The sequence below is a fragment of the Lolium perenne genome, chromosome 5, assembly GCF_019359855.2.
Source record: "Lolium perenne isolate Kyuss_39 chromosome 5, Kyuss_2.0, whole genome shotgun sequence".
In the NCBI taxonomy this organism is placed as follows: Eukaryota; Viridiplantae; Streptophyta; class Magnoliopsida; order Poales; family Poaceae; genus Lolium; species Lolium perenne.
Genome location: NC_067248.2, coordinates 161,600,911 through 161,672,999, shown reverse-complemented (window position 1 = coordinate 161,672,999; position 72,089 = coordinate 161,600,911). Strand labels below are relative to the sequence as shown.

At 44.5% G+C, this 72,089-nt stretch overlaps 2 protein-coding genes and 1 pseudogene across 2 annotated transcripts; all 3 read right to left on the bottom strand.

Annotated features, from left to right (window-relative positions):
• Positions 1-23,654: 23,654 nt before the first annotated feature.
• Positions 23,655-25,005, bottom strand: LOC139831640 (uncharacterized; annotated as a pseudogene).
• A 1,357-nt stretch (positions 25,006-26,362) lies between these two features.
• LOC127300429 (uncharacterized) lies at positions 26,363-30,406 on the bottom strand. The gene is made up of 2 exons (XM_051330533.1): positions 29,166-30,406; positions 26,363-26,751 (listed from the first exon to the last, which is right to left on the bottom strand). Exon 1 carries the CDS (start codon positions 30,305-30,307, stop codon positions 29,177-29,179), a length of 1,131 nt encoding a protein of 376 aa, XP_051186493.1. The 5' UTR covers positions 30,308-30,406; the 3' UTR covers positions 26,363-26,751; positions 29,166-29,176.
• A 4,668-nt stretch (positions 30,407-35,074) lies between these two features.
• LOC127300428 (uncharacterized) lies at positions 35,075-38,156 on the bottom strand. The gene is made up of 2 exons (XM_051330531.2): positions 36,825-38,156; positions 35,075-35,434 (listed from the first exon to the last, which is right to left on the bottom strand). Exon 1 carries the CDS (start codon positions 38,124-38,126, stop codon positions 36,831-36,833), a length of 1,296 nt encoding a protein of 431 aa, XP_051186491.1. The 5' UTR covers positions 38,127-38,156; the 3' UTR covers positions 35,075-35,434; positions 36,825-36,830.
• Positions 38,157-72,089: the final 33,933 nt, after the last annotated feature.

Below are 72,089 nucleotides of genomic sequence, written 5' to 3'. Positions count from 1 at the left end.
AAGAAGAATTCAAAGAGGAAGTGAAGGAGACGTCATCAATAAAAAGGAAGCGGCAAACTATGGGGAGTAAGCCAATATTGGTGGGATCGGTTAACACTGGACGTTCTTTTTCTCATAACTTGCACGGACCTCTACCGCCTGCTCTTAGCCTCGACTCTTTCCCATGTGTGGAAGAAGCACTACGGGTTACCGATGAGTTTTGTGATCAATACCGTGCGCTAAGAAGGGAAGTGGAGATACTTCTTGAGGAGAACAACCGACTTCGCAGAATGCTGGAGTATTACTCAATTCCTATCACAAGGCCGCCACCGCCACTTTTAGATAACAATGAATCTCTTCGAGTCTTAGTGCAGAATTGCCAAACTGAGAAGCTGAAGCTGAAGGATATCCTTAAGGACCGCAGGAACGGACCATCACCATCACCACCACCACCAAAGGAGTAATTCACCATCGGTATTGGCATCCCCTTGGTTTGTTCCAAGCTTGGGGGAGTGCCGCGGTATCACATCATCACTACCTTTTACTTTTTACTATCAAGTAGTGTCATATCATGAGTAGGGAAGTTATCATATAAGATGGGTTGCAGTGTGGAAGTATCTCTCCTTTAGTTGGTTGTCTATGTATCCCTTGGTGTGAGTTATCGTTATGAAATATTAATGAGAAGTCTTATCATTTACATATTGCACACCTTATTTTAGTTTGCAATTTTTATTATATGATTGATCTTGATTTTAGTATTGGTACCACTTTGGGAGCATTGAGTAAATCTATTTGGTTTCGGCAAACTTAGCATTGGTCAATAGCAACAACACCTTGAGGTTTAAGTAGAAAAGAGAAATATATATAGAGTTGTTTCATTGTCTTCCTTTCTTGTTAGCTCATAGCTTATTATTCTGAAGTTAAAATTGTTTGTGCTTACAAGAAAGATGCATGATTGTTTCTATCACATGTATATTCGTTTGTTTCCCTCAACTTTTGTGCTTGCTAATTAACCTTGCTAGCCAAAGACCTGTACTGAGAGGAAATGCTTCTCGTGCATCCAAACCTCAACCCAAACCTATGCCATTTGTGTCCACCATATCTACCTACTACATGGTATTTCTCCGCCATTCCAAAGTAAATTGCTTGAGTGCTACCTTTAAAATTTATATCCTTTACCTCTGCAATATATAGCTCATGGGACAAATAGCTTAAAAACTATCGTGGTGAAGAATATGTACTTATGTGTCTTATTTCTTAGTAAGTTGCTTGTTGAGCGGTAACCATGTTTTCTGGGGACGCCATCAACTCTTATCTTTGTTGAATATCATGTGAGTTGCTATGCATGTTCGTCTTGTCTGAAGTAAGGGCGGTTTTCACAATCAAATGGTTTGAGTATGCATACTGTTAGAGAAGAACATTGGGCCGCTAACTAAAGCCATGATTCATGGTGGAAGTTTCAGTATGGACAGCTAATCCTCAATCTCTTATGAGAATAATAATTGTTGTTGAATGCTTATGCATTAAAGAGGAGTCCATTATCTGTTGTCTATGTTGTCCCGGTATGGATGTCTAAGTTGAGAATAGTCAAAAGCGAGAAATCCAATGCGAGCTTTCTCCTTAGACCTTTGTACAGGCGGCATAGAGGTACCCCTTTGTGACACTTGGTTGAAACATATGCTATGCAATGATAATCTGTGTTAATCCAAGCTAATTAGGACAAGGTGCGAGCACTATTAGTATACTATGCATGAGGCTTGCAACTTATAAGATGTCTTATACATAACACATATGCTTTATTACTACCGTTGACAAAATTGTTTCTTATTTTCAAAATGAAAAGCTCTAGCACAAAAATAGTAATCCATGCTTCCCTCTGCGAAGGTTCTGTCTCTTACTTTATGTTGAGTCAGTAAACCCATTCCACTCCATCTTAAGCAAGCATTTGAGTTGTTGGATCCAACCATCTATATTGTGATATATTTAATCATGCCTTTTATTCTTCCTTGTTTAGTACGAGTTTTTATCTGATGAATATAGCTTTGAAGATTATCAATGATTATGAGGAGATTATTGTGATTGAGTATGCAAGTTGTGCTATATAAGCTTTAATATAAGAGCTCCGCTCGATAGATAAGTATAATCTGTTAACTGTTCTTTGACCAAGAACGAAGTTTGCCATTACCAATTATGATTTCCTATGCACCTTTATTTATGATTTCCTTTTACTTGTTTCAAGTTGAATTATATGAGGAAGTTGTTCACTAATATGTCTTGTGTGAATTAATATGATGCTTCTTGTCCGTATTTTATTTATCGACTCTTCACTCCATAAACATGTGGTCTTGTTTACTGAGTTCAGTTTCGCTTGGGGACAAGTGAAGTCTAAGCTTGGGGGGAGTTGATACGTCCATTTTGCATCACTATTTTATATCATAATTTACTGTTATTCATTGATATATTTCATATTTAGAGATGATACTTATGTTATTTCATCTATTTTGCATGTTTCATGATTATTGGAGAATCGCGCACCGGAGCCAGGATTCTGCTGGAAAAAGCACCGTCAGGATGCAATATTTCGGAAGATCAACAGTTGACGGAAATTATATGAAAATTCCTATTTTTCCAGAAGTCGAAGGGAGCCAGAAGGGGGAGCCGAGGGGATCCGAGGTGGGCCCACCCCATAGGCAGGCGCGGCCCAAGGCCTGGCCGCGCCGCCCTGTGAGGAGGGGCCCCACAGCCCTCTCTCGCCTCCTTTTCTTCGCGTACGTCTTCGTCCCGAAAACCTAAGCTCCAGGGGTACATCACGAAGAGCCACAGCCGCCTCTGCGGGGCGGAGAACACCAGAGAGAAAAGAGCTCTCCGGCGGGCAGGAATCCGCCGGGGAAATTCCCTCCCGGAGGGGGAAATCGACGCCATCGTCACCGTCATCGAGCTGGACATCATCTCCATCACCATCATCATCACCTTCATCATCATCACCGCCGTCTCCACCGCTGCACACCGTCACCGCTGTAACAATTTGGGTTTGATCTTGATTGTTTGATAGGGGAAACTCTCCCGGTGTTGATTTCTACTTGTTATTGATGCTATTGAGTGAAACCATTGAACCAAGGTTTATGTTCAGATTGTTATTCATCATCATATCACCTCTGATCATGTTCCATATGATGTCCCGTGAGTAGTTCGTTTAGTTCTTGAGGACATGGGTGAAGTCTAAATGTTAGTAGTGAAGTATGGTTGAGTAATATTCAATGTTATGATATTTAAGTTGTGGTGTTATTCTTCTAGTGGTGTCGTGTGAACGTCGACTACATGACACTTCACCTTTATGGGCCTAGGGGAATGCATCTTGTACTCGTTTTCCAATTGCGGGGTTGCCGGAGTGACAGAAACCTGAGCCCCCGTTGGTATATCGATGCAGGAGGGATAGCAGGATCTCAGAGTTTAAGGCTGTGGTTAGATTTATCTTAATTACTTTCTTGTAGTTGCGGATGCTTGCAAGGGGTATAATCACAAGTATGTATTAGTCCTAGGAAGGGCGGTATATTAGCATAGGTTCACCCACACAACACTTATCAAAACAATGAAGATTAATCAGCTGTATGTAGCGAAAGCACTAGACTAAATTCCCGTGTGTCCTCAAGAACATTTGGTCATTATAAGTAAACAAACCGGCTTGTCCTTTGTGCTAAAAAGGATTGGGCCACTCGCTGCAATTATTACTCTCGCACTTTACTTACTCGTACTTTATTCATCTGTTACATCAAAACCCCCTGAATACTTGTCTGTGAGCATTTACAGTGAATCCTTCATCGAAACTGCTTGTCAACACCTTCTGCTCCTCGTTGGGATCGACATTCTTACTTATCGAAGATACTACGATACACCCCCTATACTTGTGTGTCATCAAACGACCGCCGGAGCACAGGAACCCCACCAAATCTTGCATGTGGACCTATGACATGAGTCAAAGTGTGGTGCAAGGTCTAATGGTGCAGAAGTAGCTCCTCTAAACCCTAGACCCTAAACTGGGGAGGCTTCGAGCCCTAAACCCCTCTAAACCCCTAAACCATGACACCGGAGCTGCAGAACCATGCATCATAAAGACTACCCCTAACCCTAAACCCTAAACCTATACCTAACCATAAATACTTACCTTTAACCTAACTAGCCCTAGCCCCTAGACCCTAGCCCTAACCCTACACCTAACCCTAACCAGTAGATCAGGCACACACTCGATCGTGTGATAATGGCTCTAGCTGCGGGTATATGTGCCAAAGGGTCCCAATCTTAGTTCTCCATGTGTATATGTCCTAAACAAACCTAAAAGAATGAAAAAGTAATTTGGTGCACCCTCGCCCCCGGAGAAATCTAGGGGGGGTAGACCCGCCGGGGCACACGTTCCGCTGTTTTGGGGGGAGGAGGGGGAGAACGACCGCCGGAGCACCGGAACCCCACCAAATCTTGCATGTGGACCTATGATATGTGCCAAAGTGTGGTGCAAGGTCTAATGGTGCAAAAGTAGCTCCCCTAAACCCTAAACCCTAAACTGGGGAGGCTTCGAGCACTAAACCCCTCTAAAACCCTAAACCACGACACCGGAGCTGCAGAACCATGCATCATAAACCCTAACCCTAACCCTAAACCGTAAACCTATACCTAAACATAAATACTTACCTTTAACCTAAACCCTAGCCCTACCCCCTAAACCCTAGCCCTAACCCTACACCTAACCCTAACCAGTAGATCAGGCACACACTCGATCGTGTGATAATGGCTCGAGCTGCGGGTGTATGTGCCAAAGGGTCCCAATCTTGGTTCTCCATGTGTATATGTCCTAAACAAACCTAAAAGAATGAAAATGTACATTGGTGCACCCTCGCGCGGAGAAATCTAGGGGGGTAGACCTGCCGGGGCACACGTTTCGCTGTTTTGGGGGGAGGAGGGGGAGAACGACCGCCGGAGCACCGGAACCCCACCAAATCTTGCATGTGGACCTATGACATGTGTCAAAGTGTGGTGCAAGGTCTAATGGTGCAGAAGTAGCTCCTCTAAACCCTAGACCCTAAACTGGGGAGGCTTCGAGACCTAAACCCCTCTAAACCCCTAAACCACGACACCGGAGCTGCAGAACCATGCATCATAAAGCCTACCCCTAACCCTAAACCCTAAACCTATACCTAACCATAAAAACTTACCTTTAACCTAAACCCTAGCCCTAGCCCCTAGACCCTAGCCCTAACCCTACACCTAACCCTAACCAGTAGATCAGGCACACACTCGATCGTGTGATAATGGCTCTAGCTGCGGGTATATGTGCCAAAGGGCCCCAATCTTAGTTCTCCATGTGTATATGTCCTACACAAACCTAAAAGAATGAAAAAGTAATTTGGTGCACCCTCGCGCGGAGAAATCTAGGGGGTAGACCCGCCGGGGCACACGTTCCGCTGTTTTGGGGAGGAGGAGGGGGAGAACGACCGCCGGAGCACCGGAACCCCACCAAATCTTGCATGTGGACCTATGATATGTGTAAAAGTGTCGTGCAAGGTATAATGGTGCAAAAGTAGCTCCCCTAAACCCTAAACCCTAAACTGGGGAGGCTTCGAGCACTAAACCCCTCTAAAACCCTAAACCACGACACCGGAGCTGCAGAACCATGCATCATAAACCCTAACCCTAACCCTAAACCGTAAACCTATACCTAAACATAAATACTTACCTTTAACCTAAACCCTAGCCCTACCCCCTAAACCCTAGCCCTAACCCTACACCTAACCCTAACCAGTAGATCAGGCACACACTCGATCGTGTGATAATGGCTCGAGCTGCGGGTGTATGTGCCAAAGGGTCCCAATCTTGGTTCTCCATGTGTATATGTCCTAAACAAACCTAAAAGAATGAAAATGTACATTGGTGCACCCTCGCGCGGAGAAATCTAGGGGGGTAGACCTGCCGGGGCACACGTTTATTTGTTTTGGGGGAGGAGGGGGAGAACGACCGCCGGAGCACCGGAACCCCACCAAATCTTGCATGTGGACCTATGACATGTGTCAAAGTGTGGTGCAAGGTCTAATGGTGCAGAAGTAGCTCCTCTAAACCCTAGACCCTAAACTGGGGAGGCTTCGAGACCTAAACCCCTCTAAACCCCTAAACCACGACACCGGAGCTGCAGAACCATGCATCATAAAGCCTACCCCTAACCCTAAACCCTAAACCTATACCTAACCATAAAAACTTACCTTTAACCTAAACCCTAGCCCTAGCCCCTAGACCCTAGCCCTAACCCTACACCTAACCCTAACCAGTAGATCAGGCACACACTCGATCGTGTGATAATGGCTCTAGCTGCGGGTATATGTGCCAAAGGGCCCCAATCTTAGTTCTCCATGTGTATATGTCCTACACAAACCTAAAAGAATGAAAAAGTAATTTGGTGCACCCTCGCGCGGAGAAATCTAGGGGGTAGACCCGCCGGGGCACACGTTCCGCTGTTTTGGGGAGGAGGAGGGGGAGAACGATCGCCGGAGCACCGGAACCCCACCAAATCTTGCATGTGGACCTATGATATGTGTAAAAGTGTCGTGCAAGGTATAATGGTGCAAAAGTAGCTCCCCTAAACCCTAAACCCTAAACTGGGGAGGCTTCGAGCACTAAACCCCTCTAAAACCCTAAACCACGACACCGGAGCTGCAGAACCATGCATCATAAACCCTAACCCTAACCCTAAACCCTAAACCTATACCTAACCATAAATACTTACCTTTAACCTAAACCCTAGCCCTACCCCCTAAACCCTAGCCCTAACCCTACACGTAACCCTAACCAGTAGATCAGGCACACACTCGATCGTGTGATAATGGCTCGAGCTGCGGGTGTATGTGCCAAAGGGTCCCAATCTTGGTTCTCCATGTGTATATGTCCTAAACAAACCTAAAAGAATGAAAATGTACATTGGTGCACCCTCGCGCGGAGAAATCTAGGGGGTAGACCCGCAGGGGCACACGTTCCGCTGTTTTGGGGGAGGAGGGGGAGAACGACCGCCGGAGCACCGGAACCCCACCAAATCTTGCATGTGGACCTATGACATGTGTCAAAGTGTGGTGCAAGGTCTAATGGTGCAGAAGTAGCTCCTCTAAACCCTAGACCCTAAACTGGGGAGGCTTCGAGCCCTAAACCCCTCTAAACCCCTAAACCACGACACCGGAGCTGCAAAACCATGTATCATAAACCCTAACCCTAACCCTAAACCCTAAACCTATACCTAACCATAAATACTTACCTTTAACCTAAACCCTAGCCCTAGCCCCTAGACCCTAGCCCTAACCCTACACCTAACCCTAACCAGTAGATCAGGCACACACTCGATCGTGTGATAATGGCTCGAGCTGCGGGTGTATGTGCCAAAGGGTCCCAATCTTAGTTCTCCATGTGTATATGTCCTAAACAAACCTAAAAGAATGAAAATGTACATTGGTGCACCCTCGCGCGGAGAAATCTAGGGGGGTAGACCCGCCGGGGCACACGTTCCGCTGTTTTGGGGGGAGGAGGGGGAGAACGACCGCTGGAGCACCGGAACCCCACAAAATCTTGCATGTGGACCTATGATATGTGTCAAAGTGTGGTGCAAGGTCTAATGGTGCAAAAGTAGCGCCCCTAAACCCTAAACCCTAAACTGGGGAGGCTTCGAGCCCTAAACCCCTCTAAACCCCTAAACCACGGCACCGGAGCTGCAGAACCATGCATCATAAAGCCTACCCCTAACCCTAAACCCTAAACCTATACCTAACCATAAATACTTACCTTTAACCTAAACCCTAGCCCTACCCCCTAGACCCTAGCCGTAACCCTACACCTAACCCTAATCAGTAGATCAGGCACACACTCGATCGTGTGATAATGGCTCTAGCTGCGGGTATATGTGCCAAAGGGTCCCAATCTTGGTTCTCCATGTGTATATGTCCTAAACAAACCTAAAAGAATGAAAAGGTACATTGGTGCACCCTCGCGCGGAGAAATCTAGGGGGTAGACCCGTCGGGGCACACGTTCCACTGTTTTGGTGGGAGGAGGGGGAGAACGACCGCCGGAGCACCGGAACCCCACCAAATATTTCATGTGGACCTATGATATGTGTCAAAGTGTGGTGCAAGGTCTAATGGTGCAAAAGTAGCTCCCCTAAACCCTAAACCCTAAACTGGGGAGGCTTCGAGCCCTAAACCCCTCTAAACCCCTAAACCACGGCACCGGAGCTGCAGAACCATGCATCATAAACCCTAGCCCTAACCCTAAACCCTAAACCTATACCTAACCATGAATACTTACCTTTAACCTAAACCCTAGCCCTACCCCCTAGACCCTAGCCCTAACCCTACACCTAACCCTAACCAGTAGATCAGGCACACACCCGATCGTGTGATAACGGCTCTAGCTGCGGGTATATGTGCCAAAGGGTCCCAATCTTGGTTATCCATGTGTATATGTCCTAAACAAACCTAAAAGAATGAAAAGGTACATTGGTGCACCCTCGCGCGGAGAAATCTAGGGGGGTAGACCCACCGGGGCACACGTTCCACTGTTTTGGGGGAAGGAGGGGGAGAACGACCGCCGGAGCACCGGAACCCCACCAAATCTTGCATGTGGACCTATGATATGTGATAAAGTGTGGTGCAAGGTCTAATGGTGCAAATGTAGCTCCCCGGTGTGACCTTGCTCACATTTGGGCGATAACACTTAGCAGATTTTCCGAAGCGCGTATTAATTGCTCCGAAACCCTGATATATGTGGGGGATGAACATGGAGAGTAATTTTGTATTGCACATTGTCTTAAGTAACACTAATAAATATTCATCAAAAAGTAAAACTAATAAAAAAATATAAGTATTAGATGAAATAAAATAGAAAGAAAAACAAATAAAATGGATGATGGCGCACGGCAAAGAAGGAATCGCACGGCAAAGGCGGCTTTGCCGTGCACTTTTCCTGGCCTCACGGCAAAGGGTGCTTCACGGCACCGTCCCAGTCCCTTTGCCGAGCATGTTTTCTTTGCCGTGCGGCGTTTATGCTCTTTGCCGTGCGCTTTAGAGGGACTTTGCCGTGCGGTGAGACTTTGCCGTGCGGCGCTGCTGGCTTTGCCGTGAAACGTTTCTTTGCCGTGCGCCGCTCTAATAGTTTGCCGTGCTTTTCTTCTTTGCCGTGCGTTCATCCTGCGGCGCACGGCAAAGATTTCTTTGCCGTGCAGCGCCTCACGGCAATGATTTGCTGCACGGCAACGCCTGTTTTTCCCGTAGTGAGAGCTAGGAATTCCGCCTCATGATGGCTCTCGACATCTAGGAAGTTGAGTACCTGCTTCGGCGGCTTAACCTCCATGCGGTGGCGTTGTAGACGTGAGCGGCTTCCTCACACTTGTCAAATGTGCTGAGCCAAATTCGCTCGAGGTCGACGGTGATCTCCGTCGCATAGCGGCCGGGTTCCCGTAGCCGAAGGACGATGTAGTTGGTGGTGCTCTTGATGCGGCAACGGCATGGGGCCATCCCGAGGTGGCGCGGGCGGCTACGGCCTCAAATCGGTCGCAGTCTGCGTGGGAACAACATGTTGGAGATGGGGAATGCCAGATCTAGTGACGGAACGGCGGGTATCTACATCGGCGCGGGCGAGCGGTCGCGCGACCCGAGAAGGAAAAGAGAAATGTCCAAGCGGTGGCGCGTGGCCGTTTTATGCGACAGGGGAGCCGGTTGGTGCCCTAAGTTTGCAGTATAAGAGGCTATTTTGGGCATGGATGAAAATTATAGGACACCTTTTTTTTTGCAGGTAAAACTGGACCTTTATTAGACAGTACGGCTTACAAGGGACTCACACTCAATCTCCTGAAGTGCAACAACAGGTCCTGAGCCGAGCTAAGTTACACTACTACGCGTATTTCTTGCAACCTTTTAGGGATAGATCATGTGTTGGAGTTTTTTTTTTTGGTTTGCCCTCTAAGCCCTAAAAATTTATCATTTTTTTGGAGATGTTCTTATCTAAGAGCATGTCTAACAGGCCCCGTATTTTTTCGCCCCGTATAACACGAGTAAAGGGCCCTGTATCCGGTTTTCGCCGGCCAAAAACTCGGACGAGCTCTTCTGTTTTACGGGGTGGGGATACGGGCTCTGCTAGCTCGTCCGAGTTTCCGGCCCCTCAAAACAGGGTGTTTTGACAATTTGGATATTAAAACCAACACAACATTCACATAAAATAAATGTTTTACATCACACAATAATCGTCATAATTATTACAATAAATGTTCTAATGGAAGAATTAAACAAATAACAATTGTTTCACACATACAAGAATAGGAAATGAATGTTTCACACATACAACAATGGGAAATGAATTGCTTGTCGATGTCGGAATCCGACGACGACCAATCGGTCGACGTCGCCTCCAAATCCGCCATGTGCACATCCTCCGAAGCCATCTACCACGGGGTACCATACATCAGCCCGAAATCCGACCAATTTACCGGCGGCAACGAAAAAGAACGCGGCGGAATACTCACCGGCGACAAACGGCGGAGAAGGCCACGGCTGGACGGCGGCGGCGCGCGCGGAGGGACGCGGAATTTCGGCGGGGGTGCGGCGGAGGTGCGGCGGGCGTCGACGCAGGTCGGCGCGGCTCGGCGGACGGCGGAGGGGCGTGGATCTGACGGATCCCGGCGGCGGCGCGCGGGTGGCTGCGGCGGCGCGCGGGGGGAAATGGATGGGGACAACTGAAATGTCCGCGCGCGCTTTCGGAATTGGGATAGTGGTTTCGCCCACTATCCCCGCTCCCACCCCGCACAAGTAGAGGGCGACGACCCGCCCCGTAGTCCAAAACAGCAAAAAACGATGCGGGGGGCGTTTTTACGGGGCGTGCTAGACGGCCGGGTAGACGCGAAACCCTCAAATCGGCGGTTATTATACGGGTTTGCCCCTTTTACGGGGTCTGTTAGACCTGCTCTAAGCGGAAGCCAAAGTGCAGTACTCAACCTGCAAATTATGAACCACTTGACCACGGCTCCACTAGCACCATATGAAGAGTTCAAGAATGGAGTTTCGCGGCAGCATGAGACGTGTCGTTTGAGTTTTGAAAATGAACGTCCTTTTACCGCTGGTTGAAGGGGGGAAGCAGAGCATGTGAGGATGTACTCGCGTCCCGTCTTTCTACGAGGATCTTCCCGTTTCGTGTAAAAAGCGTGGTTACTTTGCTTACCTACTGCTCTGTTGAAAAGCAAGGTTTCCGATTCTCGTCTCCACCACGCTGCAGGCAGGGAAAAAGCTCCGTGTAGCAGAGATATGGAGTTGAACGCTGGGGGATCTGCTACAAGGACTGAGGACCAGACGAAGCCAAAACTGCTGCTGCTATACGAGTGTCCCGTAGAAAGTATCAGTCACCGATAGTGTGGTTTTGTATACCTGTTGAGCTGTCGTGTGAGGCAAATATTAGAGACGAGTAAAAATTTGAAAAGGATTGCAATTAGGCTCTGTTTTTTTTTCGAAATGGGAAAATATCACCCTAGCGTCTGCATCCAAGAGATGCACACCGCTTTTTTATTAAATTATTCACAAAACCTTACAAGAACAGTACAAAAGATCAACCTCGAAGCCACCTCGCTAAACCTATAGTGAGATGAAGGGGGTGACAATACACCAACTCACATCATCCAAAAACCAGATGTCTTCCCAATCCGCTAAATAGCAGGTGAGAAGCACATCCAGTCAAGCAGATTCTTCGCGCACGCCAACGCACACGCCACAGAAGTTGCTACCGCCGTCTTCCTCGACTCCATCTTCAAGAGAGATCATCGCATTAACCTTGCAAGACCTGCCGTCGATGTCACCATGACGCCAGACGGCTCCACCATCCTGCACGCATACATCATCCCGCATCCGTCGTCGATACCCTGCATCACCATGCCACCGACACTCAGCGCCAACAATGTGGTAGATGAATACCACTCCACCAACATCCGCCAACATCCAGCAGCTGCTCCAAAAAATGATGCCCCAAGAGGTAGAACGACGCAGGTAGCACCGCCATCGTCCGATCCGGGAGAGCCAGATCTAGGGTTTCCCCCGGAGCGGCACGAGTGGGTAGATGTAGGTTGCGACGGCGATGCCTTCAAGAAGGTAACGACGCGTAACGCCGCCATCGCCCGCCATGACCAGGGTCGGAGCACGATTTTCACCGGCAGCCGCACACCTCCAACTCGCCGAGTGTAGTGACGAGACAAGCAAAGACGATGCCTTCGACAAGGTAACAACGCTGATGTCTACGTTCCCCCTCCTTTCCTGTAGACAGTGTTGGGCCTCCAAGAGCAGAGGTTTGTAGAACAGCAGCAAGTTTTCCCTTAAGTGGATCACCCAAGGTTTATCGAACTCAGGGAGGAAGAGGTCAAAGATATCCCTCTCATGCAACCCTGCAACCACAAAGGAAGAAGTCTCTTGTGTCCCCAACACACCAAATAGGTGCACTAGTTCGGCGAAGAGATAGTGAAATACATGTGGTATGAATAAGTATGAGCAGTAGCAACGGTGCCAGAAAATAGCTTGCTGGCGTGTGGTTGATGGTGGTAGTATTGCAGCAGTAGTAACGCAGTAAAACAGTAAACAAGCAGCAATAGCAGTATTTAGGAACAAGGCCTAGGGATTACACTTTCACTAGTGGACACTCTCAACATTGATCACATAACAGAATAGATAAATGCATACTCTACACTCTTGTTGGATGATGAACACATTGCGTAGGATTACACGAACCCTCAATGCCGGAGTTAACAAGCTCCACAATTACTGTTTATATTTTAGTAACCTTGTAGTGTAAGATAGATCAACAGATTAAACCAAGTACTAACATAGCATGCACACTGTCACCTTCATGCATATGTAGGAGGAATAGATCACATCAATACTATCATAGCAATAGTTAACTTCGCAATCTACAAGAGATCATGATCATAGCATAAACCAAGTACTAACACGGTGCACACACTGTCACCTTTACACACGTGCAGGAGGAATAAAACTACTTTAATAACATTGCTAGAGTAGCACATAGATAAATTGTGATACAAACTCATATGAATCTCAATCATGTAAAGCAGCTCATGAGATTATTGTATTGAGGTACATGGGAGAGAGATGAACCACATAGCTACAGCGGAGCCCTCAGCCTCGGGGGTGGATTACTCCCTCCTCATCATGGAGGCAGCGATGGCGGTGAAGATGGCGGTGAAGAAGGCAGTGGAGATGGCTCCGGGGGCAATTCCCCGTCCCGGCAGGGTGCCGGAACAGAGACTTCTGTCCCCCGAATTGGAGTTTCGCGATGGCGGCGGCGTCACAGTAACTTTTCTGGAGTTTCGTCAAGCGGTGTCGATGGAGAAGCCTTCCGGTGAAAATAGGAACCTGGGCGTTGATTTCGTCCGATTCCGAGAATATTTCGTTACTAGGATTTCTGAAACCAAAAACAGCAGAAAACAGGAACTGGCACTTCGGCATCTTGTTAATAGGTTAGTTCCAGAAAATGCACGAATATGACATAAAGTGTGCATATAACATGTAGATAACATCAATAATGTGGCATGGAACATAAGAAATTATCGATACGTCGGAGACGTATCAGCATCCCCAAGCTTAGTTCTGCTCGTCCCGAGCAGGTAAAACGATAACACAGATAATTTCTGGAGTGACATGCCATCATAACCTTGATCAAACTATTTGTAAAGCATATGTAATGAATGCAATGATCAAAACAATGGTAATGACATGAGTAAACAACTGAATCATAAAGCAAAGACTTTTCATGAATAGCACTTCAAGATAAGCATCAATAAGTCTTGCATAAGAGTTAACTCATAAAGCAATAATTCAAAATAAAGGCATTGAAGCAACACAAGGGAAGATTAAGTTTCAGCGGTTGCTTTCAACTTATAACATGTATATCTCATGGATATTGTCAACATAGAGTAATATAATAAGTGCAATAAGCAAGTATGTAGGAATCAATGCACAGTTCACACAAGTGTTTGCTTCTTGAGGTGGAGAGAAATAGGTGAACTGACTCAACATTGAAAGTAAAAGAATGGTCCTCCAAGAGGAAAAGCATCGATTGCTATATTTGTGCTAGAGCTTTTATTTTGAAAACATAAAGAGAGCATAAAAATAAAGTTTTGAGAGGTGTATGTTGTTGTCAACGAATGGTAGCGGGTACTCTAACCCCCTTGCCAGACAAACCTTCAAAGAGCGGCTCCCATTTTATTTTATGTTTGGGTGGCACTCCTTCCAACCTTTCTTTCACAAACCATGGCTAACCGAATCCTCGGGTGCACACTCAACAATCTCATACCATAAAGGAGTGCCTTTTTATTTTAGTTTTATTATGATGACACTCCTCCCAACCTTTGCTTACACAAGCCATGGCTAACCGAATCCTTCGGGTGCCGTCCAACAATCACATACCATGGAGGAGTGTCTATTTTTGTTAATTAATTTGGGACTGGGAATCCCATTGCCAGCTCTTTTTGCAAAATTATTGGATAAGCGGATGAAGCCACTAGTCCATTGGTGAAAGTTGCCCAACAAGATTGAAAGATAAACACCACATACTTCCTCATGAGCTATAAAACATTGACACAAATCAGAGGTGATAAATTTTGAATTGTTTAAAGGTAGCACTCAAGCAATTTACTTTGGAATGGCGGAAAATACCATGTAGTAGGTAGGTATGGTGGACACAAATGGCATAGTGGTTGGCTCAAGTATTTGGATGCATGAGAAGTATTCCCTCTCGATACAAGGTTTAGGCTAGCAAGGTTGTTTGAAGCAAGCACAAGCACGAACTAGTACAGCAAAACTCACATAAAAGACATATTACAAGCATTATAAGACTCTACACCGTCTTCCTTGTTGTTCAAACTCAATACTAGAAATTATCTAGACCTTAGAGAAACCAAATATGCAAACCAAATTTTAGCATGCTCTATGTATTTTTTCATTAATGGGTGCAAAGCATATGATGCAAGAGCTTAAACATGAGCACAACAATTACCAAGTATCACATTACCCAAGACATTTATAGCAATTACTACATGTATCATTTTCCAATTCCAACCATATAACAATTTAACAAAGAAGAAACTTCGCCATGAATACTATGAGTAGAAACTAAGGACATACTTGTCCATATGCTACAGCGGAGCGTGTCTCTCTCCCACACAAGCATGATGTAATCCAATTTATTCAAACACAAACAAAAACAAAAACAAACAGACGCTCCAAGTAAAGTACATAAGATGTGACTGAATAAAAATATAGTTTCAAGGGAGGAACCTGATAATGTTGTCGATGAAGAAGGGGATGCCTTGGGCATCCCCAAGCTTAGATGCTTGAGTCTTCTTGATATATGCAGGGGTGAACCACGGGGGCATCCCCAAGCTTAGAGCTTTCACTCTTCTTGATCATAGTATATCATCCTCCTCTCTTGACCCTTGAAAACTTCCTTCACACCAAACTCAAAACAAACTCATTAGAGGGTTAGTGCATAATCAAAAATCCACATGTTCAGAGGTGACACAACCATTCTTAACACTTCTGGACATTGCCCAAAGCTACTGGAAGGTAATGGAACAAAGAAATCCACCCAACACAGCGAAAGAAGCAATGCGAAATAAAAGGCAGAATCTGTCAAAACAGAACAGTCCGTAAAGACGAATTTTAAAATGGCACCAAACTTGCTCAGATGAAAATGCCCAAATTGAATGAAAGTTGCATACATATCTGAGGATCACTCACGTAAATTGGCATAATTTTCGGAGTTACCTACAGAGAATTTTGCCCAGATTCGTGACAGCAAAGAAAACAGTTTCTGCGCAGTAATCCAAATCTAGTATTGACTTTACTATCAAAGACTTTACTTGGCACAACAAAACATAAAACTAAGATAAGGAGAGGTTGCTACAGTAGTAAACAACTTCCAAGACACAAATATAAAATAAAGTACTGTAGCAAAATAAACACATGGGTTATCTCCCAAGAAGTTCTTTCTTTATAGCCATTAAGATGGGCTCAGCAGTTTTAATGATGCACTTGCAAGAAATAATATTTGAAGCAAAAGAGAGTATCAAAAGGCAAATTCAAAACACATTTAAGTCTAACATGCTTCCTATGCATAGGAATCTTGTAAATAAATAAGTTCATGAAGAGCAAAGTAACAAGCATAGGAAGATAAAACAAGTGTAGCTTCAAAAATTTCAGCACATAGAGAGGTGTTTTAGTAACATGAAAATTTCTACAACCATATTTTCCTCTCTCATAATAACTTTCAGTAGCATCATGAGCAAACTCAACAATATAACTATCACATAAAGCATTCTTATCATGAGTCTCATGCATAAAATTATCACTACTCCCAACATAAGCATAGTTATTCTTATTAATTGTAGTAGGAGCAAATTCAACAAAGTAGCTATCATTATTATTCTCATCAAGTGTAGGAGGCATAGTATTATCATCATAAAAATTACTCTCCATAGTAGGCGGCACTAAAAGACCAATATCATTATAATCATCATAAATAGGAGGCAAAGTATCATCAAAGAAAATTTTCTCCTCAATGCTTGGGGGACTAAAAAGATCATGCTCATCAAAACCAGCTTCCCCAAGCTTAGAATTTTCCATATCATTAGCAACAATGGTGTTCAAAGCGTTCATACTAATATCATTGCTACTAGCATGCAAATGAGATTCCATAGGTTTTTTAATTTTCGCATTAAACCATTCATGTCTTGACTCAGGAAATAGAATAAAAAGCTCACAGATGTTTTCCATTATGCCTTACTAGTGTAAACAAGAAACAAAAAGATGCAATTGCAGGATCTAAAGAAAATAGCTTCGAGTACTTACGGCGCCGGGAAATAGCTTAGTAGCCGAGATCCGGAGTGTGAGTACCTTTTACCTTTCCTCCCCGGCAACGGCGCCAGAAAATACTTGATGCTGTCCAGGACTGGCGCGTGGTTGACGAGGGAGGAAATCCCTGTTGTGTAGCTTTCTGGTCCCCGGCAACGACGCCAGAAAATAAGCTTGATGTCTACGTTCCCCCTCCTTTCCTGTAGACAGTGTTGGGCCTCCAAGAGCAGAGGTTTGTAGAACAGCAGCAAGTTTTCCCTTAAGTGGATCACCCAAGGTTTATCGAACTCAGGGAGGAAGAGGTCAAAGATATCCCTCTCATGCAACCCTGCAACCACAAAGCAAGAAGTCTCTTGTGTCCCCAACACACCAAATAGGTGCACTAGTTCGGCGAAGAGATAGTGAAATACAGGTGGTATGAATAAGTATGAGCAGTAGCAACGGTGCCAGAAAATAGCTTGCTGGCGTGTGGTTGATGGTGGTAGTATTGCAGCAGTAGTAACGCAGTAAAACAGTAAACAAGCAGCAATAGCAGTATTTAGGAACAAGGCCTAGGGATTACACTTTCACTAGTGGACACTCTCAACATTGATCACATAACAGAATAGATAAATGCATACTCTACACTCTTGTTGGATGATGAACACATTGCGTAGGATTACACGAACCCTCAATGCCGGAGTTAACAAGCTCCACAATTACTGTTCATATTTTAGTAACCTTGTAGTGTAAGATAGATCAACAGATTAAACCAAGTACTAACATAGCATGCACACTGTCACCTTCATGCATATGTAGGAGGAATAGATCACATCAATACTATCATAGCAATAGTTAACTTCGCAATCTACAAGAGATCATGATCATAGCATAAACCAAGTACTAACACGGTGCACACACTGTCACCTTTACACACGTGCAGGAGGAATAAAACTACTTTAATAACATTGCTAGAGTAGCACATAGATAAATTGTGATACAAACTCATATGAATCTCAATCATGTAAAGCAGCTCATGAGATTATTGTATTGAGGTACATGGGAGAGAGATGAACCACATAGCTACAGCGGAGCCCTCAGCCTCGGGGGTGGATTACTCCCTCCTCATCATGGAGGCAGCGATGGCGGTGAAGATGGCGGTGAAGACGGCAGTGGAGATGGCTCCGGGGGCAATTCCCCGTCCCGGCAGGGTGCCGAAACAGAGTCTTCTGTCCCCCGAATTGGAGTTTCGCGATGGCGGCGGCGTCACAGTAACTTTTCTGGAGTTTCGTCAAGCGGTGTCGATGGAGAAGCCTTCCGGTGAAAATAGGAACCTGGGCGTTGATTTCGTCCGATTCCGAGAATATTTCGTTACTAGGATTTCTGAAACCAAAAACAGCAGAAAACAGGAACTGGCACTTCGGCATCTTGTTAATAGGTTAGTTCCAGAAAATGCACGAATATGACATAAAGTGTGCATATAACATGTAGATAACATCAATAATGTGGCATGGAACATAAGAAATTATCGATACGTCGGAGACGTATCGAACGCCAAGCGACGCCGCCATCGTCCGCCAAGCCCGAGAGCGAAGCATGGTTTTCACCGGTTGTCCCGTCACCCTAAGCTCGTCGTCGACTGGATCTTCACCGCCGGAGATCTGTGTGGGATCCCAAGATCCCCCACCCCAGATCCCAACGAGGCCGTCCACCTCCGGGGAGGAGGTCGCCGCCACCATGCCCGGGGCCGCCGCCCCGGCTCCCATGTGATGCGGACGGAGCAGCCCGTCGCGCGGAGGACGAAGGCGCAGCAGACCCAGCCGTCTCCGGGCCCCAAGGGCCAAGATCTAGCCACGCCACCACCGCCGCCGTCTCGCCTTCCGGCCACCGACGCCGCGCACCACCACCACCAGAAGAGAGATCAGGAGCGCCGCCCCCACCCCCCATGGTCACCACCACGTTATTATTCCAAAGTACAAGCTTGTTTTAATAGGCCTTTCTCATTTTCTGGTTGGGTAGAAATACCAAATTATGTTGGCGGTAGAACAGCTAGTAATCCCTTGAAATATGGTAACAGCTAATAATACCTTGAAATATGGTCCTTCAAGTGACTTTGGTACTAGCACACTGTTATTTAGCACACGGGAAGTAAACTTCTTACTGTAGTATTATGTTTAGCGCTCATTTCCTTTGTTCTTGGATTATGTTGAAGGTAAATGTTATCATTATATTTCTAGGAATTCACTTCGTCGGCTGTATTTCGTTGCAAGTTTGCAACTGGACTATCTTAGCTTGTGCGCTTCCCGATACTATATCTTAGAACAAATGCTCCAATGGCGACTCTAGCATTGTTGCAATTGTTATGTTAGCTACCAGAGTGTTGACATTTAATTGCTGTGTGTTATGCAATGTGACCAAGAATATATTTGCAGTAAAAAATAACTTATAATAACTTAAAATTTACCTTCATGTTATTTTCTTTGCTTTGTTTAGTTTGACATTCTTTGGTTGTGGAATGGGTGAATATTTTTATAATTTCACTCTAAGATCTGTAGTGGGACAACCAGTGTGCCCTTTGCATTCCCTTACTTTACAGTTGACAAAGATGCAAATGTGTTTTTGGGATTCATTTGTGATTTCGGCAATTAGAAGACCAAAGAAATCTCGAAGGGACACTATTGGTGTTCATATGATTATTTTTGTGTTCTTCCACGCTCCTCCATTGCATAAAATTATTAGATGCTGCCAGGTTAATAACTGCCCTGAAAGAAACAAGTTCAGCTGAATTTAACTACTTTGTTTGGGGACCTGGAGTTTACCTACTCATAGTTCTCACTAATTCTTGGAATTTCAACTAGTAATTAAGTTTTTCCTTGAAAGAAACAAATACAGCTGAATTTGTATAACCTTGATCTTTCAAGAAAATTAGAATGTTTTCTTGAAAGAGTGGATATCGGCGGCAGTATCTTGTTCTAAACATCATGCACGTACATGGGTTTAATGTTCTGCCTACCAAGTTCTTGACCAATAGCTCTTCTCATTTGCTCAAAAAATTGTAAAAATTTGAATCACTAGCTGATGTTTCTGTCATTCCTTTGATTCAGGGTGATGAGACGACGTACCAGCTCATCTTTCGTTTGAAGTCAGCTCACATCCTTTCATTTCTGGTCACTGCTCCGTTACTGTGATCTCCTCTTCGTTCAGCATAGAGGGACGCTCTGCCTACCTTATCATGTAGTACTAGCTGTTTAAGCAATGCTTAAGCTTATATACCTAAGCATCCTTAGGATTGTATGATGTTCTCAAGACAGAGATAAACATGTTGTGCTGGTGCTTCATGGATTTGCTCGTCGCGAGTAACATTTATCGTATTCTGACTAATTCAAATCATGGTTGATAGTTTGTGTGTCCTGTGATGCATGGTAGTTTGAATTTGTATCTGCAGCAGCGGTAGCTACCTGCCTTGAATCTGCCTAGTAGAGCCACTGTCTAAACTTCATCGCATTTGCATTGTGTTCTGCAGCTAGTAGTAATACTTTATCTAAGCGAAAGATAAAGCAGTACTGGGTAGCTGGCAATTTGAAAATTACGAACCGCTTGGACACGAACAAGAGCTCGAAATGAACACTTGAGATTGAAATCTCGCCGAGTCGCAATAGCAAGAACGATGTTCTTTACCTCGCAGTCGCAGTCGCTGAACATTGAAATATCTTTTGTCAACACACTGTAACTGAAGCACATCTTCATTCAGTTTGGCTAAAAAGATGGTGTGTATTAAGGACGAAACAGTATACATGAAGTCTGGTATGGGCTGAATCTTTTTAGTCCTCTTTTGGCTGTCTACAGAGCAGTAGCCCCCTGGTAAGGGCAATGCAGATTGAATCCTTGATGGATGGTCCTGTAAGGGCAATGTACATTGATAACCTTCTTTTAGGCCTACACATCATCTAGAGATGACAACACAAACAAGACATGCAATGAACTATCTCTTAAATGCTACCTGTAACATTTAGCAGGACTTGAGCAAACTAGCGTTGAGCTGTACACATCAAATAAAACATGCAAATTTACGACACTGAATACCAACGTTTAGTAGGTCTGAGCAAAATAAGCACCATCACACAGAACACAAAATATCATCATAACATGCCAGGAAATAAGAACAAGACAGTTTAATGGGCTATCTGGCAGAATGCTGAAGTGCTGTTCGTGTTAGCCATGGTTTTGCCACAAAAAGGCCTGAGCTCGTGTTCCTGTGAGCCATCATGATTCACCGGATATGAGGATATTTTGAGTTTCAAACGGTATCAGGATTGTCTAGTGAACCAAATGACCACACACAACCGGCCTATTTCAGAATTTCGTTCATGTCGCGCAAATTGTACTTTAGATAACATAGCACACAGTAGAGACTACATATTATCACTGCCTCATGCATGAAAATGTACGTAGAGCTTCCCACGAGGTGACTTTGAACAAAAAAGTTTCAGTCTCTGAAGTCACCAATCAGTAGTCACCTCCCTAGATAATAGGAATAGCAGAACTATTAACAAACTTTCCGGTGAATCAGACATAGACAACACATAGATAATTACAAAGAGAAACAAGCTAATGGAAATAGTGTAACTAAAACCCACATATATGTGGTTTTCAAAGTTCAACGCCCCTAAAAAATATTGTCAGCAACAACAGTATCTGGCAACAAAACATTCAGCTTCAAGACATACACGCCCCTGAATTTTCTCCAGCATTTGAAAACTTTTTACACTGGTAGCAACAGCAAATAATTCAAATTGATATGCACAAAGATTCGCCACAACGAGCCATGCAACACTGCAAGTCTTAATAAAATGATATTTGAATGGGACTAGTGTAAATTTTACCCCTCCAGCAAAGATTTGACATCAAGCATTGTTCTATTCAGAATGAATGAAGTATGACAATTCTAAATTGTAAAGCTTAAGAAAAGATGATTGTTTACCATCTATATGTTCATATATGTAGAAACATTACTCGGAATTGTACCCTGAAAGACAAAATACAACCAATTTTATTGGAAACATGGTTGCTTGGTGCATACCCTGTACAAGAATAAGCATTCTAGCCAGAAATAAAAATTTCATTATGCAAAAATATTTGTCATCATGACCAAAATCTTGTTGAAATAAACTAGTAATCACAAACGATGACAAAGTGCTTGTCAAACATTCAATAATCAAGGTGGTGTACAATTTCGTACGATCTGAACAATCAATTTTGATAAACCAGTTGAGGGCTACCAAATGTGAAAATGATTCAGGAGTTAATAAAGTGCCAGTGACATATATGAGTATTTACTATTTAACTGGCCCAAATTGACAAGGCTATGCATTCCTGTGGAGGATACTGATTAGATGCACCATGCACTAACGTGATGTAATAATGTGATGGATGATTGCCTGAATCTTTGAGGACACTTGACACTGTGACAAGAAACAAGACAGCGAGGCAGCAAGAACATGAACAAAAAAATGTGATAATTTTTCTAGTTTACCCTACTGTCAAACAAACTCACTCAAAATTCTCAAAAATAAATAAATCAAACTCTTAGTCAAACCATGTTAGAAACTACAGTTTGTAGGGTCCATACTTGAAAATCAGATACTTCAAGGAACCCCTACATTGTCATGATCAAAACAGAAATCTCATAAAAAGATCTTGATTGTTGGAAAAAAGATGGACATTCTGCACTAATTTATATCAGCTCCTAAAACTTGAGACCATATGCAATTATGTAGGCGCCACCGTCATAAAAAAATAGAGAAAAAAGTCACTGAAACTTTTGTGGACTGTTCCAACACAGATAAACATGTTTCGGTCTATGCCAGGAACTATACCACTCATGAAATGTTTTTTTTTTTGCATATCAAATCAATGAGTAAGGACACTGTAAAAAAAGGCTAAAACGATACTATGTAACAAACTTATTCACATTTTTGTCCATCGCAATATGGTGAATATATTGCAGTCATGTTACATAACATGTTAGTATGTTACACAATTATGCAAAACTATCACAGGGAAAGGTATATACTTTTTTTTAATGAACAGAAAGCTACATGCTTTAGCCATGCAACAGGGGCATTTCATAGATAGTTGGAGAAATGATGTAAAATCTTCCATACAACCCTACTCTGTCTATACGATAAAAAAATACAGGGTGCATAGTTCAGTTTCAAGAAGGAAGCCAACCCACTCATCGTCGAACTCAGAGGTGTCCAAGAAAAAGATTAAGAATGATAAGAAAAAAACTTCATATATCCCCAGGTAGTGTTTACACCTAGGGCTGAAAATTAGCTAATAATTGATGGTTTTTGTTCACGAAGGAGATTTAACATCCTAACCTATATATTTTATTAACCATCTACATTTAGTAGTAAACACTGTCACTGCTAAATATAAAAGAAAAAAAGAAAGGTCCACTCCTAATCACATTGGCAGTTAGAATTTGATTCACAAAAAGTTCTTTGTTGGTGGGGTGAAACATGGGAGGGCATTCTACACTATTTCGGTTAATCTCCAGAACTAAAGACCAAAGTCATTGACAACTCTGTGGATTGCTCCAAAACTGAAAACATAGGTCTGAACTGTTACTATACTAGCACGTCAGTTGAAAATAATTCCGTGGCACAAATCGTAAATCCCAGACCACACATTTCAGTTGGAAATAATCCAGAAGACTCAGATGATCACGCATTGTAGAAACAAGCAGGGGTGATTCCAAGGTTACCTGAATTTCAGGCAGAGCAGGCATCTGGAGCAGAGAAGTAGGCGAAAATGGGGTGGCCAAATGTCATGCCATCTTCCCTGGTGAGAGACTCGAGCTGTCCAGTCTCCATGTGGTAGGAGAAGTTGCCGTAGCCCATGGTGTTGATGAACACCCTGCCGGTTCGGCCGGCGTCCATGTCACCTAGCCATAACCTGAAGTGGCGCACATCGAGGTTTTTGGGCAGCGCCGGCACCGTGTCAAGCACCTCCTTCATAGCGATCCGCCTCTCGAGCACCCAGCCGTTGTCGCTGCCATCCCCGTCCCCACGAACGCACAGCTGCAGGCCATGCCTCTCCAGCGATGCGACGCAGAGCCGGCCGTCCTCCGGCATCTCGCCGACGGTACTTGTGGTGTCCATCTACGTCGCCCCACATGATGGCGCGCGGGCGGCGGCAGGCGGGAGAACTCCATGGTGGCCGCGTCGAGCGCGAGCACGAAGTGGCTGTTGAGGATGTGCCAGTACATGCCCCCCGCGGATGCGCTCGAACCTCATGGGGTCGAAGTCGATGGTGACCTCCCGCGACCGCGGCAGCGCGTTCCAGCGGCACCAGCCGTCGCGGAAGGAGCCGACCCAGGCGCGCGGGCGGTCGGCGTCTAGGGCGACGCACACGACCTCGAACCGGAGGCCGCCCGCCGCGTCGTCGTCCGCGGCGCGGGAGAGGAGCGCGACGCCGACGACCTCGCCGCCGGACAGGCTGGTGAAGGGCCCCGGGGGCAGCAGCGCGTGGCGTCGCGAGACCGGGTCGCAGACGATGAGGCTGCGCCTGGTCGAGTTGAGAGCGTCGGCCTTCTGGCGGAGGAGCAGGAGGCCGAGGTGGGAGCAGTGGCGGAGCCACGTATAAGCTGGGTAGTCAGCTGACTACACAGTATTTGAGGTATACAAGCAGAAATAGAACAAAAAATATTAAAAAATTCATAGAAATACATGTATTTGACAACACAATGTTAAACTGACTACACAAGTTTGCAGTTCTGGCTCCGCCACTGGGTGGGAGTCGGAGAGGGTGAAGTCGAAGATGTCGGGCTCCTCCGGGAGGAAGTCGAGGGTGAGGCGCGGAGAGGACGCGGTGAGAGGCTGGAACGCCGGCGCGTTGGTCGTCGGGAACCGGAATGCGTTCGGGTCTTGCTGGCAGAAGGGGTGGTAGAAGTGGCCGAGAAGGGAAGAAGAGGCGCGCGCGTGAGGAGCGGAGGAGGCGGCGGAGTGGGAGAGGAGGCGGCGCGGGACATGGCAGGCTCGGGCGGCGCGGCGGATGACGGCCATGGTCGCCATCGCCGGCAAGGTTTTGGCTTTTGGGGCTTCTGTGTTGCGCGCCGCGCGGTTGGAGGTTTAGCTAAAGCCGGATCACTCTTCGAAATTGAGCAACTTTTCAAAATGTGAATTGTCAAAAAAAAACTTTTTAAAATGTGGCTGCATTTTGACTTAGTCTTTGTAACGGTTTAACAATGAAATTTTCGATTTTGTTTGCGGTTAGCATGGTTTGTAGATTTCAGAAATTTATGAAATTTGGAGGAGTTTTTTCAAACAAAATGGCCAGGTAAAAGCTGTCGTTTATCTATTTTTGGCAAAATAAATACTGGGTTGGGGACTAAAATCATGACTTCTCACAAAAGTGCGGAGTTCAGCCAACGCACTGAAGCTAAGTTTGTAGTTGTAATTTGTTTTTTTGTTCTTTGTTTTGCTTTAGAAGCTTTAGGGCTTGTTTGGTACTAGAGTTTTAGTGGGGATTAGCGGGATAATCCGTTTTAAATTTCAAATCCCCACTTATCCCCAATACATGTTTGGTGCTAGAGTATTCGCGAGTTTAATCCCCATTTTTTCCCAAATTGGTAATTTTTTTAATCCCCAATAGTCTACCCCTACCTAGTGAATTGGGGATAAGGTTTTGTGGGGATTATGTGATACCAGTGATTCATCCAATACTCTAGAGTAATATCCCCACTAATCCCCACTAAAACACTAGTACCAAACAAGGTCTTATTATTGGGACCGAAAGGGAGATATAGCAACTCCAATTTTACGTCGTTGGTAATTGAATGCTCAAGCGAGGTCTTGTACTTACAACAAAATTTACCGCACGCATCCTGGCCTACCACCATTCCTACAGAACTGTATGAGGCAAAAGCTCCACATATGGTTTGGTTCCCCGAGAGCAAAGAAAAAAAAATACTCCGTAGGTTGTTTTGTTAATGGGGGTTCATCGAAGGAGGTGACGGTGCCATCAAGTTTGCTTAACAATATTTGTTTACTTATAATCTGATGACCGATCAAGGCAAAACATGAAAACAACCATGGTTGGAGATAAGAAACTATACAGATGGAATGATCAAGAACTTGGAAGAAAACCTGCTAACTAGAGGACTTGTCTTGACGGAATTGGAACTGAGTTAACTGTAATGGCACTTCAACTGTTCAACATCTTCTCGGCAGGTTTGTGGATAGGGGAGGAAACTTTTTCCTTCAAAAACATGTTTTTTTTTTGGCAAAATCTCGGAGACTAAAATGTACGCGTTTAGAACTTATTGAGTAACTTACAAAAATCCGAAGTCTACATTTGAAAAAAAGAGAAGAATCTAAAGTCATATTTTGCTAATATGCACTCAGCAACCGATTGGCTAGGCTTACGGTTTGAGTGTGGGTTCGAACCCTCTTGTGGCAAATTTATCTCATCTGTTACGTAATTAAAACAACATGAAGATATATTTGCATGTTACTCAAAGAACTCCGTTCCGCTAGATCTCAATAGTCGCACTTCTCTGAATCGATTTAGCCTTAATTAATCGTTGCACTTTCCTGAATCGATTAAGCCTTAAGAATACTTCAAACGATTGAAACATAGACAACCCCCAGAAGTATATCTAACCGGTCGATATGCCTACAAACTAAGTGACTCAAAGTTACAAATTCAAGCAAAACAAGCTTAAAAGTTACAAATTCCTGGTTACTGAATGCCTTAGTGAAGGAGGAATGACACCTGCCATCGACAAATGCTAATCCGTGGGCTGACATCAGGCAAAAGAAATTGTAGCTTATGTAGCTACCTCCTCCCAGTCACACAGTCAACACCCTGAATCACAATAAAGGCATACAAAATTGTCAGCTTTACAGTGACTCAAACTAATTGGCTTTAGTTTTGGACCTCAAGAATCTCAGACCATCTGTATGGTGTTTTAAGTTTGAACTGCAATGGACATCCACATGTTGATGATACACTAGTTTGTGGCGTTGATTGTGATGCACTGGAAATGTACGAGAGTACGGAGTATTAACATTCCAACCACATATATTTCTTAACTATCTACACGAAATTGATAATATGAAAATTATCTTCACTCGCCTATATGACCATTTTCTCTTGAATACCTAAGTGTGCGTCATTTTGTATTAGAATAATTGACCAAGATGGTGAGGGTCTTGCAGCCCAACCAAAAACTAAAAGACAATAGCTATAAAGTTAAGAGCAAAAAATACCATAAAACGTAAAAGAAACCCCCAACTGTATGTGTATAACTACTTTACTGCTCAAGGGTGCAGGTCGCTGAACATGGAAATAGTGATTAGCTTCATAAAAGCTTCTTCTTTGTTGAAAAATAATTAATCATTCTACGCAACTATATCAATCTCTAAAACTTCAGAGTTGAGCCACATGCGGGCATTAGTATTCCCATAGATTGCGCCAAATAGGAAACACATGTCTGGTCTTATGGTAGAAATGATTAATCCGAGGATCACATGAGAAGATGAGATCTTTATACATTCCACATGGAACTATATTAAAAGTAGTAACAAGTGTAGACGAAGAGAGGCTAAAATATAATTATGCAAAACGCAAATGTGGCATTTATATTATCTATTTTTTCAAAATAAAATTATAAAGGTAGACAAACTGTTTCTAAACATAGAACTGCAAATACTAAAGTGCGATCGTAATGTATACAATGAACATGTTACTGAACTGCAATGTGGAAAATTTTAGGCATACCAAATCAATGAATTATTGCATAAGTAAACAATACTAAAAGGTACATGATTTAATCATGTAACAGAGGCATTTCATAAAGTTGCAGAAGAAGTTTGATATCATGTGATTTAATACTGCTACTCAATGAACAAGATCAATCTACCAGCTAGAAGGTTCAATTGCAAGATATGCAGCAAGGTCCACTCATTCCGAAACTCAGAAAGAAACCATAAAAATATTGAGTTACCAAAACAATAAAACAACTTCAGATATCCACATCCATATAAACTTCCCAGAGATGTGGAAACTAATTAAAATAACTGGTACCTATAATTAATCTATGGCAGAAAATAGAATCACTGAATGAAAATAAAAATAATTCAGTATACAAGAAGTGCTGCTATATATTGTTGACTTGGCTCTTGGCCCGTGAAGGCTCTGAAGTTTTGTGGTTATCGCATCGAGCCAAGACATGGAGTTGACGCATTATCATGCAAATATCAATCACAGTGTCTTCAAGAATACCAAAACAAGATACACTTGTATGATCATATCTTTCCAGTAGCTCATAAAAACCACACGACTCAACTACAGGTTACGAGGTTCAGTTGCATGAAAGGCAACAAAATCCACTCATCCTCAAACTCAGAAGACTTCCAGAGATCGAGTTACTAAGACGATAATATAACTTTTGCTATTCACATCTATATAAAAGGATGTGGAAACTGATTAAAATTGCAATTCTAATGTTGTAAAAAAACCAGTAATACCTAAAATTAATTTATGGCAGAAACTAAAACCACTTCAGCAAAATAAAGATTGTTCTGTAAACAAGTAGTGCTATATTTTGTTGACTTGACTCTGGATCCCGTGACAGCACTGCAGTGTTGTGGTTATCGTGTAAAAGTAAAACCAAGCTATGCAGTTGACCCACTATCCTGTAAATGTCAATCACAACGTCTTAAAGAAGACAGAAGAAGATACAGTTGCATAATCATATCTTTCGAGTACTATAAAGCTAGAAGGTTCAGTTGCAAGAGATGCAACATGGTCCACTAATTCTCACATTCAGAAAACTCCCAGATATTGAGTTACTAATAAAAATATAAAAGAACAACTTCAGATATGCACATCAATTAAAAAAAAAGTGGAAACTAATTAAAAAAACAGGTAACCAAACTCAATGCATGTCTGAAACTAGAACGCTTCAGCAAATAAAGATTATTCACTTAACGAGAAGTACTGCTATATTTTGATGATTTGACTCTTGATCCTGTAACGGCAGTGAAGTTTCGTGGTTATCGTGTCGAGCCAAGACATTTAGTTGACACATTAATTATCGTGTAAATGTTAACCACAGTGTCTTGAAGAATACCATAAAAAGATACACTTGTATGATGATGTCTTTCGAGTACCACTAAAGCTCACATTCAAGTATGCAGGTATGCAACACAAGAAGCACTAGAACAAGAACATACAACGATCGTCTGAATAAGCAATGACAGAAGGGAGGGAATCACCTGAAAGTAAGTTATGCAGAAGAAGAGGCATCTGGAGCGGAGAAGTAGGCCAAGATTGGGCGCCCGTATGCCAAGCCATCCTCCGTAGCAAGGCGTTCCAGCTTGCCCGTGTCCATATGATACGCGAAGCTGCCATACCCGATGGTATGGACGAAGAGCCTCCCGGTACGCCCAGCGTCGACGTCGCTGAGCCACAGCTTGGCACGCCGTGTCAACGGGTCCTTGGGCAGCGACGGCACGGTGTCGAACACCTTCCGCATGGGCGCGTGCCGCTCCAGAACCCAGCCATTGTCGCTGCCTTCCCCATTTCCTCGCACACACAGCATCATCGCGTCCTCCTCTAGCGAGGCGACGCACAGCTGCCCGTCCTCCGGCCTCTCGCCGACTCGGTACTTGCAGCTTTCACCTGCGCCCCACATCATGGCCGGCGGCGGCAGGCGGGAGAACTCCAAGGTCGCCGCGTCCAGCGCGAGCACGAAGTGGCTGTTGAGGATGTGCCAGTACATGCCCCCCGCGGCGTGCACGCAGATGCGCTCGAACCTCATGAGGTCGAAGTCGATGGTGACCTCCCGCGACCGCGGCAGCGCGTTCCAGCGGCACCACCCGTCGCGGAAGGAGCCGACCCAGGCGCGCGGGCGGTCTCCGTCGACGGCGACGTACACGACCTCGAACTGGAGGCCGTCGTCCGCGGCGGCGCCGCGGGAGCGGAGCGCGGCGCCGATGACCTTGCCGCCCGAAAAGCTGTCGATGGGAGGCGGTGGAAGCAGCGCGTGGCGCCGCGAGACCGGGTCGCAGACGTGGAAGCTGCGGTTGCAGGAGTCGAGGTCGTCGACCTTGTGGCGGAGGAGGAGGAGGCCGAGGTGGGAGTCGCAGAGGAAGAGGTCGGAGATGTCGGGGATGAAGTCGAGGGAGAGGCGCGGGGACGACGCGGTGAGGGGGTGGAAGGTCGGGGCGGTGGTCGGCGGGTGCCTGTACGGGTTCGGGACCTTGGGGTCTCGCGGATGGAAGGGGTGGGAGAAGTAGCCAAGGAGGGAAGAAGGTGCTGGTGCGTCGGAGGGTGAAGAGGCAGCGGAGTGGGAGAGGAGGCGGCGCTGGACACGGCAGGCAAGAGCGGCGCGGCGGATGACGGCCATCGTCGCCATCGCCGGCGAGCTGAGGTTGGATTGGGGTTTCAGTCTGTGTTGCGCGCCGCGCGATTGAAATTTTCGGAAAAGTTGGAAGCTTCACGAGTTCTCGCACACAAGCAGCCAAGCAGGTGGACTCCGCACGACGTCGGCTCCGGTTTACTGTTTCATCATGCACTCCGTACTATGCTTAAAGTTCACTCTTCCAAAGTGAGCACATTTTTTTGAAATGTGGTTGGATTTTTTACTTGGTCTTTGTTGATTCCAACTCTGTGAAGACAACATTCGAGGTTTCAGAAAATTTACAACTGGGTATTTTCTTGTGAAGACAACATTCAGGTTTCTAGGCCAATTGTGTTAATCATGCTCGCTTAACATTTTCTGTTTTTCTTTTGTAAGTTGATAACCAACCCATTTCAAATTTCACTTTCGATTTTTCATGGTATTCTACATAAAAATATTGCATAATGTAGTTCAAGGACCAAGATCGAGTTGTTCTCTTGATTCTTTTACGGTTTTGCTATGTCTCAGTCAACTGAGATTTTCTTAAGTCTAAGTCAATTACAAAAATGTGCTTTGAGTTGCACTTTTCTGTTTGCACTTTTTTAATAGAAATGTGCAACTGAACCGAGTTGCACTTTTCTTTGAACTGTAGTTGCACTTTTCTGAGTTGACTGAGACTTAAAAAAATCTCAGTCAACTGAGACATAGGCACACCCATTCTTTTATGTTCTTCGAAAACTGCTATTTGCACGTGAGCACCACTGCTCCTCCTTTTTCAAAAATTGAAAAACAGTATTTATGTGTATCAAAAATAATGAAATAAAATATACAACCACGTATACAAATATATTATGTATGTGGAAAGTTTCATCACAAAAAAGACAAATTTGGAAATAAAATACGATATTTTTATTTATCTATACAATCACAAATTTTTTCAAATCCTTACTCCCATGATTTATTTGGATTAAGCGCACCACACAAATTAATGATGCCCTACTATCTCCCATCTGCCTGGGCATCCAAATTTGCGAAGCAAGGGACATCCCTTGCCTCCCTTCTCCCCTCACTGGGCAAAGCCTTGGCGATGTAGGTGGCGGCATGTCGTCCCTGGGCACGGAGGCGCTAGATCAGGAGGTATACATGGGCTCGGTTGTCACGAATCACGATGGTGTAGGCAGGGGCTCCTAGTGGTGCACGCATAAGGGAGGCTTCTGGTGGTGCTATGTTGCATCGGTTGCGGGGCTTGGTCGGCTCAAGATCAGCATTTTCTCCCCTCAACTTTTCATCGTTAGGTTTCAAAGTTGTCTAGTCATTGACTAGGTTTTTTGACTGTGTGATGTGTGTTTGCTGGCATTGTTGACCTCCATAGCTCTATGGTGCCCTTTCTTCTGGACGACGTGTGTGTTTCTTGTGATGGAAGTCCGTTGACATTTGGGGCCGCTTTTCTCCCATATTTTTGGTGATCAACCGAGCAATTTATTCTTAATTGTTAGTTAGATTGACCCATATCAATATCACCGTTCACAAATGATGTGTCTTTTAGAGATCATATGATAGTGTACAAAGTGGTGAGCCAAAAACAATGAGCGGATAAATAAGAAAATCAACAAACCATGAGAGAACCGTACTTCTTCCAACAAGAAAAGGTTGTCGACGATTTACCTAAATTTGGATATATCTACATGCTATAGAGTGTCTACATACATGATACATTTAAATTAAGATAAATTTGCAACATCTTTTTATGGACAGAGGCAGGAGTTAATATGCCTGTAATTTGCAACTCCGAGTTATCCTTTCATCGATCATTCAAATTTCAAAAATCAAATACATCTTCTTCCGTGTATCCGCGGCTGCAACGTGGAGAGAGTTGGAATTTGGACGGTCAAACAGGTTGGCAGGCTGACTGTTAGCAGCGCAGGGTACTCACAATACACGCTCCTCTCATCATCGCCTCCGGGCCTCCAGCTAGCAGCGCAGCAAAAGGCAAATTTGTCCAGCAGAGTACGCCACCGATATGATCCTCCACACGGACCACACCATCCAAGAGCACCAGGCAGGAAACCAGCCAATCTCTACCTGCTTGGTACGGAGGCAATGGATTGATCGCATGCATATTTACATTTAGTCTAGTCCAGATTCGAACCATGTTTTAATTTCGAGCTGAAATACGAGCAAGACAAAACGAATGGGAAGAACACAAAAATTTCAGCAAAGGAGAAGACAAGATTGTGACACCATTTTTTTAAGACTACTGTATGTAACACGATCATACTTCATCTTCCAAGTCCCAGCGGCACGCACGCACTCCCTAAGTTACATCGATCACTGACGACGCCCGGACAAATCGATTTGGAGATTAACACGCTTGCCCTAACACAACGATTACCATGCACACCACCACGACCTAGATAGCTACGAACGCGCAGATGGATCGACGATGGCCTAGTCCTTGGAAACTGCGACCCACGCGACGGCGCCGTGCAGGAGCGCCAGCAGAGCCACCAGCGCCACGGACACGGGCGAGGAGGAGCCGATCCGGCCGTCGACAGCGGGGCAGCCGGTCCTGTGGAAGAAGCCGTCTTCGAAGATGGCGACGGCGAGGAAGGAGGCAGCGAGGGAGAGCCCGGCGGCAAGGAGGAGCATCAAGCGCAGGGAGAGCCTCTTCCACCGGGCAGCGACGGAGCCGATCCCCCTCGCGGCGGCGCCGTCGGCGTCGAAGGCCTTGGCAGCGGCGACGACGGAGCCGATCCCCTTCACGGCAGCGGCAGCGCGAGCGGCGGCGACGGCGCTGGCCTCGGCGGCGTCGAGCGCCGTCCGCACCGCGAGGAGGAGCGTGCCGGCGGCGAGGGTGGCGAGGACGAGGCGGTCGTGGCTGGCGTCCACGCGGAGGCGCAGGTCGCGCCCGCAGGAGGCGTTGTCGTCGGGGCTGGCGCGGAGCAGCACGCGGTAGGAGTTGCCCAGCACGAAGGCGAGCGCGAGCAGCTTCAGCTGCTCCGTCGCCGCCGTCTTGAACATCGCCATGGATGTCTCTCGCGCGGTCGGCTCGACCTCGATCGGTGTTCTCTTCTCTCGCTCGCTGGCTCTGCTTGGGAAGGAAGGAAGGGAGCAAGTACGGTGGATGGGGAAGAAGTTGGGTGAATTTGAACTTGGTCTCTGATCTCTGATGGATCGTACAGTCCACCATTTCTGCACCCTGCTGTGCCTGCAGGGATACAAAGTTGAACCTCCATGTACTGTAAAGCAGTTTTTTTTGTGTGCGATCAGGACCAGGACGGTCAATCGCAGCAGTTCCGTTTCCATGATACTCCTTGTGGGATGCTCATACGCGAAGGTAAAGAGCACCGCAGAAACATACCATTCTTGGATGGCTCTCATAGTCTCATGCACAACTTGCAGCATTGTACCGTGTCTGTAATGCAGGCACCTTACCGTCCTATTTCATGTTTGCTCATGTGAGCTAATGCGAGATTCTCTTCCTCTATATTTCAGGGAGAGGAGTTCATTACTTTAACCTGTTGAAAAGAAACATCCGTTTACCTATTCGTAGATCAGACAAACTTGATTGCATACACGATCTTGTAGGAGCATCTCCACCGGTGCTCTCAGTAACCCACTCCTCCTCCGGCATGTGTGCCGAATCTCCTTCAACGTAGCCTTACACGACTTTGCCGGGCAGAATTCTTCTTCTACGGAGGCATGTCGGAAACGACGATGGTGAAGCAGGCGCTAGGGAGGACGGCGGGAGCTGGAGTCGGAGGCGGGAGCTGTATAGGAGGGCGGGAGAAATGAAGCGGTGGGCAGGAGGGGAAGGGAAATGGGGAATAGAAGTAAGATTTTCGGGCTACTGACGCGACCGAGGGACGAAATCAAACCTGTCACTAGGCGGCGTGCCCAATTCAAGTCACGTCCGAAGGAGCCAGTACGGGCTCTAAAACTGGCCGGCCACTTTTGGAACGCGCTACTGTGGTCCAAAAACAATGCCGAACCTCCACATCGCTATTGGGTCGCTATGGGCATGCCAATGGAGATGCTCTAAGAGCATTCCTTCCCCAGCCCCACCTACCACTTCGCCGGTGTTACAGTAGCACCAAAGAATGCAGCTAAATAGGGAGGTGTAGTTTTGAGTTATAGCCTTATAGGTGTATATGACCCTATATATGATAAAAAAATGTGGATTTTTTCTATTAAAATGCCAAAAAATATGAAACAAAAACTCGCGTGTACATCCAAACATTTTATGTTCATACCCAAGTTTTCGGCCAAAAAAACATTTTATGTGCCATATATAAAAAAAAGACAAAAATATGTCTCGTACATGTTGGAGCATCAATTTTTTTTATTTGTACATGGGACACAAAAAAATATTATTTTTTCCTAAAAAGACTTGTGTCCAGATATAAAATGTGTAGATGCACATGCTAAATTTTATTTCAGAATTTTTTGATATTTTAAAATGTGTTTTCACGAAAATGGATTCATATGCACCCGTGAGTTAAAATGATTTTTTCGCTGAACAACTGCTAGTAATATCATGAATGCGTTACAACAGAGGATGGTGGATTTTCAAAACTCGAGGATATGTTTCATGCTACCGCGAGATTTCAATCCAAATTCTAAAATTACATACGCATGCATGTCTAGGCCGTTTGATCGTAATTTTCAAAAGATTGCGCAATGCTGCTTTGCCTTTAGTTTAGGTAAAGCATGACGAGCTATCTGCCGAAGACGAGGCAAATGCCATGGAGTTTAGACAGTAGGGGCTGCAACTGCCAGATGCAAGCAGGGTGAGCTATTGCTGCACATACAAATTCATGATAGTACCATCGCAGAACAAATAAACTAGCAAGGAAGAGATTTAAATGCGTAGTCAAAAAACAATGTCACTCCGCCAACAAAGCTAAACCATGAAAGACCAGCACAATTTGTTGTTTATCGCTGTCTTCGGAACACCATACATTTCAAAGGATGCTTGATATCATGGCGTCTGCAATGCATAAACAGTCTCACTGTCTCATTCAGGATAAGATCGTTGGAACTTCCCTATGCGCTGAATGACCAAAAATGCAAGGATGTGAGCTGACTTCGAACAGAAGATGAGCTGCTACCTCCTCTGAGCAGCTAGCCAGAACTTGTCACCTGAATCATAGGAAAGATAGAATCATCAGCTAGTGATTCAAACTTTTCTACAGTAGAAGTTTTTGAGCAAATAAGCGAAGGAGATGGTCAAGTACTTTGTAGGTAGAACAGAAACATTTGTATGTGCATGATGTTCATAACTCATAACTGCCACCGATATGAACTATTTCAATAAAGCATTTATTTCTTCAAAGAGCAAGATTTTACAAATTCAGTTGAGCTTGTATGTTTTAAGGAAGAATTTCATTACTAATTGAAATTCAAATAAATAGTGAGAACTATGAGTAGCTAAACTCCAAGTTCCAAAAACAAATTAAGTACAAAGTAATGAGATAGATGTATATAAAAATAATCATATGCACACCAATAATGTCCCTTTCGACGTTTATTTGAACTTCTAATGGAAACATTGAAAAAATAACTCAAAAGAACATTGGCATTATTGTCTATATGGGAACAGAAAGGGGCACTGGTACTTGCAATGAAGATCTTAGAGTAAATATAAGTACATTCACCCAACTCACCACAAATAAAAGATCAACGAAAAGAAAAAGAACATGAAGGTAAATTTAAGATGAGGTGGCTCCTGGTTATTTTCAGTTATTTATTTCTTACAGCAATTCTGTTCTGATTCACATTGCATAACACATACTGTAGCAAGATTTGTTCCCTTCATGCAAAGAAGGGATACAAAGCTCACTCAAGGCAACAGAAATTAGATGACACCCTTTTATTTTTGTGGTTAAACCATGAAAAATGAAAATATTGTTTTCTTCAACAATCTAAGGTGCATGCTTCACATAGAATTTAAATATTATATCTATGCGCCTAGAACTCACATGGGAAATTAACAAAAACACAAGCATATGTATCATTGAACACTATGATATCATTAGTGTAAACTTTACTTCCCATGTGCTAAATAAAACGGTGGTACCATGATGGCATCAAACTTCATCGGTTAATCCATGAAGTGTTATCAAGTTAATGTACACATCAATAGTTGGTTATTATATATTGTGCTATAGTTAACCAGCAAGTGTGAAGTACAAGTGTACAACAGATGTGCATAGGAATAGGATTTTTTTGACCGGGCAAGCTTCATAGGAATAGGATTGTCAAAGCATGTGCTTAACTCTTCTAGCAGCAATATAATCTGTTCTCTGACAAACCAGAAGTGAGAAAGACTGATAAGAACTGCTAAAATGAACTTCTACAGATGTGCAAAATCATATTGTTCAAGCAGAGCTAAATCATCATACGCATGCAACAGACTAGTAAACTTATTAAGCACGGAGAAACTGATGATGCTACACAAGTGATCATTTTATCAAGCAAGATCGATCACTGAAAAAGAAAATGGCATGAAGAGGAAAAGGGAAGATCTTACTACACATTAGGCTTGAGCAAGGAAGGCAGGCGGCCATGCGAGGAAGTAGGCGGAGATGGGCTTGCCGTACTCCTTGCCGCCTTTGGTGGCGAGGCGGTGGAGCTTGCGGGTCTTGGAATCGAAGGAGAAGGTCCCGTATCCCAGCATCTCGATGAACAGCTTCCATTTCTGCCCCACGTCGACGTCCATGACCATGATGCTCTGCTTCCTCCTGATTCGGTCCTTGGGCAGGCCGGGCACCGTGTCGTAGACCTTGCTGATATCCATCTCCTCCTCCACAATCCAGCCGTTGTCGCTGCGCATGCTGTCGCCGCGCACCCAGCGCTGCATCAGCTCGTTCTCCACGGTCACGACGCAGAGCCGCCCGTCGGGCGTCTCCCCCATGCGGTACTTGAAGTGGTGACCCGGCAGCGCCGCCGGCGGCAGCAGGTACGAGAAGCGCAGCGTGGCGAGGTCCAGTTCCAGGACGCGGCTGGAGTTGCAGATGTGCCAGTACATCTTCCCGGTAGCGTGTACGCCGCGGGTCTCGAACCAGTAGGGGTCGAAATCGACCAAGACATGCTCGGCCAGTGGGAGCGCGCGCCAGCGGCACTGGTCATTGTCGAAGGACGCGACCCAGGCGCGCGGGTGCCCGCCGTCGATGGTAAAGCAGACGACTTCGAAGCAGAGCTTGCTCGGGTGAGCGCGGGAAAGCAGCGCGGAGCCGACGTAGTACCTGGATCTGCGCCAGCGGTGGTCGTCCGGCACGGTGTCGCGCGGCGGCGGCCGGAGGAGAGCCCGCCGGCGGGTGGCCGGGTCGAGGACGAGAAGGCGGGGGTGCGTCGACCTTGGAGTCGGTGTGTTCGGCTCGAGGAGCAGGAGGCCTTGGTGGCAGTCGTGGAGATTGAAGCGGGAGGCGTCCGGCGCGAAGTCGAGGGAGAGGCGCGGGGAGGAGACGTCGAGGGGAGCGAAGACGGCGTCGTAGCGGGTTGGGTCTCTTTTGTGGATATGCGGCGGGGTAGCGGTTTTGACGGGGTGGAAGAAGTAGCCAAGGAGGGGAGCGGCGCGGGGGAGGCAGCGGGCGGCGACGCGGCACCAGCGGTGGCAGGCAAGGGCGGCGCGGAGGAGATCGACGAGGGAGAGACGGCGGAAGATGTTGGGGATGACATCCACGGGTAGGACGTCGATCGCTGCCTCCTCCGGCGGCTCCACCGATGGTGGGGGCGGAACCGAGTTGGGCAAGCTAGAGGAAGGTGGAGTTTCGGTTTGGGGCTTGGGCTTGGGCTTGCTTCCGCCTCTCTTCTTCCCGGTCTTCCGCACCATTGGTGGCGGCGGCGGCGGCGGCGGTGGCTGGTGGTGGTGGAGTTCTAGAGAGGGAGCAGGTACTGGCAGAACAGAGAACACGCCTCGGGGGCTCACGTTAAAATGATAGCGACCGAGCCGAGTTCGTGCTCCACGCTGACTTCGCCCAGTATTTGAAATGAACTCTTTTTGAGAAAACTTTCGAATTAACCTTACGTCTTGCACAAAATAAAAGTGTTTAGTTTTTTTTTTTTGCGGGTCAAAGTGTTTAGGTTCCCTTGGTTTCATTTAGACGCTCACAATTTATTTATTTTCCTCCGTGCATCACAGAATGGGCCGTCCCACCTATTTTTTTTAAAAAAGATTCTACATTTTTCAGAATGACTTTTATGTTAGTTTTTGGTGCAATAAAAGCAAATGTCGATGTTTTCTGAAGTATCCGTAGATACCATTTCTACTAAAATGTCGTGCAATTCCTCCAATTTATAATAGCACAATTACCACTCCCCTCTGTCACAATTTAGATGTCGGACATGTTCTTTTGCAAAAACAACCCTAACTAATCTGCGATCAAACCCGCGGTCCCTACCGACAAGCTCCCTCTCTTCTCGCTCACTTCGTCGCCCTCGCCATCTCCTCGAGCTCTCGCGACACCGACCGCCACTCGACGCCGCCGGCCACTTACCTCCACCCCTCCCTCTTCCTCTCGCGCGCCAAGCCGCCACCTTTCTTCTACCGCGCCACGCTGCCTAGCTCCACCCCCTCCTAGCGTGCATCCTCGCCACCTCCCTATTCCTCTCGCGCGTATTCCTCTCTATTGGATGTGAAGGTGTGATTTTCCTCCCCTCCGACGGGCAGCGGCGCTGCTAGATCTTCATGGAGGGGCTGCTGGCAATGGATTGGGAGCGGTTGCTGGCGATGGAGAGCAGCTGTTGGCGGCAGCTGCTGGAGCGGAAAGGATGGACGTTGCATCAGCGCGAGGACGAAGGCTCTGCTATCTAGCTTTTGGTGCCATCGAGCAGAGGGGGGCAAGTTCGGTTGTATCTACTCCTAGTTTATCTACACCCTTGTACTATGTCTCTGCGTGTGTCGCTGATGGAGTATATGCATGCAATTGGAGTATGCATGTGTATCTTGCAAATCAGCATATGTAGCTTGCAAATTTGGTGTATGCATGTGTAGCTTGCAAATTGGAGTAGCATAAAATTGGAGTACTTCTGGTTTAACTGGGCGCTAGTGTATTCCCCATCTGGTATACGACCATTTGCTAGATCATCTGCTGGTAATATGGCACCAAAGCTCGCAAGCTGTGCTCATAGGTTTCGATGATTCAGTTAACGCTCGCTCAAGTTCTTAACAGATGTTCCAGACTATTAATTGGGGTACTTTTGCTTATGAACCAATTGCTAACAGGGAGTACTACTAGCCACTCATGAACCAATTGCTAATTTTTGGAGTTAGCATGGTCAGTCCAGCTCTTACCGGATGCACATTTTCAGAGCTAATTTTTAGAGTAGTTCAAACAATTAGGCAACACGCTAATTTACAAAGCAACATATTTGCTCTAAGCTACGTGTGCTCTCAGTTTAGAGATGTGCGTGCATTCTTCGGTTAAAAAAAAGCAATAGCTAGCCTGAGTAGGTATTTTGAATCAGCTAATGTACTGCTTCTTCCGCTACTGTTAACATTATATCCAGCCCATGTACAGTGATAGATTCAGTATGGGGCATAGTTTAAAATAGCGGTTTAGCTGCAATATTTTTGGAGGCTATAAAAGGCTATAGCCGGGTTTTAGCGGGCTATTCCATTTAGCTATTTTTTAAAATCAAAATATTTCAGTCATATCTTATAAAAAGAAGAGGAAAACTATGACTCAAATACGATTCGTGATACAAATTATTCATCAAATAAGTATTCAGTTATTCAACTCACAAGTTTTATCTAATTATATTGAACGCAAATTCGAAAAACAAAAAATAAAAAAGATAAGAGAAGAGAAATTTAAAATGCAGGAGGTTTAGCGGCTAAATTAAAGGCTAAATAGGGGCTAAATTGGGCTATAGTCGGCTATTAGCGGGTTTTTCTCATTTAGCCTATAAAGGACATAGCCGCAGCGGCAGGTCTCCCGAAAGGCTATAGCTGGGCTATAGCCAGGCTATAGCCGGCTATTTAAAACCATGGTATGGGGAACTGCAGGATTCCTGCTCTAGGCGTTTGTGAGAGTGCAGTCCAGAAACAGTTTCTTCGAGCAGACATCATGCTCCATATTACTGCACGAGAAAAAGAAGAACATCGCACGCACAAATTGGAGGTAGACCCGTAGGTAGCCGCATGTAGATTTTCGACATGACGGGAGGCACGAAGGTTTTCGAACTGAGTTTTATTAGTATTTTTGGGATGTTATCAAGTCCTACCTTCTAGTTCTGTTTGGTTTTCTTCATACTCGACAATTAGAACTATTTCACCTGAATTTTGGTGAGATAATTTTATTGTCTAAGGTTAATGAAGCAGAGATGATTCAATAATATCGATCTAACTGCCTTCTTAATGTTAGCTTTAAAATCTTCACTAAAGTCACCATGATAAGGCTGAACTCGGTGGTTGACCATGTGGTTCGTTCGTCAAAGACTGCTTTTATGCATGGGCGTAAAATCCTTGATCGGTTGGTTGCCCTTCATGGGAGATTGGACGGTGCACAATCTACACTGAAAAGTTGAATTGATTGATTTTAATGATTGACTTCAAAAAAAACCTATGATAAGGTTAAGTGGTCTTTCCTTGAGCTAACTCTCAGAATGAAAGATTTTTTGTGGCGTGCTTTAATTCATAGTTTCGTCTAACTGAGAGTGGTCTCTTCTATGTGGCTTGTTTGTACAATGCACTAATCCAACCTGATATTCCTATCTATAATAATATGAAAACTAAGGTGTTTGCGTGGTATCTTCGTCGAGAGGTGATTCTCACCAAAGATAATCTTGCAAAATGCAATTGGTAGGAAAGTAAAAATGTGTATCTTCTGTCATCAAGACGAGACCATAAAACACTAATTCTTCCAGTGTCAATTTGATAGATATATATGGTCAGGCATGCACATAGGTTCTACTGCATTGCGAGTATATTTGACAACTAGCTTAATGGTGTAGATCCTAGGTTTAAGTTACTTATTAAGGTGGGAGCGATTGTCGTTAGTTGATCGTTACACTATTTTGAGATTTGTGAATTGATAACCCACAAGTATAGGGGATCGCAACAGTCTTCGAGGGAAGTAAAACCCAAATTTATTGATTCGACAGAAGGGGAAGCAAAGAATACATATAAGCCATAAATCCTGAGTTGTCAATTTAGCTGCACGTGGAAAAGCACTAGTAACATGGGTGATGTGAAAGCAGCAGTAATATGAGAGCAATAGTAACAAGAATACGGCAAAGAATAAAGAATACGTAGGCAATGGCACCAGAAAATAGTTGATACTACTTCCAATGACATATAGGAACGAGTGAGTATTTGATGATGACAGATGGACCGGGGTTCTCATCTATCTACACTAGTGGTAACTCTCCAATAACAAGTGACAAGTGTTGGGTGAACAAATTACAGTTGGGCAATTGATAGAATTGAAATAGCATTAAGACAGAACATCAAGTCTATTAATTATGTAGGCATGTTTTCCATATATAGTCATACCTGCTCGCAATGAGAAACTTGCATAACATCTTTTGTCCTACCAGCCGGTGGCAGCCGGGCCTCAAGGGAATCTACTAGTAATTAAGGTACTCCTTTTAATAGAGCACCGGAGCAAAGCATTAACACTTGGTGAAAACATGTGATCCTCATATCTAAGCCTTCCCCTCCAGTTATCCCGATTCTTTGTCACTACGGGGCCTCGGGTTCCGGACATAGACATGTGCAAACAACTTGTAGATACAATCTAAGCAATAATTATAGAGCTCAAATCTAAGATCATGCCACTCGTGCACTAGTGACAAGCATTAAACACAACAAGATTGCAGCAACAATAACTTCACAAACTTTATAGATAGACTGATCATAATGTAACAATTCATCGGATCCCAACAAACACAACACCGATTACATCAGATGGATCTCAATCATGTAAGGCAGCTCATGAGATCATTGTATTGAAGTACATGGGAGAGAGAGTACCAACTAGCTACTGCTAGAACCGGTAGTCAATGGGGGAACTACTCACGGAGCATGATGGAGGCGGTGGCGTCGATAGAGAAGGTTTCCGGGGGCACTTCCCCGTCCCGGCGGCGTGCCGGAACAGAGATTCTGTCCCCCGAAAAGGAGTTTCGCGATGGCGGTGGCGCCACTGGAGTCTTTCTGGAGTATGGTTGATTCTTGTAGGGTTTTCGCGTCGCGAGGGATTATATAGGCGAAGAGGCGGCGCGAGGGTGTGCCAGAGGGGTCCACCCCATAGCTGGGCGCCCCCCCCCTCCTTGGCCGCGCCGCCAGGTGGTGTGGGGCCCCTGGCCCTTCTCCGTCTCTCCTTCGGTGTTCTGGGTCCGTCTCGGTAAAATAGGAGGTTCGGATTTTGTTTCGTCCAATTCCGAGAATATTCCCCGAACAACTTTTCTGGAACCAAAAACAGGAGAAAACAGGAACTGGCACTTCGGCATCTTGTTAATAGGTTAGTCCCGGAAAATGCATAAAAACATTATAAAGTGTGAGAAAAACATGTAGGTATTGTCATAAAACTAGCATGGAACATCAGAAATTATAGATACGTTGGAGACGTATCAAGCATCCCCAAGCTTAGTTCCTACTCGCCCTCGAGTAGGTAAACGATAAAAAGAATAATTTCGGAAGTGACATGCTACCAACATAATCTTAATCATACTATTGTAAATCATATGAGATGAATGAAGTGACTCAAGGCAATGATCTATAGTTTTCTAACAAATAGATAACATATAGCAAAAACTTTTCATGAATAGTACTTTCAAGACAAGCATCAAAAAGTCTTGCATAATAGTTAACTCATAAAGCAATAAATTCTTAATAAGAGGTTTGAAGCAACACAAAGGAAGATTTAAGTTTCAGCAATTGCTTTCAACTTTCAACATGCATATCTCATGGATATTTGTCAACACAAAGTAATATAATGAATGCAAATAAGTAAGCATGTAAGAATCAATGCACAGTTGACACAGGTGTTTGCTTCTAAGATAGAAAGAAGTAGATAAATTGACTCAACATAAAGTAAAAGAAAGGCCCTTCACAGAGCGAAGCATGGATTACTCATGTGCTAGAGCTTTTTAAGTTTTGAAATCATATAGAGAGCATAAAAATAAAGTTTTGAGAGGTGTTTGTTGTTGTCAACGAATGGTAGTGGGCACTCTAACCCCCTTGTCAACCAGACTTTCAAGAGCGGCTCCCATGAAGGACATTATCTCTACCAGCAAGGTAGATCATCACTCTTCTCTTTTGTTTACACATGTATTTTAGTTTCATTATTGATGACACTCCTCCCAACCTTTTGCTTACAAAAGCCATGGCTAACCGAATCCTCGGGTGCCTTCCAACATTCACATACCATGAAGGAGTGTCTATTTGCAAAATTAAGTTGCTTACTGATAGATCAGGGCAAAACATGTGAAGAGAATTATTAATGAAAGTTAATTAATTGGGTCTGGGAACCCCGTTGCCAGCTCTTTTTGCAAAATTATTGGATAAGCGGATATGCCACTAGTCCATTGGTGAAAGTCTGTCCGAAGTAAATGACAAGATCGAAAGATAAAACACCACATACTTCCTCATGAGCTATAAAACATTGACACAAATAAGGAATAATAGCTTTTGAATTGTTTAAAGGTAGCACATGAAGCATTTACTTGGAATGGCAGGAAATACCACATAGTAGGTAGATATGGTGGACACAAATGGCATAGGTTTTGGCTCAAGGTTTTGGATGCACGAGAAGCATTCCCTCTCAGTACAAGGCTTTGGCTAGCAAGGTTGTTTGAAGCAAACACAAGTATGAACCGGTACTGCAAAACTTACATAAGAACATATTGCAAGCATTATTAGACTCTACACTATCTTCCTTGTTGCTCAAACACTTTTACCAGAAAATATCTAGACCTTAGAGAGACCAATCACGCAAACCAAATTTCAACTAGCTCTACGGTAGTTCTCCACTAATATGTTTAAACTACATGATGCAAGAGCTTAAACATGATCCCTTGAGAGCTCAAAACAATTGCCAAGTATCAAATTATTCAAGATGATATGAAGCATTTTCTGTTTCCAACCAAATATCAATAAGTGCAACGGTTTTCAACTCCGCCATGAACATTAAAATAAAGCTAAGAACACCAGTGTTCATATGAAAAAGCGGAGCATGTCTCTCTCCCACACAAGGATTGCTAGGATCCGAATTTATTAAAACACAAACAAAAATAAAAACACACAGACGGTCCAAGTAAAGCACATATGATGTGGAAAAATAAAAATATAGTTTCACTAGAGATGACCTGATAAGTTGATGAAGAAGGGGATGTCTTGGGCATCCCCAAGCTTAGACGCTTGAGTCTTCTTGAAATATGCTTGGGTGAACCACGGGGGCATCCCCAAGCTTAGGCTCTTCACTCTTCTTGATCACATTATATCACCCTTCTCTCTTGACCCTTGAAAACTTCTGTCACACCAAACTTATCATAAACTTCATTAGAGGGGTTAGTACTCAAAAAACTTTAATCCACTTTAGTCCTGTAGTGACACATTGCAAGAACTCAATAAAACATTAGCTACAGCTCTCCACGTCTAGAAAGCCTTACTTAAAGTCCACAAGAGACAATGCAAAAAAACAGAGATAAAATCTGTGAAAACAGAACAGCCAGTAAACACGAATTTTTTCGACGTACTTCCGTTGCTCAAATCAGAAAACTCAAAACTAATGAAAGTTGCGTACATATCTGAGGAATACGAATGAATTTTTGCAGAATTTTTAGGTTCACCTACAGAGATATCTACTCAAATTCGTGACAGCTAAAAATCTGTTTCTGCGCAGAAATCCAAATCTAGTATAAACTTCCTATTAGAGACTTTACTTGGCACAACAATGCAATAAAATAAAGATAAGGAGAGGTTGCTACAGTAGTAACAACTTCTAAGACGCAACAAAACAGTAGCAAAATAAAACATGGGTTATCTCCCAAGAAGTGCTTTCTTTATAGCCATTAAGATCGGCTCAGTGATTTTAATGATGCTCACATAAGGATGAGAGTTGAAGCAAAAAGAGCATCAAAAAGCAAGTATGAAACAAATTTAAGTCTAACCTGCTTCCTATGCATAGGAATCTTGTACACAAATAAATTTATGAAGAACAAAGTAACAAGCATAGCAAGATAAAACAAGAGTAACTTCAAAATTTTCAGCATATAGAGAGGTGTTTTAGTACTATGAAAATTTCTACAACCATATTTTCCTCTCTCATAATAATTTTCAGTAGCATCATGAACAAACTCAACAATATAACTATCACATACAGCATGCTTTTCATGATCTACAATCGCATAATTTTTATCAAGCTCAAAAATAATGGGATTAAAACTTTCAAACCCACTTTTATCAATAGTATAACAAGATGATTGATCAATCTCAAAAGATACGAGACTACTAGATGAAGTCAAGACTTTTCCAATCCCATTTTCATTAGTGGTATAATTAATATTATCAAGTAACATAGGACCATCATCTAGAGCTTTATCATAAACATTTGCTAAGCAAAACTCTTTAGTACCATGCATTTCGATATCAGGCACAAACAAAGCATTATCATAAGATTTATCAAAATAGCATGGATTATCATAGTTAACAGTAGCATAATTATTCTCACAAGTTTTACTCATAGGGAATATTTCAAGAGAATCCACAGGAACATAACATTCATCCTCCTTTGGTAGGCATGGAGGACAATCAAATAGTGTAAGAGATAAAGAGTTAATCTCATTAGAAGGTTGGCATGGGTAGCTAATCCATTCTTCCTCCTTTTGTTCATCACTCTCCTCCTCTTTTTTATCCAATGAGCTTTCAGGTTCATCAATTTTTTCTTCCACAGGTTCCTGCAAATTGTGAGTGCATTCTTGTGCATGAATGAGTCTCTCTTATAATCAATGATATAAGGATTATCGCTGTAACTTTCTATGCAAAAATTAAGGATGGAAGAGACATAATCTTTAATGTTCTTACAAGCAATACAAGTTTCATAATTTTTAGACATGAAGGATTCTATTTCAGAAGCTCCCATAAATAAAACAAATTGTTCTACTTCTTCGAACCCAAGATGAATATAGTTATTCCAATTATAGTTCTTAATTCAAACTTCTTCACTAAAGCCACATTGGAATTTAAGATGTTTAGTATCCTGTTTAGAGCAACAGTTTATATCATGGCGTTTAAGCAAGATTTTAGCAATTGTATTCATTTTTTCTAACACGACACTCATTAACACGGCACTCATGACGTCACCCTTTCTTGATTCTCTATAATTCATATATAATTCTATAAGCTCCAACATGGTTGTGGGTTCTCCCATAACAACAGTTTTTAATTTTTCGGTTTTTCAAATTTTTATGGATTTTTAGGTATATAAGAAAAATAAAACAAGACAAAAACAAACTAGGCAAAAGTAAACTAAGCAAAATAATACTAGACAGAAATAAACTAAGCACAAATAAACTAGACAAACGTAAACTAAGCAAAACAAAACAAAATAAAAACAAAGAGAGAGAGGTAGAGTGTACTCCCTAGGTGAACTTATGAGTAGAGCTAAGCCTCCCCGGCAACGGCGCCAGAAAATAGACTTGATAACCCACAAGTATAGGGGATCGCAACAGTCTTCGAGGGAAGTAAAACCCAAATTTATTGATTCGACACAAGGGGAAGCAAAGAATACTTATAAGCCTTAACAACTGAGTTGTCAATTCAGCTGCACGTGGAAAAACAGTAGTAACAGGGGTGATGTGAAAGCAGCAGTAATATGAGAGCACTAGTAACAGTAACACATCAGCAGTAACAGTAACACAGAGGCAATGGCACCAGAAAATAGTTGATACTACTTCCAATGACATATAGGAACGAGTGAGTATTTGATGATGACAGATGGACCGGGGTTCCCAGCTATCTACACTAGTGGTAACTCTCCAATAACAAGTGACAAGTGTTGGGTGAACAAATTACAGTTGGGCAATTGATAGGATTGAAATAGCATTAAGACAGAACATCAAGTCTATTAATTATGTAGGCATGTTTTCCATATATAGTCATACGTGCTCGTAATGAGAAACTTGCATAACATCTTTTGTCTTACCAGCCGGTGGCAGCCGGGCCTCAAGGGAATCTACTAGTAATTAAGGTACTCCTTTTAATAGAGCACCGGAGCAAAGCATTAACACTTGGTGAAAACATGTGATCCTCATATCTAAGCCTTCCCCTCCAGTTATCCCGATTCTTTGTCACTCTGGGGCCTCGGGTTCCGGACATAGACATGTGCAAACAACTTGTAGATACAATCTAAGCAATAATTATAGAGCTCAAATCTAAGATCATGCCACTCGTGCACTAGTGATAAGCATTAAACACAACAAGATTGCAGCAACAATAACTTCACAAACTTTATAGATAGACTGATCATAATGTAACAATTCATCGGATCCCAACAAACACAACACCGATTACATCAGATGGATCTCAATCATGTAAGGCAGCTCATGAGATCATTGTACTGAAGTACATGTGAGAGAGAGTACCAACTAGCTACTGCTAGAACCTGTAGTCCATGGGGGAACTACTCACGGAGCATGATGGAGGCGGTGGCGTCGATGGAGAAGGTTTCCGAGGGCACTTCCCCGTCCCGGCGGCGTGCCGGAACAGAGATTCTGTCCCCCGAAACGGAGTTTCGCGATGGCGGCGGCGCCCCTGGAGTCTTTCTGGAGTATGGTTGATTCTTGTAGGGGTTTCGCGTCGCGAGGGATTATATAGGCGAAGAGGCGGCGCGAGGGGTGCTAGAGGGGTCCACCCCATAGCTGGGCGCGCCCCCCTCCTTGGCCGCGCCGCCAGGTGGTGTGGGCCCCCCTGTCCCTTCTCCGTCTCTCATTCGGTGTTCTGGGTCCGTCTCGGTAAAATAGGTGGTTCGGCTTTTGTTTCGTCCAATTCCGAGAATATTGCCCGAACAGCTTTTCTGGAACCAAAAACAGGAGAAAACAGGAACTGGCACTTCGGCATCTTGTTAATAGGTTAGTCCCGAAAAATGCATAAAAACATTATAAAGTGTGAGCAAAACATGTAGGTATTGTCATAAAACTAGCATGGAACATCAGAAATTATAGATACGTTGGAGACGTATCATGAATCTATGGAAGCACAAGCCTTAGTTGTAACCTAGTAGGAGCATGTCCTTATACCGATTCGGGCTCCGATAAACCTACCTTGATGCAAGGTGATATTTGATAATGCTAGGTAGTTCTAAGCTCAAAATCTTCAAACCGTGAAAATTTCAATCCAAAACATAAAGCAGTTAGTGATTACATATTTTACAATTATCTGCTAACAAAAAAATCAATCAGATCACGATGGATAGAAGGATGACTATTTGCATCTTCTTGCAAATCAGACTCCCTCAATTCCATATTGCTCATCGCTAATTTGGATGTATGGATGTATCTATGTACAAAATGTGTTCGGATACCCTAAATCAGAATTATGGAATATATGAAAACCCGTGTCTAGAGTAAACTACATAATTGAGAATGAACCTGTGGTTGGATGGTTAGGACGCCGACAACGAGACGTATGTGCGGATTTCGTTAATCTCAAGACCCGCCGGATCAGTTATTCGACGCAGTCTCTTGAAGATACTCATAGATGTAGGATTTGCGTTCATAGGGGTGATTGCGTGCGCGTATGTGTGCGCGTCTTTGATTGTACCGTTCCTCGACACAATGACATTTTTCCTAGTTGTGCAGCACGTAATAAGCATATTGTCCTTTAGGAAAAAAAAAACTACAGCTCCACGATGATCGGTCATGAAGTGTTAATTTCGAACATTTTCATATCTATAGCCAGCCAAGCGAAATCGATCTGGCGTCGGGAGGAGTGAGGAACCTGCGTGGAGTTTTCAATAAAAGTAGTGTTTTCAGTTGATTATGTTAGAATTTTGGTAGTCGTCTTCTTGTTAGTTTTCCCTCAATGGAGATGGCATCGTCTGCAATAAGTGATCTTCGGGCTTTCGTTCGACGACGAGATCTCCTTCCCGACGTCAATGGTGATGTTAAAATATTACAATCCTCTAGGTATGAGCCTTCAGATCTTGCTTCGCCTTATCGATTTTGGATCTTCTGTCGTTGTTGCCGCGAGGAGGATTATGCTCGAAGTTTTTGTCCCGGCTGCTACGTCCTCGACAATGGTGATTCGTATTCTCGGCTCTCCATCGACATCGACAAGGCTAGTCGGTTGTTATTTTCTGACATACTGGTGTTGGTACTCTTAGCAGTTCCAATGCTACTCCATCAACCGCTCGGCCATTGATGTCTACGGGTGCTTCTATTCTTGTAGACAGTGTTGGGCCTCCAAGAGCAGAGGTTTGTAGAACAGCAGCAAGTTTCCCTTAAGTGGATCACCCAGGGTTTATCGAACTCAGGGAGGAAGTGGTCAAAGATATCTCTCTCAAGCAACCCTGCAATCACGATACAAGAAGTCTCTTGTGTCCCCAACACACCAAATACACTTGTCAGATGTATAGGTGCACTAGTTCGGCGAAGAGATAGTGAAATACAAGTGGTATGAATGAATATGAGCAGTAGTAACGGCGCGAGAAAAGTGCTTGCTGGCGTGCAGTTGATGGTAGTAATATTGCAGGAAGTAAAGATGCAGTAAAACAGTAAACAAGCGATGATTGCAGTATTTGGAAACAAGGCCTAGGGATCATACTTTCACTAGTGGATACTCTCAACATTGATCACATAAATAAATAAGTTCTCTTCCTTTGTGCTACATATACTCTTGTTTGATAATGAACACCATTCGTTGTGTAGGGCTACAAGAGCACCTCAATGCCGGAGTTAACAAGCACCACAACATTCGGCATTCATATTTAAGTAACCTTTAGAGCATAATAGATCTTTGCAACTTAAACCGAGTACTAACATAGCATACACACTGTCACCTTTACACTATGAAGGGGGAATAAATCACATCAATACTATCATAGTAATAATTAACTCCATAACCTACAAGAGATTATGATCATAACCTACGCCAAGTACTACACGATGCACACACTGTCACCATTACACCGTGAAGGAGGAATAGACTACTTTAATAACATCACAAGAGTAGCACATAGACTAATAGTGATACAAAACTCATATGAATCTCAATCATGTAAGGCAGCTCATGAGATCATTGTATTGAAGTACATAGGAGAGAGATTAACCACATAGCTACCGGTACAGCCCTTAGCCTCGAGGATGAACTACTCCCTCCTCATGGGAGACAGCAGTGTTGATGAAGATGGTGGTGGTGTTGATGGAGAAGCCTTCCGGGGGCACTTCCCCGTCCCGGCGGCGTGCCGGAACAGAGACTCCTGTCCCCCAGATCTTGGCTTCGCGATGGCGGCGGCTCTGGAAGGTTTCTCGTACCGTGGCTTTTCCGTCTCGTGTTTTAGGTCAGGGACCTTTATATAGGCGAAGAGGCGGCGTCAGAAGGTCAACGAGGCGACGACACAACAGGGGGGCGCGGCCCCCCCCTTGGCCGCGCCGGCCTACTGTTTGGTGGGCCTGTGGCCCCCCTCTGGCGGCTCTCGGGTGTTCTGGAAGCTTCATGCAATCCTAAGATGCTGGGCGTTGATTTCGTCCGATTCCGAGAATATTTCCTTACTAGGATTTCTGAAACCAAAAACACCAGAAAACAGCAACTGGCCCTTCGGCATCTCATCAATAGGTTAGTTCCGGAAAATGCATAATAATGACATAAAGTGTGAACAAAACATGTAGGTATTGTCATAAAACAAGCATGGAACATAAGAAATTATAGATACGTTTGAGACGTATCAAGCATCCCTAAGCTTAGTTCCTACTCGCCCTCGAGTAGGTAAACAATAACAATGATAATTTCTTAAGTGACATGCTACCAACATAATCTTGATCAACATTATTGTAAAGCATATGAGATGAATGAAGTAATTCAAAGCAATGGTGAAGACAATGACTAAACAACTGAATCATATAGCAAATACTTTTTATGAATAGTACTTTCAAGACAAGCATCAATAAGTCTTGCATAAGAGTTACTCATAAAGCAATAAATTCTTAGTAGAAGGGATTGAAGCAACACAAAGGATGATTAAGTTTCAGCAATTGCTTTCAACTTGTAACATGTATATCTCATGGATAGTTGTCAACATAAAGCAATATAACAAGTGCAATAGGTAAACATGTAAGAATCAATGCACACAGTTTACACAAGTGTTTGCTTCTAAGATAGAAAGAAGTAGGTAAACTGACTCAACATAAAGTAAAAGAATGGCCCTTCGCAGAGGGAAGCATTGATTGCTATATTTGTGCTAGAGCTTTGGTTTTGAAAACAAGAAACAATTTTGTCAACGGTAGTAATAAAGCATATGCATTATGTAAATTATATCCTACAAGTTGCAAGCCTCATGCATAGTATACTAATAGTGCCCGCACCTTGTCCTAATTAGCTCGGATTACCTGGATTATCACTACAAGAAAAGTTCTGATAGACAACGTCTCAAAATCGTCCGCTAAGGGGTATTTTTCGTCGCCTATGGGCCTAACCCGACGATATGGGTTCTGTTCTGGAAACTGCGTCAGGCAAAGTCCTACGACGATTTTTTCGGTCCGTCGCGCTTGGGCGCCCTTCCACCACGGAAAATCGGACCGTTGCCCAAGTGTTTCCGGGAGCCCGTTGACTGCTGACGTCATGCAAACTAACACGTGGCAGACGCCGTTAACTGGCAGTTAACGGCGTTAACCGGCTGAAACCCCGTGGTAGATGGTAGGCCCACACGAGGCCTGCCACGTCTTAAGCGGGCCGGCCCATTAAGTTTGCGGGCCGGGCTAGCTGACTTAGTTTGACCGGTCAACTATATAGCTGGGCTGGTCCATTAGTTACGTGGGCCGGGCCTAACCTCTAAGGTTGACTGGTCAAAACTTTAATGGGCCGGCCCACTAAGTATGTGGGCCGGGCCGAATGCACTCGTTTGACCGGTCAACAGGCAAAAGGGCCGGCCCACAAGACATGTGGGACCCACTTTCCTGGTATCGGGCCGACCCATTTACAAAGTGGGGTCCACATTAAAGCAACTGGACCGGCCCAAGAAGTTATTGGGCCAGCCCAATTAGCATGTGGGTCCCACTTTCCTGCTATCGGGCCGGCCCATTTAGTACGTGGGGTCCACATTTGATCAAATGGGCTGGCCCAACAAGCCAGTGGGCCGGGCCAAAAGCACCGGTGGGTCCCACTTTCCTGTTAAAGGGCCAGCCCATTTAGTATGTGGGGTCCACCATATAGCAAGTGGGCCGGCCCAACAAGATAGTGGGCCGGGCCAAAAACACAGGTGGGTCCCACTTTCCAGTTAAAGGGCTGGCCCATTTAGTATGTGGGGTCCACCATATAGCAAGTGGGCCGGCCCAACAAGATAGTGGGTCGGGCCAAAACACTGGTGGGTCCCACTTTCCTGTTAAAGGGCCGGCCCATTTAGTATGTGGGGTCCACCATATAGCAAGTGGGCCGGCCCAACACGCTAGTGGGCCGGGCCAAAAACACAGGTGGGTCCCACTTTCTAGTTAAAGGGCCGGCCCATTTAGTATGTGGGATCCACCATATAGCAAGTGGGCCGGCCCAACAAGATAGTAGGCCGGGCCAAAAACACAGGTGGGTCCCACTTTCGTCTTAAAGGGCCGGCCCATTTAGTATGTGGGGGCCACCACAAAAGCAATTGGGCTAGCCCAACTAGTTAGTGGGCCGGCCCAGTAGTGGGTGGGGTCCACCTTAAAGCAAGTGGGCCGGCCCAATAAAAGTGTGGGGTCCACAGTAAATCAAGTGGGCTGGCCCAATAAGTAAGTGGGCCAGCCCGTTTAGTTGCTGTTTATATGCTAGCGTAATAGGCGCTTTAGGATTTTGCGGGCCGGCACATATGTGATTTCGCTTAATTGGGCCGTTTAAGGGATGGGAATTCGTGATTTAGATATTGAGAATATTTACGCAGCATTGATTTCTGTCGGATAGCCTCACTTACCACAAGCACCAAAGAAAAAATGCGCGAAAGAACTATAAAAACTAACTAAATATTACATCACTGCAAGGCATTGAAAAAATATTACAGACCCCAGAGAAATTGAATGGTAATTAAACCTAGCAATACAATGAAGGGATCCGGCAATCTTTTAAGTTGTCCATGCAGCACCTATATCCGAAACAAAGACATTACAAGTTAAGACAGCAACAATGGAAAGGCAAAGACACTACAATATTGTTTGCCAAAGAATTTGGAACTCATCATTTCGTCGTTATAACAAGATCATTGTAATACGCACAATAAGCAAACAAAGAGTGCATGCCGCATACCAATGTACCAATATAACAGAGCATGTTAGAATGAAACAGCAGACTTACTACTGTCGAGTCCCATGCAAACGAACATGTTCAGGGAGTACAAAATTGGCATGAACAACATAGTAGCAGGCTATAAATTTTGTAACAACGACTAAGCAAGATGAAGTTATGATGGCTACATCTACAGAGCAGGGAATGTAAACCAAAAATAGAAGTTACGATGGCAAAAGCTAAAGAGGAGGGAATGTGAACCAACATGTGCCAAGTGCAATTACTTCATTTTGGCCGTGAACTAAATAATACTCCTGAACTTATAGTGAAGGGGATGCAAATCAAGATGTTTCGGGATATAAACTTGTAATGAGCAACACATAGAGGATAGTTAATGCTGGAGCTTAGGATGGACCAGATACAGAATATAGTGGGATCACCTGTTAACTTGTATAAGAGGGAATGCAAACCAATATGTTCAGCTTTCCATATGTGAGCGTCATGCCAAGTCAGAGAAACAAGTCAATAATGCAGCTTTTGAAGAACAAGATGGCACGCAAAATTATTATCTAGTAGTATGACAAGTTTATTTGTACTACAGGCTAGATAGCAGAGTGATAGCATGCCAAACTAAGTCCTTACTTTGTTAGCTTACAATGAACTAGATACAAAAAATGGCATCACCTGTAGTACAGGGAATGCAAGCCAACATGTTCATGGAGTAAAAAATTGGCACAAACAACATAGTAGCAGGCCATAATTTTTGTAACAACGACTGAGCAAGATAAAGTTATGATGGCTAGATCTACAGAGCAGGGAATGTAAACCAAATATAGAAGTTACGATGCCAAAAGCTATAGAGCAGGGAATGCGAACCAACATGTGCAATTACTTAAAATTGGCCATGAACTAAATAATAGCAGGATGTTACTATAATACCTATAATTTTTGTAACAACGACTGAGCAAGATAGAAGTTATGATGGCTACATCTACAGAGCAGGGAATGCAAACCAAAATGTTCAATCGCTTAAAGTTAGCAATGAAGTAGAAAATAGCAACGTGTTACGGTCATAGCTAGGAATGAACTAAAAGAGCTTCAGACAAACAAGCATCTGAACCCAGAACATGGCGCTAAAACAAGGGACTTACATTAGGAGAAGCACTCTGTGGGAGTCACAGCAGATCTTCCTGGGGTTGATAGATCCGATGATGAAGTACGCTACATGTGCTACTTGGGGTTGGAGAGACGGCCATTACACTTCATGGTTACTCATCTCATCTGCAAAAACGTAACGGCGCGTCGTTAGCACAAACAGGTTCCCCCAAGATTAAACAAGAACTTGCAGGCAAGCAATAGAAAAGCGACAGTAGAAGAGTTTAGATCATGCACGGCGCCGGTGAAGCAGATCCGGTTCATGCACAGCGGTGTCGGTGAGCAAGATACGATGCGGTGGACGACGGATCCGGCGAAGCGGCTCCGGTGGGGTGGACGATACCGCAGCTGAAGCGACTGCGGTAGACTGCTGGATGAGCATATGGTTTCGAGGTTCGGCGGGGATGATCCGGTCCGGTTGATGATGGCGTCGATGAAGCGGCTCCGGCAGGCAGCCGGATTGTCGTCGTGGTGAACAAACAGATGCCATAGGATGGCTTAGATTGGGGCCGAATGGACGCAAGAGGATTCGGGGGAGGGTTTGCGATTAGATGGGAAGAACTTCCGGATGCTTTCCTCAAGAACACGACCAGGGGCCGGTAGACAAGAAGAGAGACAAGAGGAAGAACTCTTTAATAGATCGCTAGCTTCATTGATCTCAACATGATTACAAGTTCTATCGTCTAATCCCTTCTGTGGTCTGCGCCCGTAAGGAGGGCTGCCCCCTCTCCTTATATAGGGGAGAGGGTGGCTTACAGTGCAAGAAACCCTAATGGCATCTTTGACTAGACAAACTACTTTACAAAGCTACTTTACAAAGCTACTTTAATCATGGATGACGCTGGGTCCTCTTTAATCAGGCACGCTGACGTCCTCCGGCTTCTTTCAGCGTCATCTCTCTCTTTGGCGCCAGGGCTCTGATTAAAGCCACTTTGCTTAGCTCATCCTTGTCTTCATGCTCTGAAGAGAATCTTTGACCAGTCTTGCCGACGTGCTACAGTGACCCTGGTACCGGTTTTCCGGTACCTTTGCCTGTTATGCCGGTATCTTTGATCCGGTTGCCTTTACTCCGGTATACCCCTCATGGTATACCGGATTGTTTCATCCAACACTGTTGAACTCAGCCATCATAATCCGGTTTACTCTTCAATCCGGTATCTTATTCTTTTATCCGGTATCTTTGGTTAGAGACGACCATGTCCGGTATCAATATTAAACCGGTATCTTGATGGCTCATACCATCCGGTTTGGCATGCCTTTGGCATACCGGGGGTCAGCCCCCCAACATTAGTCCCCGAAGCTGGTATAGTCCGGTGGATCCTACCCAACGGACCATGCCAGGTTCTATTTTCTCAAGGTACCGGTTTAAACCTTCCGGCATCTAGTTGAAAACCTTCCGGCGTCTCTACCGGAACCATCTCATCACACCGAATTCAGCTTTGGTATACTTGCTCCGGTATCTTTGCTCCGGTATCTTTGTTGTCAAAAACTTTCTCGGTGAAGTCGAGAATATGTGGGGAGCAGTGCCTGTCAGAGACATACGCACTGTTTCTGACGCGTCATGCCAGGTTCCCATTCCAAACGTACCGGATTAATCCTTCCGGTTTCCATTTAAACTCATCCGGCTCCTTGCCGAACCCTCTTAGCTGAACAACCATCATTGAACACCTCCGGCTTCTTTCTGTCGGTTCCTTGGTCTTCAATGCTTGTCTTGACGAAGTCCAGAATACCCCGAAACTTGTGCCTGTGAGAGACATGCGCACTGTACCTGGCGTGCCAGCGTCAGGCTTCAAACCCTTCGTCTCCCTCGTGCAGTTAATGTGGCGCACCGGATCCATGTGACCCTTCCAGAACTCGGGCCGCCGGTTCCGGCTATGATGACAACGACTGTGTTGTGCTTGAGGTATTTACATCACTTGCGTTATCTTGTGCTTTCTTTGTGGCGCCGATTTCAGCCGACTGGTAACCCTCGGTGCTATAGCACGTGACTTCCATTGGTGCCAAAGTCGGGGATCCTCCGGCTTCCATAGTGCAGAAGGCTTCGGCTTTTGATGCCAGAAGCAGCGCTGCTCCGGCTGCCAAGCGCCCTCAGGCCGAAAGAGGAAGAACCAGATTGCGGTCTCCTTCGGGTGAACCTTATCATCACAGCCTTCCGGTTTGCACCCTTGCATTTGCCCATACTGGGTGCGCCGCAAAGGAAGCCGGCGAGAAGTTCTCAGCGCAGCCGGGCCGGATCACTGAGCTCAACCGCGTCGAGGTCAACCTGGGCCCGCTGCTAGAAAACGCTGAGAAGTGGAACCAGGCAGAGTTGTCTCCGGCTACCCGCGGCCCGGGCAAGGACAAGCTTCCGGTCGTTGTTACTTCCGGTTCGCGGAGCACGGCGCATCACTTGAGCCGGCTTACGCGCGTCGCCAAGGAGTTTGACACCACTTGGCACGGTGCCAGCGGCAACGTGGTGGTAAGCCGCACACCTTAAACTTCAAAGCTTCATCTTTCAAATCTATGCCGGTTTTCAACTTCCCAGCTTATATGTACATCCTCCCAGTCCCCGAGTTTCGGGTTGAGAACGCAGTTCTTAGCGCAAAACTTTGCTGGAAACAAAAAACCGGCATAGCCAGTCCCCGAGTTTCGGGTTAAGCACGCAGTACTTAGTGCGAACTTGCCAAGAAACTGGCATCTTTTTTTTTTGTTTTTTTTTATACCGGTATATACAGTCCCCGAGTTTCGGGTTAAGCACGCAGTACTTAGTGCGAACTTGCCAAGAAACCGGCATCTTTTTTTTTTAAATACTGGTATATAGCCTTCTTGGGCGTTTACCGGAATAGATTTTGCCATTTTGGGCATGTTTGACATTTTGCCTTCTTGGGCTTGTCACATATCGGTGTATAGCCTTCTTGGCGTATACCGGATTGAAATGTTGCCATCTTGGCATGTTTGACATTTTGCCCTCTTGGGCTTGTCACATACCGGTGTGTATAGCCTTCTTGGCGTATACCGGATTGAAATTTTGCCATCTTGGCATGTTTGACATTTTGCCCTCTTGGGCTTGTCACATACCGGTGTGTATAGCCTTCTTGGCGTATACCAGATTGAAATTTTGCCATCTTGGCATGTTTGACATTTTGCCCTCTTGGGCTTGTCACATACCGGTGTATAGCCTTCTTGGCGTATACCGGATTGAAAATTTGCCATCTTGGCATGTTTGACATTTTGCCCTCTTGGACTTGTCACATACCGGTGTGTATAGCCTTCTCGGCGTATACCGGATTGAAATTTTGCCATCTTGGCATGTTTGACATTTTGCCCTCTTGGGCTTGTCACATACCGGTGTATAGCCTTCTTGGCGTATACCGGATTGAAAATTTGCCATCTTGGCATGTTTGACATTTTGCCCTCTTGGACTTGTCACATACCGGTGTGTATAGCCTTCTTGGCGTATACCGGATTGAAATTTTGCCATCTTGGCATGTTTGACATTTTGCCCTCTTGGGCTTGTCACATACCGGTGTGTATAGCCTTCTTGGTGTATATCGGATTGAAATTTTGCCATCTTGGCCTGTTTGACATTTTGCCCTCTTGGACTATGTCAAGATGATATTCGACGAGCTATGGCCACTGGTCAACCCAGATATGCAGTGGTTTGACTTAGTAGTCAATGCCACGTTACTTGTGACATGATGTAGCTGACTTTGGCGTGATACTTTGGCCAACCAGAGTAAACAACGATCTGGGATATTAGATGGTGCCATGATAAACGGCGATCTGAGAGTTTGGATGATGCCATGATAAACGGCGATCTGAGATACTAGATGGTGCCATGATAAACGGCGATCTGAGAGTTTGGATGATGCCATGATAAACGGCGATCTGAGATACTAGATGGTGCCATGATAAACGGCGATCTGAGAGTTTGGATGATGCCATGATAAACGGCGATCTGAGATACTAGATGGTGCCATGATATATTATGAGCTAAGAAAAATCATGGTAGCGATGAATTTTCATCGGAAAACAGTTGTGCCTGAAGACAGGGTTAGTCAATGCATATACATCATAAATATTTTACCTTAGTTGCAAGTCGACGCACAGGAAGGTCGGCCCGGCTTTGCTCGAGCCCGACTTTGTCCGAGCTTCGCTGCCCCTAAACCAGCCACAGAAATACCTGCTACTTCCGCCCAAGCCCCGGAGAGCTCATCTCCATTTTACCTGTGAAAACTCTGTTCCTGTCTCATGAAAAGCAACCTCGTGAAATTTTCCCGGTACACCGGGTGGGAGTTGTATTAATGCGTTAAGCCCTCTTGGTGGTGCTGACTTTAACCGGTACATCGGTAGGCTTATAAGTTGAGCCGGTAATTACATGATTAAGACCTTGCCGGTTTGTTTTGGTTTTGCTCTGATCCTTGCATGGTGAAGATTCCGGATTTGTTTCCGAATCCAATCCGATGCACACTTAGTTCTTTTGCTTTGGCTCTGCCTACCTCTTTTGGGTGTTCGGCATATGAGACTCAAAGTTCTTTTGCCAAGCAAGCACTTTCTTGAATTTAGAAATAATTCGAAATGTTTCACAAAAAACCGGTATGACCGGGGTTAGTTAAATTTTCTTCTGGATTGTTCGTTTTCGGTCCCTTTTTCGTTTTTCACGTGCTTAGGACCTTCCGGTTTATCTTGCTTGCCATGAAGCCGGGTTTCGGACAGCAGCAAAGTCGAAGACTCCGGTAGGTTTAGCACGTTACCAGACCGGAAGAGCGAACCTTAAACAAACAAACCGGTATACGGAAAGAATAAACATATTGCATGCAATTTCGATAGAGGCAGTCCCCGAGATTCATTCGAGGTACCGGCATACTACAGACAACAAACCAGGCAGAGAAAAGAACTCCTTACATTACCGGGGTTAATAGCGATAGGCGTGGCCAACGAGCCAATGGCGGCCTGCAGCAGGGTTGCTGCCGGTGGCGCGGTAGAGGTGCCGGGATGATCCCGTCGGGCTCCGTTGGATGCTTTGCCATGTGCCCGAACTTGACGGGCCCAGCGCCCTCCTCAGCTGCCGCTTCGCCAACGCCTCCTGCGCCGGCCATCATAACCTCGACGCTGCCGGCTGCGCGGTCGGTGCGCAGCCCGCGAGTTGGTGAAGATCTTGGCGGGTCATGGCGCCTCCAGTACCGGCGAGAGGTACTGGCGCTCCGAGACGGTGCCGAGGTAGACGCGGTGGCTGCTGAACTCGATGATGCGGCCGTTCTTGGGGAAGATGCCGTCGTTGGCGAAGCAGCCCGCGTTGTCATTGATGAAGTCCGTGTCGAGGACGCGGTCGACGAGCGCGGTGATGACACGCTCGCCGTCGAAGGTGAGGAGGCCCGCCCGAATATGTACTCCAGCAAGCGCCACTTCATGCCCCACGGTGGGCGCCAACTGTCGTCGTGGTGAACAAACAGATGCCATAGGATGGCTTAGATTGGGGCCGAATGGACGCAAGAGGATTCGGGGGAGGGTTTGCGATTAGATGGGAAGAACTTCCGGATGCTTTCCTCAAGAACACGACCAGGGGCCGGTAGACAAGAAGAGAGACAAGAGGAAGAACTCTTTAATAGATCGCTAGCTTCATTGATCTCAACATGATTACAAGTTCTATCGTCTAATCCCTTCTGTGGTCTGCGCCCGTAAGGAGGGCTGCCCCCTCTCCTTATATAGGGGAGAGGGTGGCTTACAGTGCAAGAAACCCTAATGGCATCTTTGACTAGACAAACTACTTTACAAAGCTACTTTACAAAGCTACTTTAATCATGGATGACGCTGGGTCCTCTTTAATCAGGCACGCTGACGTCCTCCGGCTTCTTTCAGCGTCATCTCTCTCTTTGGCGCCAGGGCTCTGATTAAAGCCACTTTGCTTAGCTCATCCTTGTCTTCTTGCTCTGAAGAGAATCTTTGACCAGTCTTGCCGACGTGCTACAGTGACCCTGGTACCGGTTTTCCGGTACCTTTGCCTGTTATGTCGGTATCTTTGATCCGGTATCTTTGATCCGGTTGCCTTTACTCCGGTATACCCCTCATGGTATACCGGATTGTTTCATCCAACACTGTTGAACTCAGCCATCATAATCCGGTTTACTCTTCAATCCGGTATCTTATTCTTTTATCCGGTATCTTTGGTTAGAGACGACCATGTCCGGTATCAATATTAAACCGGTATCTTGATGGCTCATACCATCCGGTTTGGCATGCCTTTGGCATACCGGGGGTCAGCCCCCCAACACGGATGACGAGGATCGCGAGGGCTCGGGTAGGCCAGGGAAGTCCGGCGGGGATGTTCCGGTGCGGTGGTCGTGGAGGTGGGAGAGAGGGACTTGGGAAGTTCCGGTGGGTGGTCTGAAGGAAATGTATTTTTTTTGGGAGGGTTTCCTGGGCTAGGGAGGTGGTGATCCAAAAAATGACGGGCAGACCCCCCCACCAACCGACTTTGCTGCCATCTCCACAGGGGTAGAATAGGAATTTGGAAGCGTGTGAAATTTTTGTATTTTGTGGGCGGCAAGTTTTGCCGCTATGAGATTTTGAATTTGGCCACCGTCCAAGTATAATGATAAAAAAATGTGACCTAGTACCTCTGTTCAAGGCCGAGTGCAAAATCAAATCATCATCACGTTGAATATAGGTCACTACCATGATCATGATCTATCTTCTGGACAGAGATCCAGTGCCCCCACGTTCACAGGGCACAACGTGACCTGAGGCTTCCCATCCACCATTCGTTTCAATCCAACGGCAAGGAAAGCAACAGCGTGACCCGATTAATTTCTGCTGAGCTGAAGAGCTGTTGTGTTCTCTCAAACCTGAAGAAATAGAGAAGGGAACAGAAGATGATTTCGGTTCCGAGCGCATCTGTCCGGGCCAAAAATGTATCTGGTACAAACTCCAGCGGGACGACGCATAGTGACTGGGCCGTTCGCAGCGACGCAAACATGCCCAAATATGTGTCTCGGATCCGTCGCGCGGACGCTGCGTGGACGCGTAAAGTGTCCGCTCGCATCTGGCGAACGTTTCGTCGGGCCCGCTTGGCAGTGACCCAGCGTCGATGCGTCTTCTCAACGGCGCCGCTTCGGTAGTCTGCGGTCGCGTAAAATGGCGATGCCTCGGGTGGCACGCGTCGTCACCTACCTCTGCGAATGGCGATGCCATGCGTGCAGCGGCCGTCGCGTGCCTCCGACCTATATAAACAGGAGCGTACGCATATCATCTCCTCCCACACTAAACCCTAGCCGCTGCCGCTCAACCTCCTACTGGGTTTTGTATAGAACTAGAACACATAATTTAATCTCAAGTTTGATGTGCCCTGTGAACGTGGGGGCACTAGATCTATGTCCCTATCTTCTTAATCCCAATCAAAAATGCGTTTGAAATATTTCAGGATTGGTGGGAAATTTTGCCGCCTGACTGAGATTAAATTAAACCACGCGTTCGACAATTCAAACTTGAGACCAAGGCTATGATACCATTTAAGTTCGAACTGATTGAAAAAGGCTATGCAATTAATTTATATAACATCCACAGGAACAACTACCAAGTTGATCCCAACCGCAGATAAATGCATCCACCAACAATAGTAGGAACGGTGCCTTATTCTAAGGAAACATTTCACAAGACCAATGTACTCACTATGTAGTGTTCATCTCCAATTATCTATGGCATTTTCTAAGTCTTTGGGAGATTATAACGAACTTGATTGGCCTCGTGCAATAGGGCATCACATGCTTCTAATCTCGATCTCAACATGTTAACTTTTGTTCTTAGCATAGCTGTTGCAACTCGTTCTACTTGGAGTTGTTCCTCCAAAACTTGAGCAGAGAAAGACTTGGACTTGGGCTTCAAAACCCAGCATTTCGCAGGAAAGAGATATCTTTATCTTTCCCATGTTTTGCCATCTCGAATTTCATATTAGCATGACAAGTTTTGAGTTGTGTAAAAAGAAAAGTTATTACAAAGAAAAATGCAGATGGTAGATTTAATGTGTACGAACTACTTTTAATCATACAAGTTGGCATGCCTGACTATAATAAGGACCGTCTATCTTGCTAGCAGGCATAATTATTAAGGTATTATTAATGGGCTACCATGTTCATAGTCTTTAAAGAAACAGCCTTTATTGCATTACGAGCAGAAAACAGTTCACACGTGCGCTCAGATTCAAATTTTCAGCATGCAGCCGATTTATGGTTTAATTGAAGTACACATCATTATATTATTTCACACAAAATACAGCAGCCACATGGAACATATCTAATTTTAGTACAACAACAAAATTTGCAATTATTACAGACCAGGAAATTTTAAACGAAATTTTGAGCAGTAATTAATTACAGCATTGGCATCAGCAGTCCACTTGACTGAACAACAGAATCAAAGTTTATTTAGACACCTTCAATTCCCAGACACATCACAACTGCCTTACCATGACAAGTGCATAGGAGATTCTTTAGAACATTTTCTGTCAAAGTTTGCCTATTTTTCAATTCATGTATCTCTTGGCGTGTGTTGGCAATTATTTCATCAGCATCTTTGTTTTCCCGCCCAAATATATCAACTGCCTCTTGGAGTGCATCCCCAAATCTCTTTGTGCCGGATTAAGTTGAGCAATAGATACCATGGGCCTATGCGAGCAATATGCACTCTCACTGCTGCTTTGTGAAACATCAATACTTGAGGCATTGGCCCTTGCTTCTGGCTTTGTAGCTTTATTTGAAGCCTGAAATTTAGATAAAACAAGTTACAACATCATATGATGCAATAAAAGACCTCCAATTTCAAGAGCATCATTGAGCTGATATAACATAGCAAGCAATCCAAAATAGAGCCTCGTACATCTATTTCTTCTGGAACGGTTGGTGTACTGGACTCAGTGGACCAATGAGAGCACGTGCCACCGTCATCGTTGCTCGTGAAATGACCGCAACACTTGATAAATGGGTTGTCCCTATCGACATTACAGCTTTGTTTGCAGGCTGAAACTAAGACAAAACAAGTTAAAATGCAATACAATACACGGCAAACAAACAGCACTATTGACATAATTTTGAAAGAACCATGGGCAGATATAACAAAGAAACCAGTTAAGCCACATGCCTCTTAGAACAAACCAAACTAGATCATGGCGATGATGTATACAATGAACCAAGCAACTAGACATCATGTGCCCAATAACGAAGCCAGGTCACTGCACAGAAGAAATCTAGCAAATAGCCAAATACAGTCAAAACATGTGCATGTTGGATTGGATACAATTAGGAAAATAATTTATGATTGATTTAAGCATGCTCAGATAGTGCCTTCGACAACGTAGAAGGTCAATGCAACAATTAATTGTATGGCTTGTATGAAGTGCCATAACATTTAAATTAAGCATAACGAGGCATTGCTTAATCTGAGAACTGAGTGCTAGATCAGTGGTAAGGCTTGCGAGTGCACAGCCAGCCCACCCGGGTTCGAGTACCAACGGGGCCGAATTAAACAAGAATGAAGCGAGATGTCAGTACAAGTAGTGGCAATAGAAATGCAAAATCCATAACAGGGCCAATGACAACATTCACTTGCCAACAAAATCTAAGGATTTAGGGTCTGTTTGTTTGGGCTGCAGCTTTTGAGAAGCAGCTGTAGCTGGTGGGTCAGAAAAAGCAGTGTGAGAAGCAATTTGTTGGAAGCAAGAGATTTGATGTCTGGTTGAAGTGCTTTTTATGGCTGCTGCTGTTGGTTTAGGAGTGAAATGTCTGAAATGCCCTGAGTGCTGAAGATGTTGAATATATGCAGATTTGAAACGAATTTGCTATTTATAATAGTTTCATTACATAATTATCATGTTTAATAACCCCAAAATACTTCAATTTATCTTTCTTTTTTGCTAAAATAATTTTGAACACTTTTTGTATCGGAATATTTTGGAGTGTTGTTTAGAATTAAATATAGCTTTTGGCTTCTAAGTTAAAGTTTTTACGGCTTTAAAAAAAGTGTAAACAATATCACAAGACATCTCACTAACCGTTAATTGATCGATCACCTTAATTTTAGGAATTAATCAGTCGATTGTTAATCAGCGAGGTTGCTTTAAATGGGCAGGCTCTAAGCTCTAAAATATGCTACTGTATATTGAAAAGTAAGATTTGCAAAATAGCGCACAAAAGGATTTTTGCAGAAGTATTGCCTTGATTGCTTGAAGTAAACGATGACATCCAAAATAAAATATATATGAATAGGATTGTCAAATCCTTCTCATCTTCACCGTCATGTGAAACTGGTAGCTACCATATACAAAGACAGGAGAGGAAAATAAAATTGCATCGCATGAACACCATGCTCTGTACCAAACTACCAATTACTCTGTACATCAATACTTCAATACTGTGGATTGGACGGAACTGTGGAGGAAGAATTTCCTGCAGCAGCCGAGCGGGTAGTGAAGAGCCTCGCGCCGGAGTGATGATGGACCAACCGATGGAAGAGCAGCTCCAGGCGGTCCGCTGAATGAGAAATTGCGACCCCGCGACGCCTCGAGCACCTCCTGTCGCCGGCGGCCGTGCTCAGATTCCTCCTCCTAGGTCTCGCATCACTGCTCAGAGTCCTCCTCCTAGGCCGCGCTTCCTCGCTTGTCCGCCTACGCGCAGAGGAGGCGGTCGACCTGGCCCTCGGCCTCGAGGCTGACCATGGGGCCACGCATGCTATCGCGGCGGAGGCGCCCCCTGCTGCAGGAGCTCCTACACCATGCTCTCTGGCGTTCCCGACGAGCTTGCAAGTGGGGACGGACTACTGGGACGGCGGCGGCGGATACTGGCGACGATGCCGGCCGGAACGACGACGGCGGCCGGGCAGGAAACCCTAACCCTATCCTTTCATTGAACGGGACAGGAAGAAGGGGAAAATGGGCACTGGGCTCTCGGGCGGGGAACGACTGGAAGGGGCGGGCCAGAGTTGTACGTGAGGGCAGTTTTTTCGTTGTTAGCAGCAAGTGTTAGGGGCATTTTGGTCCACCGCCGCTCGGGAGCAGAAGAAGCTCGGGAAGCAGGTCTCGCCCAACTTCCGGATTGCTAGTTCATTTAGGCACAGCGCTTCTTCAAAGCGCTTTTCTAATTGTTGGTGTTTGTTTGGGCTGCTACTTTTGGACCTCAAAAGCTCTAAAAGCAGAAGCAGAAGCCCAAACAAACAGGGCCTTAGCTTTCATATACCCTCAAAATTTAAAATAGTGTAATCCCCCGAAAGGGTATCATGGTATCATTTAATCTCAGCTATCTCACCCCTAATACCAAACATGTATCATTTAATCTCAGCCGTTCTTTTGTTTTACTCAAGAAAACATTTTTATTTTGGGAGTTTATAGAAGCACAAGCCATCGTCTACATTGGCACTGTGTTATGAAAAATATCATCTTCATCGTACATGGTTATGTGAAGATATTGATATATAATTCTGTGCTAGGAAAACAAATAGCAATTACTATGTTACAAGAACCATCTTCAAGCTCGAAGATACGAAGTTCATTGGTCCACCAACCAAGGCTGATAAAATATTATATATTAATTTAGTACTAATATTTTGTATTTACTCATATTAAGGTCTAACTTTTTTCCCCATGACAACCCAGTTTTGATATAAAATCTAACGGTGGCCATGTGTGGGTCACATAAAAAGTATTGAGGTAGTAAATTTATACATAGATATTGGATAATGTATTTTAAATTTCAAAAAATATGGTAGAAATATATAAATTAGATAGTCTTGCCGTGCAATATGCATGCCGCAAAAGGTAAGATAGATCCTTAAAAATTCTCGACTCTAATCACAAAAATATACATAATCCTAATGGGGTGTCCATGAAAAAGTTTTGTCACTTTCGTATTAGGGTATACTTCTATTTCATACTGACTAAAAACTTAATTGTAATGAACTCACATATTACTCCTTCCATTACTTCTTTTAGGGTGTATTAGTTTTTCAAAAGCCAAACTTTAGGCTTTGTGACTAATTTTAGCAAAAAATAATAATTATCAACATCAAATAAAATATGGAAATATATTTTAAAATTTTATATGTCGTGACGTGCAAAGCACGTGCTACTTACTAGTAGATTACTAGAAAATGAATGAAGCAATTGAACATGGAGCGTATTATATAAACAGCGGATCATTTGAATATGGATATACCACATCATGTCAATGGGACTCAGAAAAACAAAGCTAGACATTTAAACAAGTAATATAACTATTTTTCACAATGTTTCAAGTAGAATAGGAAGCTAGGTTAGGAATAAAGCAATCATGTTTCAAGTAGAATAGGAAGCTAGGTTAGGAATAAAGCAATCATGTTTCAAGTAGAATAGGAAGCTAGGTTAGGAATAAAGCAATAAAAAAACACGAAGTGCATCATTTCAGCTAGGATCATTTCTATCAAACTTCATGCACTAGCCATGGAACAACAGGCAAACTCAATGAAGCAACGAGGCAAAAAATTAACATAATAGAATTTTAGGACTTGTTTAACATAGCCAAATCATGTAACTTATACCTGTGCATGCCGGATGCCGGATGGGTCAAAGGCAGTGTGCAATGTTCCATATGGTCATTGTTTATATTTTATTAGATTCCATTAGGCAACTTAGGTAGTGCAACATACAGAAAATGATGCAATTGAACTACGCACGGAGGTAAATTAACATTCCAAAAAACAGGGAACTTACGTGAGCTTTTTTTGAGTCACACGGACCTCATCGTGTACTTGGGCGTAAGAACCTGGTGCCACACTGTTTCTCCTCTGCATGAAGGAGAGGCCAATTGTAAATGTAAAAACAGGATCCAAGATATAGAAGTTTGCATTAAGCAATATACAAAAAACAGCAGGTACTTACATGATTATAGGCGAGCTTTACTCTACGTTTCTGAGTGTAAGATGTGCCTGCTGCACGTGTAATAACAACAAACAGTTACAAGTCAAGGATTTGCTATAATTAAATTGACACCAAACAGTAGTAGAAACATTATGACGTGCATAAACATGTAATACAGGATCGCAGAAAGATATCAAACATGATGTAACTAGAGCAGTAGCCTACGGCCAAATAGTGAGAAATTGTAATCGTGTCAATGGTGGACTTGTATAGCCTACCCCAACTTGTTTGGGAATAAAGCTTTGTTGTTGGTGGTGTTGTTGTTGTTGTCAATCGTGGACATGTAGAGCATTCAACGGCTCATGATTGGTGGCTCATATTTTGTAGAGTTTCAGCGAATGGGTGGGTTAGGTCACTCAGACCACGACACTCTGTATTTATATCATCTGAGTTAGGGTTACAATACCACTGGACATGGGCCTCTATGGGCCTCACACTGGATACAATATTACTACAGCGCTACTACTAAACTCACTCATGGTCCAACACACCCCCTCAAGATGATCATGGGTAAACAACCATGGCCATCTTGCAACAACATGACACATATGACAACTACGAGTAATGAACTTTCAGCATAACTCCTAGGATACATGACATCATTGCACTTTCCATCATCTTGTCATCTCGATTCATCTCTTCATCAGCAGCGAAGACATCCAGCTTCAACCATCTGGGATACGCACAACTCCTAACCATACACATCCTCAACAACCCCGGCTGCCTCACTACACAAGTTCCGCAGAACCATACACACTCGCCTCAATGTCCTCAGCCTCTCTTCTCCACTCTGCCCGGCCACTGACCTCTTCCGTCTCTCCCACAAACCCCCAGCCAACTCCTGCCTCAACCATCCACTCCTCAAGCACCCATGCCTATCCCCCGGTCAGGCCTCAACCAGTCTCACCTCAGGCACGCATGCCTTTCCCCTGGACATATCCACAACCATCACCATCACCACTAAACCGCAGCCTCATCAACTCCATCACCACTCAATCGCAGCCTCATCAACTCCATCACAACATATCCTCACAGCCTCACATCTCCATTTTCTCCTCACTTCCACTCGGATGGCGCCTCGTCTGCGCGCCCTGGCCAACCTGGCAGACCGCACCTGGCCACATCGACCGGCTCGCGCTGGTCAATGTCCAGCACCAACCTCCGGCTCCGCCCTGCGCTCAAAGGCTCGGCCCACTCCGCACGCCTCCAACATCTCCCCCTCGCACGGATCTAGATCTCTCTGCCACGGATTCACTTCCTCTTCTCTCCTTTCTAAACCAAAACGATCTTGACCCTCTTCTTTGTCCCCGCGCGAGCAGCCGCCGATCTCACACAACTCGCATCGCTGTGTGTGATAGCCGCAACCCACTGATGACCCACAAGTATAGGGGGTGTATCGTACTATCTTCGATAAGTAAGAATGTCAATCCCAACGAGGAGCAGAAGGTGTTGACAAGCAGTTTCGATGAAGGATTCACTGTAAATGCTCACAGACAAGTATTCAGGGGGTTTTGATGTAACAGTTGAATAAAGTACGAGTAAGTAAAGTGCGAGAGTAACAATTGCAGCGAGTGGCCCAATCCTTTTTAGCACAAAGGACAAGCCGGTTTGTTTACTTATAATGACCAAACGTTCTCGAGGACAGACGGGATTTTAGTCTAGTGCTTTCGCTACATACGGCTAAATAATCTTCATTGTTATGATAAGTGTTGTGTGGGTGAACCTATGCTAATGTACCGCCCTTCCTAGGACTAATACATACTTGTGATTATACCCCTTGCAAGCATCCGCAACTACAAGAAAGTAATTAAGAATAAATCTAACCACAGCCTTAAACTCTGAGATCCTGCGATCCCTCCTGCATCGATATACCAGCGGGGGTTTAGGTTTCTGTCACTCCGGCAACCCCGCAATTGGCAAACGAATACAAGATGCATTCCCCTAGGCCCATAAATGGTGAAGTGTCATGTAGTCGACGTTCACATGACACCACTAGAAGAATAACACCACAACTTAAATATCACACCATTGAATATTACTCAACCATAGTTCACTACTAACATTTAGACTTCACCCATGTCCTCAAGAACTAAACGAACTACTCACGAGACATCATATGGAACATGATCAGAGGTGATATGATGATGAATAACAATCTGAACATAAACTTGGTTCAATGGTTTCACTCAATAGCATCAACAACAAGTAGAGATCGATACCGGGAGAGTTTCCCCTATCAAACAATCAAGATCAAACCCAAATTGCTACGGCGGTGACGGTGTCCAGCGGTGGAGACGGTGGTGATGATGGTGGAGATGATGATGATGGTGATGGAGATGATGTCCAGCTCGATGACGGTGACGATGGCGTCGATTTCCCCCTCCCGGAGGGAATTTCCCCGGCGGATTCCTGCCCGCCGGAGAGCTCTTTTCTCTCGGGTGTTCGCCGCCCCGCAGAGGCAGTCAGAATCCTTCGCGAGGTACCCTCTGTGGCTTAGGTCTTCGGGACGAAGGGTTTCGCGAAGAAAAGGAGGCGAAAGGGGTCGTGGGCCCCCCAAACCACATGGCGGCGCGGCCAGGGCATGGGCCGCGCCGCCCTAGGGTGTGGGCCCACCCTGGGTCCTCCTGGCCCCTCCTTCTGGCTTCCTTCGTCATCTTGAAAAATAGGATTTTTGGTATAATTTCCTCCCACAGTTGATCTTCCGAAATATTGTATTCTGACGGTGCTTTTTCCAGCAGAATCCTGGCTCCGGTGCTTGATCCTCCAATAATGATGAAACATGCAAAATAGATGAAATAACATAAGTATTGTGTCCCAATATGAAATATATCAATGAATAACAGCAAATTATGATATAAAATAGTGATGCAAATTGGACGTATCAACTCCCCCCAAGCTTAGACTTCGCTTGTCCCCAAGCGAAACTGAGCTCGATAGACAGGACCACATGTTTATGGAGTGAAGAGTCGATAAATAAAATACGGACAAGAAGCATCATATTCATTCACACAGGACATTATAGTAAACAACCTCTTATAACTCATCTTGAAACAAGTATAAGGTAGTCACAAGTAAAGGTGCATAAGAAATCATAATTGGTGATGGCAAACTTCGTTCTTGGTCAGAGAACAATTAACAGATTATATTTACCTCATTGAGCAGCGCTCTCATGTTAAAGTTTATAAGGCACAACTTGCATACTCAATCATAATGGTCTTTTCATGATCATTGATAACTTGCAAAGCTATATTCATTCAGATAAAACTTGTACTAAACAAGGAAGAATAAAAGACATGATGTAGCGAATCACAATATAATGGTTTGATCACAACTACTCAAATGCTTGCTTGAGATGGAGGGAAATAGGTTTACTGACTCAACATAAAGTAAAAGACATGCCCTTCGCAGAGGAAAGCAGTGATTAAATCATGTGCTAGAGCTTTTTCAGTTTTGCAATCATATAAAGAGAATGAAAGTAACATTTTGAGAGGTGTTTGTTGTTGTCAACGACTGGTAGCGGGTACTCTAACCCCCTTGCCAGACAACCTTCAAAGAGCGGCTCCCATATTATTTTCATTTTGTGTGGCACTCCTTCCAACCTTTCTTTCACAAACCATGGCTAACCGAATCCTCGGGTGCCTGCCAACGATCTCATACCATGAAGGAGTGCCTTTTTATTTTAGCTTTATTATGATGATGACACTCCCCCCAACCTTTGCTTACACAAGCCATGGCTAACCGAATCCTTCGGGTGCCGTCCATCAATCACATACCATGGAGGAGTGTCTATTTAGTTTAATTAATTTGGGACTGGGAATCCCATTGCCAGCTCTTTTTGCAAAATTATTGGATAAGCGGATGAAGCCACTAGTCCATTGGTGAAAGTTGCCCAACAAGATTGAAAGATAAAACACCACATACTTCCTCATGAGCTATGAAACATTGACACAAATAAGAGATTCTAAGTTTTGAATGGTTTAAAGGTAGCACATGAAGTATTTACTTGGAATGGCAGAAAATACCATGTAGTAGGTAGGTATGGTGGACACAAATGGCATAAGTTTGGGTTAAGGTTTGGATGCACGAGAAGTATTCCCTCTCAGTGCAGGTCTTTGGCTAGCAAGGTTAATTAGCAAGCATAAGAGTCGAGGGAAACAAACAAATATACATATGATAGAAACAATCATGCATCTTCCTTGTAAGTACAAACAATCTTAACTTCAGAATAATAAGCTATGAGCTAACAAGAAAGACAATGAAACATCTACATGTATTTCTCTTTTCTACTTAAACCTCAAAGTGTTGTTGCTATTTGACCAATG

What these genes read in the sequence shown, in the direction of transcription:
- LOC127300429 (XM_051330533.1), bottom strand. Translation starts at nt 30,307, where the DNA reads ATGGCGACGATGGCCGTCATCCGCCGCGCCGCTCTTGCCTGCCGTGTC.
- LOC127300428 (XM_051330531.2), bottom strand. Translation starts at nt 38,126, where the DNA reads ATGGTGCGGAAGACCGGGAAGAAGAGAGGCGGAAGCAAGCCCAAGCCC.